General features: G+C 43.1%; 1 protein-coding gene across 1 annotated transcript; it reads right to left on the reverse strand.

The window, feature by feature from the left end:
• Positions 1–23,511: 23,511 nt before the first annotated feature.
• LOC110870631 lies at positions 23,512–26,416 on the reverse strand. Its single transcript, XM_022119812.1, has 2 exons — positions 24,796–26,416; positions 23,512–24,689 (listed from the first exon to the last, which is right to left on the reverse strand). Exons 1-2 carry the CDS (start codon positions 26,414–26,416, stop codon positions 23,512–23,514), a joined length of 2,799 nt encoding a protein of 932 aa, XP_021975504.1.
• Between the last annotated feature and the right edge of the window lie 45,673 nt (positions 26,417–72,089).

Genomic DNA, 72,089 nt, shown 5'->3' on the forward strand with positions numbered 1-72,089 from the left:
GGGGTGTGACATGCAGTCTTTAGCTTCATGCCCCATCTTGAGACACCTCTGACAACGTTCCTTGCGATACCGTCCACTGTGGTGCCTGTTGCACCTATTACACAATGGGTGAATTCCCCGATATCCACCCTGCCCCTGATTGCCTGAGGAGTACTGACTGGGACTCTGATAACTGTCAGTCTTTCGCTGCTGAACCTGTGACTGAACTGAAGCTGAACCTTTACTGGAATCCCCATCCCATTTCCTTTTGTTGTCACTGGGAGTAGCAGAAGTAGTAACAGCAGTAGTGGTAGCACTGATGCGTTTTGGCAGCTTGTTCTGATCCACTGCCTGATCCGTAATACGATGAGCAAGGCGCTGAATAGCTTGGATATTATCAAGATTAGCCGATGTCACATGGCTCTGGATCTCTGGCGCTAACCCCTTGAGATACAACTCAATGCGCTTGACTGGAGGGTCCACCATAGTTGGACACAGCACGGCCAGCTTATTTGACCTTTTAGTATAAGCTTCAATTTCTGACCCAGTCATTTTCAAATGGTAGAACTCATCTTCCAACTTGTGAATATCTTCACGTGTGCAGTATTCCCTTTTGATCAATTCCTTGAAATCATTCCAAGGGGTGGCGTTAGCAGCTGCCAACCCTAGGATCTGTACTTGCGCGTTCCACCAAGTTAACGCGATTCCTTCCAAAGTACCAGTGGCGTACTTGACCCTGCGAGCCTCAGGGCATTCACACATTTCGAATACTGACTCTAGCTTCTCAAACCAATGGAGGAGTCCCACTGCCCCCTCGGTGCCACTGAATGTGCTTGGACGACAGTCCATGAAGTTCTTGAAAGTGCAGACGGGCTGCTGAGCGTGTTGACCTAATGTGTAAGAACAGAATGAGGTTAAACATGAGAGTTGGTTTAGGAACGTAGGATCTAAAGATCCTAAGATGAGTTACGACTGCAGGGTATACCTCCTGCGTTTGCAGCTGCAAGTGCCGCAACAACTTGTTCATTGATAAGAGCCGTCAACTGGGCTTGAGTCATGTTAATGCGTCCAGCCATTGTTCTTCATAGTAAAAGTAGTGTAAGTGAGAATGGTTCGCGAGTAGTGCGATGACAGAAGAGTGTAAGCACATAGGTGTTCTCATGTAATAACGAATAGCAAGTAATGTAATCTAAGCATACCACGAGCAAAGTTCTATATATTTCTAGCAAGCAGGTAATAAACATAAACCTTATTACCTAGGATGTTGAGTCTTGCACGTGGAGCGAAGCGTCGTTGTGGATCGTTGAGAGCACTGTTCTAGTTATAGTCTGGTTTTAAAAAAAAACGTTTTCCCATATTAAAACCAAGTTCTCTATAACCAATGGCTCTGATACCAATCTGTCACACCCCCAAAATCCACACGCGGAGTATCACCGCTTGGGAGCGTGACTGACCAGGATCAAGCCACCAATCATATCGAACACAACATTTAATAATAGAAGTAGATAATGTAATTCATCACGATATGATTGATGTTCAAAACCAAACTTTGTTTAAGTAGCGGAAGCATGTAAATAAACCCATCATAAATAATAATGTATGAAATGTCATAAGTGTTTAATTAAGCATTCATGATCCATGCCCACAAAGTCCTGCTCCTCCCCGTGCAAGCTCCATGTATCTAACGACCTGCAAGGCATGCAGCAGAGAGTCAACAACTAGTTGAGCGAGTTCACAGTGTATAGTTCAGTAATGGTAATAGTATGAGTAGCATTATGTTCGTTCGTTAAGTCATGTATCGTATTAGTTTCCATCGCGGGCCTCTCGGCATGTATGCGAAGATTTGGGGTAATACTCCCAAATATCCTAGACTATGTATATTTGTATCGCGGCCACCCTGGCATTACTTGCGAAGTTTTAGTATCTACAGTTCGCGGCCTTCCCAAGGCATGTGTGCGAATGATTAGTCATAATATCGCAGCCAACCCCTGGCGTGTGTGCGAAGATCAGTTCAAATGGGTATACAAGTCTAGCCGTATCTTATCTTTACTCTTCCTCTCCCGAGGACCATATCATTAGGTTCGATTAACTAAGTATGTACGAATAAATCATTCAGTCCCATTCCCACCCTGGGAACCCCATGCCTTGGCTGTGTGAACTCACCTTGGTTTGCTCGGTATGTTATTGCTTCTAGGGTTTATTAATCGCCTAAGTCCGTTACACCCGACCTAGGATATATTGCACATGATACGATATAAGTGTTTGCATCCAATTAGGGTTTACGAGTCATTGGAAATCAAGCAACTGTGTTTTGTGAGCTTATTGTGTACCGGATGATATCACATAGACCGAATCATACATGCAAGATCATACAGTTGCATTCAATATCATACGATTATATATACAGAATCATACATCACGTAAACAGTTAATCGTATTCACATAATTCATGCGTCGCGTCTTTGATTACACAGTTTAATCTAACGTGGATGTTAACCTAATTGCCACTGTTAACATACTTAACATGTTAATACCGTTAATAAGCTTAACGGGTTTAACAGAGTTTGCGGCTTCAATTAAATCATTCACACCTTAACAGATTCACATCACTTAACATACAACTCATTGTTCCACCGAAATCATTACACAACCTCGGACAGGGCCTTGCCCTTTGTAAAACTCGGACAAGTGTGTGTGGGGGGGGGGGGGGGGGGCTTCCCCTGTTTGAAAATCGGACTAGAGGGGTTTGGGGATTAGAAGTCGGACCCAAGGGTAGGGGATTAAAACTCGGACATGGGGGTCACAAAGGTCGGACAAAGGCTTTATGCCCCAAAAACTCGGACCCTTTGCTTTGTTTAAAGTTCGGACAAGGTGGCATGGGTTAAAGCTCGGACCCATTACAAAACTCGGACTCTTAAGCTTTATTTTAAAAGTCAGACCACCTTGCATTTGTTTATAAAGCTCGGACACATCACAACACTATGAAATTCGGACCTGTTTTCATGTTTTAGAAGTCGGACATCCCTTATCTCATTAAAGGTCGGATCCTTATGCAATATATATATAAAACTCAGACTTCATCATTCATTCACAAAACTCAGACAAGCTATACCATATCATAAAGGTCGGACATGTATGACATTCAAAAACTCAGACAAATCAATCATGCGTGAATTCCAATCATTGCACAGAATCAAAAGAATCAAATCAGTTACGTTCTTGTTTTCATACGAACAGAAAACCCTAATTACAAACACTGGCAAACATTGTAATCCAATTATTAATCACAATTCTAGCATATCATGTATCTTGACAACAATCAAACCATTACACAACTAATCACCATCATATTTCAATAATCAGAATCAATTAAACAAAGAATAGCATAAGAAGAACTAGGGTTTTCAAGTATTACAAGATTAAAGAATTGATAATAATCAAGCAATCAATAATCAATTACCTTGTACTGATTTTAGAGGAAATGTGGAATCAAGAGTGATGAATATCTTGCCAATGATGATGGTGATGATTGCCAGAGAGAACCAAAGAAAGTAAAAGTACGTGCTTGGATTTTTGTGTGAGGTTTAGTGAATGATTTAGGGTTAAGTATCATATAAGTTTCACTAATAACTCTTTACACCCTCTATTATTATATTTTACAATGATGCGCCATCTCAAACAATTTCACAGTTTCACCACCAAGTTTATGCGTTTGACAAGTCTTTCACAATTAACACATAACCATGCAAAATCACACAATACACTTCATTGTATCCAAACGTCACAGTTTCACGGCAAACTAATTGTGCAATAAAATAACTAAACAACAATAAACGTGCAATAAATGCGAATTAGGAATCTTAGGAATTCGAGTTGTCACATTATCCCCAACTTAAAAGAAATTTCGTCCCGAAATTTAGCATGCGGTTACTGAGGAAGCTAGGTAAGTTGTATCGTTTACTGGTTTTCCTGGGGTGTCACAACTAGAGTTCTGTATGTAAATAATGGAGTGACAGCAAATAAAGTATGATGCAAGTATGTACATGTTTCAGTATTCAGGTAGCAGTTTATCCATAATTTCAATCAAGCACAGTAATTAAGCAGTAATTAAGTATTAATTAAGTCGTACGGATACCTGATTTGGTGAGGGTTGTCACATTCTCCCCCCCGTTTGAAAAATTTCGCCCCGAAATTTTAAGTTCTGCTTCTAGATGCAGGGTTCTTGGGAAATAAGTGGGGGTATTTCTCTTTCATCCGGTCCTCACGCTCCCAGGTGTATTCGGGACCATGTCTGGCATTCCAACGAACCTTGACGAGCTTGACACTGCTCCGGCGGGTCTTGTTGATCTTCCAATCTGTAACCTCAACCGGTTCTTCGACAAAATGGAGCGTGTCGTCAACATGAATCTCGTCCGTGGGAACGACAACGGTATCTTGAGTTGGACTCTTCCTCAAATTTGATACATGGAATGTATCATGAACATCATTCAGTTCGGCAGGTAGATACAACTTGTACGCTACTAACCCAATTCTTTCCAAAAATTCTGAACGGACCAATATACCGCGGATTCAACTTTCCACGCTTCCCGAAGCGTGCCACACCCTTCCAGGGTGATACTTTCAACAAAACCATATCACCTACCTCAAATTCCAGAGGTTTCCTTTTTGGATCCGCATAGGCTTTCTGACGATCACGAGCCGCCTTGATGCGATCTCGGATCTGTGCGATCTTATCTGTGGTTTCCTATACCACATCAGGACCAACCAACTGTTTATCACCTGCGTCGGACCAACAAAGCGGTGATCTGCACTTGCGTCCATATAAAGCTTCAAATGGCGCGGCACCAATACTGGTGTGGTAGCTGTTGTTGTATGAAAATTCGACCAGTGGCAAATGCTTATCCCAGCTACCTCCCAAATCCATAACACATGCTCTCAGCATGTCTTCCAAAGTATGTATCGTTCGCTCGCTTTGTCCATCGGTCTGTGGGTGAAATGCGGTGCTCATATTCAATTGCGAGCCAAAAGCTTCTTGGAAGGATTGCCAAATCCTTGATACGAACCTTCCGTCTCTATCAGAGATGATTGAGAGAGGCACTCCATGGCGTGTAACAATTTCTCTCATGTAAATTTCAGCCAACTTGCTCGTATTATCCTTCTCCCTGATAGGTAAGAAATGTGCAGACTTCGTTAATCGGTCCACTATTACCCAAATAGTGTCATGACCTCTTGGCGTTCTTGGCAACTTTGTAATAAAATCCATTAAAATTTGTTCCCATTTCCATTTGGGAATCTCAGGTTGTTGCAGAAGTCCTGAAGGCTTCTGGTGTTCAGCTTTAACCTTGGCACATGTTAAACACTTGCTCACATAAACGGCAACGTCGCCTTCCATCCTAGGCCACCAGTAATAATCTTTAAGATCTTGGTACATCTTATCCGCTCCTGGATGGATAGAGTACCGTGATTTGGGTGCTTCATCAAAAATAACTTTCCTCAATCCTCCAAACAGAGGAACCCAAATCCTTTTCACAAAACATAGCGTTCCTTCCTCGTTTGGCACTAATTGCTTCTCCATCCCACGGAGATATTCTTCTTCAAGGTTTCTTTCCTTAAGAGCTTCTTTCTGCACGGCACGAATGCGCAAGGAAAGATCGGTTTGGATAATCATCTCTAAAGGCCTAACCCTTATGGGCTTGATCCTTTCTTTTCGATTTAGGGCGTCGGCGACCACATTCGCCTTGCCTGGATGATACTTAATCTCGCAGTCGTAGTCGTTCAACAATTCAACCCATCGTCTCTGTCTCATATTTAGCTCTTTCTGGTTGAATATATGTTGTAGGCTCTTATGATCTGTGAAGATTGTACATTTCGTACCATACAAGTAGTGTCTCCAGATCTTTAAAACAAATATCACTGCGCCTAGTTCCAAATCATGTGTGGTATAGTTCCTTTCGTGTACCTTCAATTGACGCGATGCGTAAGCTATAACTTTCTGGCGTTGCATCAACACGCAACCCAAACCTTGACGTGAGGCGTCACAGTATACCACAAAATCATCTGTACCTTCCGGTAGTGCTAAGATTGGCGCATTGCAGAGCTTATCCTTTAACAACTGAAATGCTTCTTCCTGTTTGATTAACCAATCAAACTTCTTATCTTTTTGCATGAGGAGCGTCAGTGGTTGAGCGATCTTCGAAAAATCCTCAATGAACCTTCGATAGTAGCCAGCCAAGCCCAAGAATTGTCGAATCTCGGTTGGCGTCTTTGGCGTCTCCCAATTCTTGATCGCTTCGATCTTGGTGGGATCCACATGAATTCCATCTCCATTTACCACATGTCCAAGAAATTGGACTTCACGTAGCCAAAACTCGCACTTCGAGAATTTGGCGTACAGCTGCTCCTTTTTCAGCAAATCCAAAATAGCTCTTAGATGCTGTTCATGCTCAGCCTTCGGCTTTGAATAAATCAAAATGTCGTCGATAAACACAATCACGAACTTATCCAAATACGGCTTGCAAACTCTGTTCATTAGATCCATGAAAACTGCAGGCGTGTTTGTCAACCCAAAAGGCATAACTAGGAACTCGTAGTGTCCATAACGAGTTCTGAAGGCTGTCTTCGGGATACTTTCCTCTTGTATCCTTAACTGATGGTATCCAGATCGAAGATCGATCTTAGAGTAAAAGCTTGAACCTTGCAGTTGGTCGAATAAATCATCTATCCTTGGCAGAGGGTATCTATTCTTGATCGTCAGCTTGTTCAACTCCCGGTAGTCGATACACATTCGAAAACTACCGTCCTTCTTCTTGACAAACAGGACCGGAGCTCCCCAAGGCGAGAAGCTTGGTCTGATAAATCCCTTGTCTAACAACTCTTGAAGTTGTGTCGACAGTTCTTGCATCTCAGATGGGGCAAGTCGATAAGGTGCCTTAGCCACAGGCGCGGCGCCTGAAACTAAGTCGATGCAGAACTCCACTTGCCTCTGAGGTGGCAATCCAGGCAAGTCCTCTGGGAAGACTTCTAGATATTCCCTCACGACAGGGATGTCTTCGATTTTCGGCTCAGCAGCTTTCTTGTCTACAATGTGTGCCAGGAAGGCAGCACATCCCTTTTGCAAACACTTTCGCGCTTTCAGGCAGCTGATAATTCTTAAAGGCGTATCACGCTTCTCTCCATGAACCACTATTGTCTCACCATCTTCGGTTGGGATACGAACGACCTTTTCGTGACAAACAATTTCAGCCTTGTTGCTCGATAACCAATCCATTCCTACCACCACGTCGAAGCTTCCCAGCTGGACTGGTAGTAGATCCAAAGCAAACTCACGCTCTCCCAATTCGATTACACAACCTCTGACAACTTCATTGGCTTCTACCAACTTTCCATTAGCCAATTCGATCGAGTAGGGAATATCTAACTTACTAGCGGCTAACTCAAGCATATTCTTAAACTCTAACGATACGAAGCTATAATCGGCACCAGTATCAAATAAAACGGATGCAAAGCGTTGGTTTATAGGGAACGTACCAGTAACAACATTGGGATCCTGGCGCGCTTCCCTCTCTTAGATATTAAAATCCCTTCCACGCGCTTGATTCAATTCTGGGCAGTTCCGCTTAAAATGCCCAATGTCACCGCAATTAAAACATCCTGGTCTTTGCCCGTTTCCACCTCCATTCCCAGCTTGATTTTTGTTTTGGTTTCGGTTTACAGTACCAGCTTGATTCGCGTTGTTGCCTCGATTTCCATTCCCTCCGTTATTTCCTTGTGCACGATTTCCATTTCCACCACGATTATTGTTTCTATTACCAAAACCTCCCTGGCTACCCTGACCAGTATTAACCCAGCAAGTATCCTTCAAATGACCATTTCTCCCACAAGTTTTGCATGTTCTTAGTCCGCACTGGCCGGTATGATGGCGCTGGCATGTGTTACACTTGGGCAGAGTGCCCATATAGCCCTTTCCTTTCTTCCCAGCACCGGTTGCAGCTTGGTTCGGTGTGCTTGATTCTCCTTTCTTGCCAACACTGCTAGTTCCCTGTTTGAAGTTCGAGAATTTTCTTTTTTGCCCCCGGATGACTCTACATGAGTCTCCTTCTTCTTTTGCTCAACCTCAGAAAACTTGTTTAGGCGGATCGCCTCCTCAGTGAGAGCTACGCTTAGATCGATCGCCTCAGTGATTGTTGCCGGTTTTGAAGAGGTCACCATACTAATGATTTGAGGAGCTAAACCCCAAATGAAGGGCTCAATCCGCTTGAACTCTGGCGTGACCATATAAGGTACCACCTGTGACAAGTCGTGAAACCTCTGAACATATTCCGCAATTTCCGGTCCTTCCATCTTCAGATGCTAAAACTCGGTTTCCAACTTTTGAATTTCAGCGCGAGAGCAATACTTTTTATGCATGAGCTCTTTCAGCTCGTTCCATGTCATTGCGTAGGCTGCGGCTTCACCAAGTGTTTGGACTTGTAAATTCCACCATGACAGGGCTCCGTCCAAGAATAGCACAGAAATGTAGGTAACCTGCTGGTCTGGTGCACACTTGCTCATGCGGAGAACTGAGTCCGTCTTCTCGGCCCAACGAACAAAAGCGACAGCACCTCCGGTGCCATCAAAGTTGACAGGCTTGCAGTCTAGAAACTGCTTGTAGGTGCACCCTGCACATACGTTACAATATATGAATGGCATTAGCAAACTTGCTAGAGATTTCCAATTGTATCATGGTATGTCTTAACGGCTTAGTATTACCATGAGGCGGATTGTTGTTGCCGGTATTGCCAGAATTGCTTCCGCTAGTTCCTCCTTGAGAGACGGCGTATTGTGCGATGGCGGCAGTGATGACCTGCTGCAGTTCTGCCTCGTTGGTAGGCATTCGTGTTTGACGTCTCGGCGGCATCTTCAAAAAGATGGGTTCACGTTGGTCAGGTCATAGTAAAGCGTACGTATATAATGATAGTAATAGTACATAGCATCTTTTGTTAATAAATGGACCAATCACATAACATCCCATGTTACAATTATATCAATCACACAACATCCCATGTTATAAATATATCCATCACACAACATCCCATGTCATAAAACATAAATAATCAATCAAAACATCACATATGATGAGAATACTACGATTGCATTGCCATAAATCGAGACCACATGGTAAAGTGCACAAGTACATAATAGTAACATACAACATCAACGACTAAGGGCTACATCTCCCCAATCCAAAAATATATCAAATCAGTGTCAATACATCCATATACATGTCAACAAAAGTCAGAGTGCAGTCTCCAAAAAGCTGTGCGGTCAGAGCAATCGCCGTCTTCTCACCAACGTCCACCCGTGCTGTACTAAAGAGCTCTACACTGATGGCGGTGGAGGAGGGGGAAAATGGGAATAGAACAAACGACGCAAATGGAGCCAGTCCTCCTCCATAGCTCTCTGGGAACGCAACCAGGAAGCCATCTGCTGCTCTAGTGCCAAAAGGCGTGCAGCAGAGTCCGGTGGCAACAGTAGAGGGGGCTGCGAAGAAGCAGGGTGGGTCTGACCCTGACACTGGCACGGCGGTGGCTGGGCTCTCTCGAGCTCCTGTATACGCTGTGTGAGTGCCTCCTGCTGGACAACAAACGACATAAGAACGTCCTCAATAGAATACCCCATATGGAAAGGATGGTAGGGGTCGGATGGCGGCATAATAGGTGGTGACATCCAAAGGAATGGCTCACTCGCTGGGGCAAAAGGTGGCACAGAAAATGGTGGAACAGGGGGAATAGCAGTAGAAAACTGTGGTACAACTGGGATAGAAGTCGGCACATGTCCAAAGGGATGAGCCGAGGAACCCTCTCCAGGTCGAGCTGGAAGTGTGAACTGAGCGAACGAAAAAGGGAAATCCATGCGACGTGCATCGGTGGTATGTGGGGGAAAAGGTGGGAGCTCATCATCAGCGTCAATCCACCCATACTGGGTGTGCGCATAACGGGGATCAATATGGGTCGCGAATAGCGCATGATCGGGCTCCAGGGGAACAGGATCGGGAAGAGGAGCAACATCAACAGGCTCAGCAGGTACGTCAGCGATGAGAGGGGCATCAGCCTGAGCAGCAGCGACAACAGGATCACCCTCCAATAGTGGAGCATCAGTAGGGTGATCATCAACGGGTAGATCAGCAATCACAGGGTCAACAATGGGTACGCCAGCACGAATAGGGTCATGCTCAAACACAGGGTCAGGAGCGGCTACCGGCTCGGGGTCATCGAACGCCATCTCAAAATCTGCGTGGTCAGCAAACGCAGGGTCAGCAAGGTCAACTGGGTCAACCGGGTCCTCCATAGGCTGATCCAGGGGTATAAACTCGATGTCCTGGTCTGGGTCGAACCCAGGTCGAAAGACAGGGTCGGAATCCTCCTCAATGTCGTGCTCAAAGGCGAAGCTCGGGGCAGGGGCAACAGATGATGCTCTATCAGGATCTGAGTCATGAGAATTGTGCTGCGCACCCTGAGTGTGTGATGGTGCGGAGGCCACAGACTCGAAAGAGTCTGGGATGGGTGAATGAACAGGTGACTCCTCAGCAGGAGCATCTGCGAGCAACAAAAGACCACCGTCAGCTAGAAGGGCCTCGCCCTCAATATCATCCTCCAGGGGCTCGTCATCAAACAAATCGACGTCGTCATCAGCGTCGGCGTCGAGGAGTATATCAAGAGCAGGATAAGCGGCAAGAGGTATAGGGGCAGGGATCTCCACGAGCGGTAAGTCCCCGGCAAAAGGGCCATCAGCGGGCTCGTCGACAGCATCGGGTAGCGCGAAGGGCTGGAAATCATCCTCATCCGTGCTGGTAACATCTGAAGTGTGTACCTCATGCTCCGATGACTCTAGGTCGTCTGATACGATGGGCAATGGGCCCGTAGTGTCCGACTCACCAGTGCCTGATGAATCCATGGTGTCTGTAACACAAACACAAATATGCACAAATAATCAATCATACAATCAGATAAACATATTAGTCACCAATTAAGCAATCAAATAGTTCTCCTAGTCCCACTAGCCTCCCAGCCTCCTAGACTGATCTTCCTAGTCCCACTAGCCTCCTAGCCTCCCAGACTGCTCTTCCTAGTCCCACTAGCCAACTACCTCGGCCTCCCAGACCGAGCCTCGGCCTCCCAGACCGAGCCTATAAATAATAAATAAAATGTGCTCAACATTTGTTTGTAAAAACGTTTTGGATCTGGACTTAAGTGGTATGCAGTGTAAAAATGTTTTCGTGAGATCCCTAGTGATCATAGTCTAGACTCGAGAAGGAATCCTAGTTCGCTATGATCAGAGCTCTGATACCAAGCTATCACACCCTGGCTTTGCGGAAGCGTGGTTAATTTGGTGTGACTTCTTAATACCATAGCTTAACCATAACAAAGCTATATGAAATAAAAACCATGCAAGATCATCCATTGATTTAAGTTTTAAAACATAAGTAACATGACATTGTCTTACGGCGTTGACTCATGCAACGGAAATTACAACCTGATAACATAAAAACATTGTTTGAAAGACACAACAACAACATGAAATAAACGCAGTTTAAGGACTGTGACTCGTCCAGGTAAAAGTCACATCCCCTAAACTTGGATGACCTCGAAACTCTTATGCAGCGGGAAAACGTAGCATACCGCGCCAGATCTTTAGTTCCCTGAAATACATGTAAGTTGGAAAAATCAACAAAAATTGTTGAGCGAGTTCATGTATAAGTGAGTGTGTAAAACCTTTGTAAGTATAAAATCCTGGTATGTAGCAAATAAGGAAAAAAAAGAGATCACCAATGGTTTGCAAGGCCATTGATATGTGTGAAGTGCAAGTAGGAAGACTCAAACCTAGCAGATTTGTGCGTCGGGTACATAGTCACTCCAAGGTCCGTACCGTGGGCCTGGAGCTGGGCTCGCTACACCCAAGTAGATCTACCGCATTGTGCCCCTCGGTCCTACAATGAGGATTAATGGCCTCAAGTTGCGCCTACCCACTCACATGATCTAAGTAGTAACCCTCCTTACGCTAACCATACCATGTAAAAAAGTACTCGTAATCATAGTAACATGTATTTCACCCCCGCAGTTTTAAAAAAAAAACTGAAAACAGTTAAGAGAAAAGGGGGACATGAACTCACAGTGGTGCGTCTCTAATCACGAAAATCTCCTGGCCAATCTGCTGAGTGACGACCTACACGTACTAATTTCTATTAGACGGACGGCCGTGCTTTAGCTTATGGTTTAATGTCTTTGGTAAATAGTTAGACAACTATTTCGTAATTACACTTAGTAATTATTTGGTAAACACGTTCCTTCCCAAGGATGGGGGTTTTAATACATGTGCGTTTGTAACTTCGAAGTGTATTATTAAGTCTTTTTTTTTTGGGTAAAGGGTTACCCCGGTGAATCTATTAAAATGCAACCGCAAATAAGTACAAGTAGTGAGGATGTGTTCCACACTAGTTCATATATAGGACATGCCCCATATATGTGAAACAAAGCAAACAAAATAACTATGACACCCCATAACCTAGCCTACTATACATCAAGAAAGAAATCTAGTAGACAAGACAATGCAAAAACAAAACAAAATCCTCAACCGCCATCATCAAAAATAAAGCTGCCACAAACCGGCAACCCCTTCAAACGAACCAATAGCAGCCTATCCATTTGAGAATTTTGTGGAAGAGGTGCTTGCCCCTGCTTTCGCAGAAGAAGAATGGATACCCGATGTCATAAATTTACTCGTTTCATTGTAGACTTCAACGACCTCCTCTTCATCCGAATCCTGCCTATCAGTCACCTGTTTCTCTTTTTTCTCTATTCGCCCCACAGTTTTACCTTCCTGATCACCATCATCGTCCTTAAGGGCATCAAACGGGTTTGATGTTGAAACCCGGTTCGAACTCCTCAAAGGCGGTTTTGGTTTAGGATTGGTAACTGGTCTATAAACAAACTTAGGTTTCTGATTTTTCATGTGTAAACCTTGGTTGTTAGCTTTCTTCTTTTTAGCACCCACCTCCTGGAAATCATCCACATTCTTTCCAGAATCCCCATTTGGAACAACCTGAGGGTTCTTTGGGCATGAACTATCATCATGACCAAAAACACAGCAAGAAGAACACGGTAAAGGCTCCCAATCATATTCAATCTTGACTTCCACCTTAGAATAACCATTACCTTCTAAAGATGGAATTGCAACAGTGACACTTCTTTTTAAGTCAGCCCCCGCCTGCACTTCAATAAGAGCTCTAGCGTAACTACTTCTTCCCCAAGATTCAGCACACATCGTAGCTGTATACGTATCCAACATCTTAGGCACCCCTATCTTTGATGCAATAAAACTAAGACCATCCTCAGTATATGCCGTTAACGGCACATCATGCATCTTTACCCACACCGGAATAGCTTTAATATCCTCTTTTTCTAGTTTGATAGAGGCCGACCACATCTTCAAGATAATCGGAACATTTCTTATCATCCATGGCCCATCCTCTAACATTTTATCCATCCCTTCCTTAGTTTTAAACTTAAAGAAAAAGAAGCCATTCGCATTCATCATCAATCTAGCCAGACCACACTTAACCCAATTGTTCTTAGCAAAGTAATCCACCACCGGAAACGCTAGCCGTTTTCCCAAGAAATACCCATAAATAGTGTTTGCATACCTGTCCGTGACTTGCTTAACCGAAGCCAGTGGAATAACAACATCAGCTCCATCGACAACCTCAGAAGACTCCATCTCCCTAAAGTTCACCTGCACCTTATCCTTAGAGTTCTTTACTGCATTTGCAAATGATACCGGTTCCGTCGTCGCTGAAGTTTGCGAATTTCCCTGACCTGCCAATGCAGCAACATTGGATTCTAATCTTTGCGCATATCTCTTGGTAGCTTGCTTAATCCCTTCCCAATCAGAAACCCTAGTTGCTGACCGCAAGTTCTCAGCTTCAAATGGAACTGAATCCTTTATCAAATCATCAATTATGTTACCGTTACGGGGTTCAGTTTGAGCCGAGAGATCATCAAAGATGTTAAATCTTGCTGCAATTTGTTCAAACGTTGCCCTCGGTGTCGTACGAGCTTCCTGTTGATTTCCACCAGAGCCGCTAAGATCATCCATAAACCCTTAGAGATGTCGTCCAAACCAGCAAGACCCTAATCAGACGATTACGCCGCCGCAAAACCCTAATCCGACTGAAGATTCTGTTCCGCCGCCAAACAAACAAATCCGCAAACCCTAATCGGACTAGACAACCGCCCCAAAACCCTAAAGCTTGATTCGGCTCCAAGAACAATCAGAGAAACGAGAAAGAATTCGTAATCGAGAAAAACAGAACCCTAGACCACTGATTATTGATTCTGCCCGAAACCTGATTATTGAATCTGCCGTCACGCCAAGAACAATCAGGAAAAACGAATTAAAGAAACCGAACCCTAGAACACAAAGCTTAATCTGATATCAATTGATTGAAATCTAAATAACCGAATCCTTAGATACAAATCAATATCAATTCAGACGAAGAAAATTGCTTGAATTCGTTTAGGGTTACTAGAAACCCCAAATCACCCAAGTCGCCCCCACTTTGCGACAAGTTTACGGATAGGATCGTGGCACGATATTCAAGAAACGACTTGGACTATCATTCTTTTCATCACAACTCACAACACAAAACTTCCTCCCTCTCTTATTAAGTCTCACTTAAGAATATTTTTTTTATTCCATTTATCCAAAATACTTTACTTCTAAAATATAAATATTTTTCCCAAAAATATTATATTTTATTACATATAATTTTCCAAAATAATATCCTTGTCAAAATACATAATTATGTGTATTTTCTGAAAATACGTAAGTTACGTTTAAAGATCGGGTGGTTTACATAACACCGTTGTAACTTAATACTTGTGTGAAGGCGTTCGTATTATTTTGGAATCGTTAACATTCGGTAATATTATTATTTGTTTTTACCCTATAAATAATATTTACGTAGTTCACAAAATAATCATAGAAAAAATCTCACAAGTGTTGTTATGAAAAATATATATACTAAATATATATTTTTTTTCAAGCTTTATTTTGTGAAAATCCCACCTCCGACACTTAGAAATTTTGTGAATAAAATTGTGGCGAAATTTACATCTTCTTGTAAAATTTTACAAAAATAGTTCTTTGTCGAAACTTAGTGTTACACAAGTGTCTACACACTTGTGTGTTTACAAAATCACCTTTGTTCATGTAAAGATCCGGTTTAGAAAATATGATATCACTTGACGCTTGGTCCTTTGAAAATACCACTTGTAGATCCGTAGATCTACTAGTTTAGAACACTATTTCATAAGGAAAATTGATTTTACACAAGTTCATGCTTAGTAAGTAGTAGTGTTCGTCTTTTAACCACTTTCAAACATTAACATATTCTATGTCATGTTTTATGGACATGACCTAACCGGGTTAAATGACGATCCGAGCTACTACTAGTATAGATCAACACTAAATAATCACAATAAAACAAGTCTTACAAGTTTTACACTATTATTTATTTATTAACCACCAAGTTTATCACCTTTAGTAGACTTTTAATTTTGTGATCTAATATGTTCACGGTTTTTAACCGACAAATTTCTTATTAACCACTCTAGACAAGATCAACAAGGCATTTAGAGTCACTTACTACTAGCTCGAGGCTAGGGACGAAACACGAGAGAAAACGAGTGGAGAGAGGCAAACTAGAGAGGTCCTTGACAAACCACGAGCTCCACACTCCGTGATTCGCCTAGTTACACCTTGTAGGGAGTTTAGAATACTTGAACAAAAATTGAAAATGGGTGGTGTGTTGATAAGGGTTTCGGCAGTAGCTTTACTTTGAGGGGAAAAGAATTTGTTTAAGTTTAAGGTTAGTGGAAAGTGAATGGTGGTTATGTGGTCTTTTTATAATCAAATCCCTTTATCCTCTGGAAAGTACATACATATACACCTCATAATCTCACTAGAGATTGCATGGGGAAATACACAAAGTTCAAATAATATCTTGTGGGACTAAAGCTTGAACCGAATTCAGCCATGTGGGGGGGTTTAGTGCAATATTTTTGGTAAATGGTGAGTATTTAGGGGGGGTGCTAGATGTAATAGTAGTACACTAATCATCTTCTCACAATCCAATGTTAGTTGCATGGGGATTTGGTGGACAATTGTTGGTGGCACATGGGAAATCGAAAATTTGAGAAAAGGGAAAGCATGTGTGCCGCCAACTTCATATGGGGGGGTTGATAGTTGAATTTCAATCACTAGTTAGGTGACTTAGTTAGTTTAATTAGGAGATTAAAATTAGTTACTAGCGTGTAGTGTTTTGTAACGGGTGTTAGGGTATTCGGGGACCCTAACTGGCTCAGAAAAGAAAAACAGTGTTGATGGCAATATTTTTATGTTCCGGGTATAGTCCGGTTGTTTGGTTGGATAGTGATCCGTTAAAGTGCTTAACAAAGCTTTAGAGTGTTGTTAATACTATTTTTGGTGACACAACTTATTCCCGACACTTTGGAAAGTGTCTAGTAATATTTTTCTCATGTTTTGGCACTTTATTAGGTAGCTTAATGCTGAATTTTTATTTAAAGTGCTGAATTTTGTACGTAAAGTACGTTTTAGGCACATCCGGTCACTATAATTTATACCTAGTGAAACAGTTCTACAACCCTCATATCCCTACACTCTCTACTAGTGTAGTAAACTATCTCGGGCTCATACAGGCCTTAGAGGCAGTGTCTGCCTGATGCTGGCTGTATCAGCATGTTCGATGGGTTATCCGTTCATAGTGCTACTGTGCTTTTGTGCATCAAGGTTGTCACTAGAGTTTTGTATGTAAATAATGGAGTGACAGCAAATAAAGTATGATGCAAGTATGTACATGTTTCAGTATTCAGGTAGCAGTTTATCCATAATTTCAATCAAGCACAGTAATTAAGCAGTAATTAAGTATTAATTAAGTCGTACGGATACCTGATTTGGTGAGGGTTGTCACACTTTTGACCCGTTTCGACCCATTATGGTAACATAAGCCACTATAATGCGTCGTTAGCGTAAAACTATGTTCGGATGGTAATCTATGTGCTATGTCAAGTCTTACATGCCCAGTTATCCCTAAACATGTTACTAAATCAGATTACATGTTAAAAATATGTTCTCATAGTCAAAATACGGATTTTAGCTTCAAAAGGGCATTTTGGTCATTTCCTATGGGCATACAAGCTAACTAGCAAATGACTAACCAATCCTATGTGATCATAAGGTATAACCTTAGTGGTTATTCCCTATGCAACTATGATCACTAACAAAGCTTGGTCGGATCCTAAAGATCGACCAAACGGGTCGGGTTCGGAAGTATAAGCGGTTGTTTAGACCGCTTACCTTACGACCCTAAACAAGCACTAAACTAATAGTGTCGAGTTAAACATGTCAAAACATGTTTAACCTACTGATTTGCTATCAAAACAAAGTGTTTTGATACCCCAAAGTAGTTCCGTTGCAAAATGCGTGCTAAAACGCATTTTGACCGAAACTTTGACTCGACACTACATCTAGTTAACGTGGTAATCAGCGGCTATAATCACGAAGGATTATAACTATCGTGATTACAATCACGTTTCAAAGTTCAATTGAACTTTGACTTGACCAATTGATGGTCAAAACCGAAAGTCAAACTGTTGGCCAAACGTTTGACTTTCTGCACTACATAAGGAAAAAGCAAATAAAAGAATGAAAGAATCTCACTTAGGGTCCTTGCTATCTTTTCAACAAAGAAGACAAAGTCCCAATTTAGCTTAGGAGAGCTCCCAAGCAGATGTAGAGAGGAGAGAATGAGAATGAGCAAGGAATGAGGGAGTTTGGCATGCTATTTATAGTAGAGCATGAAGAACAAGATCATTCCAAGTGTTTTGTTTAGCCATTAAGCAATGAAATCTGACCATACAAGTGTTAGGGACAGCTGGTATTACTTGGAGAGCACATAAACTTGCCCATCACACAAGGAATTTACACTAGCAGCCCCTGAATTATGAAACAGCAGCAAAAACAAACTTTCTGGTCGCTGGGCTGCTCAGGCGCCCCACGTAAGAGATGGGGAAGGGCTTACGCGCCCCGCCTGAGTCCCCCAGATCAGCAAAGTTTCAAATTTGGCAGCTTTGGTCCCTGCATGAAATCGAGTCCATTTCAGGCCTTTTTGACCCTCGTTAAGCCATTTTCAAGGCTCTACAAGGTCAATGAAGTTTAGAGGACTCAAAATATGCTCAGAGAAGCCTCAGATGTCGGCTCGTTTGATCGTACGGTCGCGTTGTTCGTTAATTTACGACGAAACTCAAATGAACGCGAAAGTGAACCAAATTAAGCGACGAATGGAATTTTTGCATGCCGATCACTAAAATAAAAATATTTTAGTGTGTACAAAAAAATTTTGGATGTCCAGATGTGTCCAGAACGTAAGATATGCGCGAAAATGCAAACTTACGCCGTTTTTGACACTTTTAGTCCCTGTAAGATCATGTAAGCATGTTTTCGCACACCGAACCTATCAAAGCTTATTTCTAAGCCATGTTTAGGTTATATCTGGTATGTTTAACTTATGATCAAGTTCCGGACTATACGTTGCCTTACGAAACGACAGACTTTTGCAAGTTGACGCAATTAGTCCCTGAGAGCGAATAAACTTGTTTTTGCCATACCAAAGCCTTCAAAACTTGTTTCTAAGTTATGTAAAGGTTATTTAAGGTATGTTAAGTTTATGATGATGTTCCGGAGTGTTTGTCGCGTTAAATGACTGCGTTTACGCATCAGTTTGCGTATAACTTCCCAGTAAGCGATATAGAGTTTGAAATCGATCAAAAATCAACATGAGCATCAAATCAAACATAAATGACAAACATTTGGGATTCAAACACTGTTTTATTAATATTGTATTGTTCAGAGTTTGTAAAATGATATCACAAGCACAGATGTCACAGTCTCCCCTACTTCAGGAAATTTCGTCCCGAAATTTATTTAGAGGAAACTTGTGAGAATAGATGCGGATATTTCGCTTTCATCTGATCTTCACGTTCCCAAGTAAACTCTGGGCCACGTTTAGATTCCCAGCGAACTTTGACCAATTTAATCCGCTTGCCCTTCAACTGGTTAAATGAATGGTCCACTATCTCCACAGGTTTCTCAACGAAGTGCATCGTGTTATCAACGCGAATTTCATCAAGTGGTATGTGGAGGTTCTCATCAGCTAAACACTTTTTGAGATTGGACACGTGGAATGTTGGATGAACATTTCCAAGTTCAGGAGGTAGCTCAAGTTTGTAGGCTACTTTTCCGACTCTTTCAACGATCTTAAATGGTCCAACATAGCGAGGTGCAAGTTTTCCTTTCTTTCCAAATCTAATCACACCTTTCCAAGGGGATACCTTGAGTAGGACGTGATCACCAACTTGGAATTCCAAGGGCTTGCGTCGTCGATCCGCGTAACACTTCTGGCGGCTTCTAGCTGTTCGAAGGTTTTCACGAATCTTCTTGACCTTATTTGTAGTCTCTAGAATGAGTTCAAGTCCAGTAAGTTGAGCTTCACCTATCTCATTCCAGCAGACCGGTGAACGACATTTTCGACCGTATAAAGCTTCGAAAGGAGCCATATTGATGCTAGAGTGATAACTGTTGTTGTAGGAGAATTCGATCAATGGAAGATGCGAATCCCAACTACCACCAAAATCAATCACACAAGCTCTAAGCATATCCTCCAGTGTCTGGATTGTTCTCTCAGATTGACCATCTGTCTGCGGACGGTACGCTGAGTTCAAATGAAGTTGAGTACCCATGGCAGATTGCATGGTTCTCCAAAAGCGAGACGAGAATCGAGCATCTCTGTCATATATAATGTTCAAAGGAACACCATCTCGAGATACAATCTCATCAATATAGATCTTGGCCAACTTGTCAGCAGATAAATCCTCACGGATCGGCAAGAAATGTGCTGACTTTGTTAGACGATCAACAACAACCCAAATGGCGTCATGACCCTTTTTAGTGCGCGGTAACTTGGTAATGAGATCCATAGAAATGTTTTCCCATTTCCAAGCCGGAATCTCTAGTTGCTCCAATAATCCAGAGGGATGTTGATGTTCTGCCTTAACCTTGAGACAAGTAAGGCATTTGGAAACATATAAGGCAATGTCTTTCTTCATACCCGGCCACCAATACTGGGTTCGAAGATCCTTATACATTTTGTCTGCACTAGGATGAATTGAATAATGAGACTTGTGAGCTTCATCCATAAGCAAAGTGCGAAGATTGTCTATAGTTGGGACCCACAAACGGCCCATGTAATAGAAAATCCCAAAATCTCTTAGTTCAAGCTCAGGATTGGTATGACACGGTATCTCTTTACCCATCAAGTCTTGTGTAACACAAGTATGTTGAGCCTGAATTATTCGGGATTGAATGTCAGATCGAACCTGAACACAGTGAAGCTTGACACGTTCCTTAGACTCAATGCATCAGCCACGACATTCGCCTTACCAGGATGATAGCGAATTTCGCAATCGTAGTCGTTTAGGAGTTCAACCCAACGTCGTTGCCTCATGTTAAGTTCTTTCTGATTGAAAATATGATGGAGACTCTTATGGTCAGTGAAAACTACACACTTTGTACCGTAAAGGTAGTGTCTCCAGATTTTGAGAGCAAAGACTACTGCACCTAACTCAAGATCATGAGTTGTGTAGTTTTTCTCGTGCACTTTCAGCTGTCTTGATGCATAGGCTATAACTTTGTTTCTTTGCATAAGAACGTAGCCAAGGCCTAAGTTGGATGCATCACAGTACACAACAAAATCGTCATTACCCTCGGGCAAAGATAGAATAGGTGCATTACAAAGTTTCTGTTTCAAGGTCTGGAAAGCTTCTTCCTGTTTTTTTTTTTTTTTTTGGGTAAAGGGTTACCCCGGTGATTCTATATATTCACAATCAACAAAGCACAAGTAGTGTAGAGAACCTACACTAGTTCAAACATGGGACATGCCCCATGAAAGTAAAACAAGATGAAAAACACATAAACACCACCAAACTGGAAAACAACTAGACTAAACTCTAGCACAAAGCAATCAAAAACGACTCAATCAGCCACCATCTTCATGAAGTTTAGCTCCAATGATTCCCCATTCGCCAAGAAGCCTTCGAACATTTTCACAATTCTTTAGCTTCGCTCCCATCAATTTATATCGGACCTGTTGGAAAATAAGATCAATAATAGCTTCTGGTGGTCTCAACTCATTCTTGAATAATCTCGCATTACGTTCCTGCCAAATGAGATACGCAGTGGCGGCTACCAATAATTTCGCAACATAGCTTCCAGCTGATTTCGACCTGGACCGAGTTACAAGCCAATTAACAATGTCATCCCACTTAGAAGCAACCGACTCCATACCCGCTTTATGTCTGACTTTGTGCCAAACCTGATCCGAGAATTTACACTCGAAGAACAGGTGGTTATGTGAATCATGATTTGCGTAACAAAGCAAACAGCACATCATGTTCATGTTTTTTCTCCGCGAGATATCCCAGCTTAAAATCTTATCTTGAGTGAGTAACTTACGTCTCATAATAAGCCACATTAAGAACGCATGGCGAGGGATGCATTGACTGAACCAAACAATACGGCACCACTCTACCTCCACCTCTCGATGTCTAAAGGAATCCCAAGCCCGAGCCGTTGAAAACTCATGAAGGTGATCCCCTTGACGCCACAAAAACTTGTCTTCCTTAGCCGGCTGAATAGATCGAGTATCAATCTGATTAAGAGCCGGGAGACGATGTCTCCATTCAATCGGCCAACCCCACGAAGAATTTAACCATAAATCAGCCACCTTGGCATCCAAACTGAAACCCGCATTTGCAATTTGTCTCGGAGTAAAAAATTGAAACAACGGACCTATATTGCTCCACGAGTCGAACCAAGCTGAAGCCGATAAACCATTCCCGATCTCGGCCCAAACAAAACTCCTCATTTCCGGCCGAAGCTGAATAATTTTCCTCCACGACCAGCAACAAGAAGAAGGGGTATTACAAGCCCAGAAACTTTTACCTCGTAACCTGTACGAATGAACCCAATCAACCCATAACGATTCACGTTTAGATAAAATGCTCCATATGTGCGCAGAGATAAGGGCCTTATTAACATCACCAATACGACGAATCCCCAACCCACCCTCATATTTAGGAACACAAACAGTATTCCAAGAAACCTTTGCCCTGCCCCTCTGGAACGAACTATCATGAGACCAAAGAAAATTACGCATCAAAGCTTCCAGGCTAGAAACGACTCGAGCAGGCAGGATAAACACTGAAGACCAGTAAACATGCAGAGAAGACAATACCGAAGTAATAAGTTGCAGTCTACCTGCGAATGAAAGTAATTTATTCCTCCAATGCATAATACGTTTTTCAAGCTTCTCCACCAACACTTGGCAGTCTTTGTACAATAACTTAGACGATATAAGAGGAACTCCCAAGTATCTCACTGGCAACGACCCCTCAATAAATGGCATTATATTCAGAATAGCAGTTTTAACAAACGATGGAACATTAGAGAAAAAAACTGTACTTTTCTGGACATTAGGCGCCAAACCCGACATCTTAGAAAAAGAATTGAGCGCTTTCATTATACATCTAGCCGACGCTATCTCGCCCCTAGCGAAAATAAATAAGTCATCCGCAAAACACAGGTTTATAATCTGCTGACGTTCGCACCTGTTATGGAACTTAAACGAAGAGTCTATCCTTACCGTCTGCTGAAGAATAGCCGTGAGGATCTCCATCACAAGGGTAAAAAGATACGGAGAGATAGGATCACCCTGACGCAACCCCCTCTTACCCTTGAAAAAACCATGAATATCACCATTAATACAAACCGAAAACGTGGTCGTGGAAACACAAACCATTATCCAATGAACCATGCTGCTATGAAACCCAAAACCCACCAAAATGTTCTTTAGAAACACCCAGTCAACAGTATCGTAAGCTTTCTGGATGTCCACTTTAAACGCACATTTAGGGGGGCCGATGTTTCTATGATAATTATGCATCAACTCTTGAGTTAACATAATATTATCGGAAATTTTTCTACCTGGAACGAAAGCCGACTGGTTGACACTCACAATGTCATTAAGCACTCCTTTGATCCTGTCAGCAACAATCTTGCTAATACACTTGTAAAGCACATTACAGCAAGCAATCGGACGGTAGTCCGTAACCACAGATGGCGAGGATGTCTTGGGAATAAGAACAATAAGCGTGTGGTTTAATTCCCTTAAAAGTTTCCCTGTAGCAAAGAAATCTATAACAGCTTTTGATACCTCATCACCAACAATAGGCCATGCATTCTTAAAAAAACCCGCTGTAAACCCGTCAGGACCAGGGGCTTTATCCGAACCCACGGAGAACATTGCCCTTTTAACCTCATCAGGAGTAACCGGACGGACCATATGGCGAGCAACATCCCTCTCTAACTTTTAGAAAACAATTCAGGAGTCGGACTAATAGTCGGATTACCCGGGCAGCCCAAAAAGTGCTCATAGTGATCAACAAAAGCTCCCGAAACCATCTCATCCGTATAAACATTCCCTCGAACATCACGAATCACCTCAATACGGCTATAGTGAACTCTGTTCTTGAGTGTCGAGTGGAAAAAGGCCGTATTCATATCCCCAGCCGCTAACCAGTCCACTTTAGATTTTTGCTTCAAAAACCTCTCTTCGTCTAACAACGCGGTTTGAAAATCACTTCTAGTAATAGCTTCCTCCTCACGCAGCATAAGACTAGACGGATCGTTATCCATATCACGCTGAATACGGTCAAGCTTAACTCTAAGCTCTTCAACTTTTTTATGCAAGTTACCTTGGTGATAAAGCAACGCACGTAACGGAGATTTCAACAGACGGAGTTTTTTAACAACCGAAAATTGATACACTCCATCAATGGACATACCCCACCCCTTCTCCACAATCGGCAAAAAATCAGGTTTATAAGCCAGAAAATTAGCAAATTTAAAAGGCCGGTGTTTTCTATTTTCCATATCCGGGACGCTAACCACACACGAGCAATGATCCGATAACCGAGAAGGATGAAAATCAGCAAAAGCACTCGGAAACTTATCTATAAAATGAGAATTTCCCATAACTCTGTCTATCTTTTTCATTAGCCCAATCCCTTTCTTTGGTTTCTGATTCCACGTGAAATGGATACCAGTGCGTTTTATATCAACCATCTCAATTTCATCCACACACTCTTGAAACTCTTTCATGCTCAGGGACACCGAGGAACAACCCATAGATTTATCCTCAAGATTCAACGCCGAATTAAAATCACCTAGAATAACCCAAGGTTCATTACAAACAAAATTCTTATGCAAAGAAAGTTGTTTCCACAAATCCCTCCGACTAATGTAGTAGTTTGCTGCATAAATTACCGAACAAAAAAACATTTTCTTAGACTGTTTTAGAATTATTTGGAGATGCATAACCTGATCAGTCTCCGAAAGCACCATAACATCAAGAATAGCCGGATTCCAACCAACAATAATACGCGTACCCTTCACACAATGGCCCCCATTCGACGTCCAGTTCCACCACCGAAAAACAGCCTTACACACTTTAGGCAGATTACTCACCTCCACATGAGATTCTAGAATTGCACATAAACTTAACTTTAACTCCTTAATGGCATGGCAAACCTCCGTTTGCTTTATGGGGCGGTTCAAACCCCTTATGTTCCAAGAGGCGAGACTAACCATTGAGGACCGATGAAGAAGGAGTGCTTGCCCCTTTTTTAGTGTTAATAGTACCTTGCCTCAAAAAACCATCCATTTCATAGCCATCCGCTTCGTAAAAATCATCAACAAGCTCATCGTCATCCAGATTTACTTGGGCCGGATCTTGCCTACCCCCATCCGGCTCCTCATTAGCACTCGGATCATTACCATCTCCAGCCGCTTTACTACTTTGGCCTTGCTCCTCATTCACTTCATTCAAAACATCAAAAGGATTTTGAGACACCACATTGGTTGATTCCGATTTAGACTTCCCGTTATCTTTCCGATTAGTAGAAACTGGGCGATATTCAAATTTTGGCTTCGGCTTATTGACATTAAAACCCACTTTTTTCGCTGCCTTCTTCCCTAGCACAGTAGTATACCCATCGTCATCCACAGTAGATTGTCTCTTTGACGGACCAGGATCCTGAACCGGCTGCTTCATCTTTCTATCATAACCCGGACCCTTATGTTGTTGTTTTTTATCTTTTGACACTCTAGGAGCCTGCAGAGGACAATTTTCATGGGTGTGCCCGAAAACACAGCATCGGCCACACCTATGAGGACACCACTCATATTCAACGTAGACCTTCTCCTTTACAAACCCATCCCCATCAAGACAAGGAACCGCAATCGTTAACTCTTCTTTCAGTTCAGAATCTGCTGAAATTTCTACCAGGGCCCGAGCATAGCTGCTTCTCCCCCAACCATCAACGCACATAGACGTGGTGAACGAATCCAAAGCCTTTGGCACACCAATGGTTGTAGCAATTAGACTTAAACCATCCTCCGTATATGCCGCTAGAGGAACCTCATGGAATTTTACCCAAACCTGAACCGTTTTCACTTCTTTTTTCTCAAGCTTTAACGATGGCGACCACACTTCTAAAAATAACGGCTGTGAACGAATAATCCATGGCCCCTCAGTAAGAACCTTTTGCATACCTGCTTGATCAGCAAATTTAAAGAAGAAAAAGCCGTTGGCATTCATCATTGACTTTTGCAATCCATACCGCTTCCAATTATTTCTAACAAAATAGTCCACCACGGGAAAAGCAACCCGGTCCCCCAAGAAATACCCATATAGCGTGTTAGCAAGCTTATCATGCACAACTTTGACCGATTCCCTAGAAAGGACCACATCACACCCATCCTGTTTCTCACTCGTCTCTAAGGAACGAAAATTCACTTTAACATCCGCCTTATTCCCTTGGACCACATTAGCAAACGAAGGCATCTCCTGGCACTGACCAGCATTATCATCCTTGCTAGTCGACGACAAAGATGCTCCAGCAGCAAACAAGTTTTCCACAGGTTTAGAAATATTCATCAACCCATCCAAAACCGATACATTCGACGTAGAAAACATACCTCTTCTCGGAAGTAGAGGGTTGCCTTCAATGTTAGTAACTCGTAACCCAATCCCACGAATTGGTGCTGTACCCGGTGTAGGTATCTCCTCACCCACCGTTTCATTCAAGTAATCAGATCCATCTAGGTCGGTTGGTTTATTAGCAAAACTGTTCAGCGGGTCAGGCGGCTTCCCGCGGTCATGCAAGACACTAGCAGTAACGTCACCAGTCTTGGAACGAACCTCCATAGCTAAACAAACAACTCTCACGTGAAATCAGAACTTTAAACAACCATGCACACGATAACCCAAAACCCTAAAGCCGCAACAAACGAAAGCAGGAACGAAAACAAAACCCTAAATCCTAGAACCCTAGAATCAGTCCGCCACCCTTAATCGATTATGTTGGAGTTATCAATCTAGCTAAATTAAACTCAGTTAACCGCAATCAACAACAACCAACGTAATAAATCAGGGTTTCAATACTGATACCTAAGGCGGCGATTAAAGCAAACGAAAAAAGTGAAAACCCTACTTTAGATCGATCACTATTGCTAACGAGTTCGTTATAGAATTCTGAAAGGATCAAAACTCTAATCACAGACTGTTATACATCAGATCACGAAGAAAATCAGGTTTCATGAAGAACAAGAAAAATCGCCATAGGAGAGAGAGCATTAGGGTTCCTTGTCTTGATGGTCTTAAGCTTCTTCCTGTTTAGATCCCCACTCAAAAGGTTTGCTTTTCTGAGTTAAAGCAGTGAGAGGAACTGCAATCTTGGAGAAGTTTTCAATGAAACGGCGGTAATAACCCGCTAGACCAAGAAATGAACGAACCTCGGTAGGAGTAGTAGGAGTATCCCACTCCTTAATCGCACTGATTTTGGCGGGATCTACATGAATACCTTGTTTGTTGACGATGTGCCCCAAAAACTGAACTTCTTTAAGCCAGAATTCACACTTGGAGAATTTGGCGAAAAGTTGTTCTTTCTTTAGAAGCTCCATTGCAAGACGAAGATGCTGTTCATGATCAGCTCGAGTCTTAGAATAGATCAAAATATCATCAATAAAGACGATGATGAACTTATCCAAATAAGGTTTACAAACCCTATTCATCAAGTCCATGAAAACATCAGGAGCATTTGTTAAACCGAAAGGCATAACAGTAAACTCATAATGACCGTAACGCGTACGAAAAGCTGTCTTGGGAATATCTTCTTCAAGAACTCAAAGTTGATGATACCCAGAACGCAGATCAATCTTTGAAAAGCAAGTAGCACCCTGTAGCTGATCAAAGAGATCATCAATGCGAGGTAGGGGATATCGATTCTTGATGGTAAGCTTGTTAAGCTCACGGTAATCGATACACATTCTGAAAGATCCATCTTTCTTTTTCACGAATAGGACAGGAGCGCCCCAAGGGGAAAAGCTTGGATGGATGAATCCTTTGTCAGATAGCTCCTGAAGCTGCTTAGACAACTCTTGCATCTCAGATGGTGCAAGACGATAAGGTGACTTAGCAATGGGATTAGCGCCAGGCACAAGATCAATGCGGAACTCAACTTGGCGCATAGGGGGTAAACCAGGTAATTCTTCAGGAAATACCTCTGGATAATCCCGAACAACAGGGATATCTTGGATTGTCTTACCCTTCCCTTTATCCTCTACGACATGTGCTAAGAAAGCAACATACTTCTTGCGTAGATATTTGCGGGCTTGGGTACAGGACATAAGCTTAAGACCACTGACGGGTTTCTCCCCACGAACTTCTAAGATCTCACCAGTCGATAGCGGTATACGGACCAACTTCTCAAAACATACCACCTCAGCATGGTACTTCGATAACCAATCCATTCCTACTATAACATCGAAGCTCCCGAGTTGCATCGGTGTGAGATCAATAGGGAAAAGATGGTTATTGAGATTCAACTAGCAATTTCAAAGAACAGAGTGGAGTACAACAGGTTCACCACTAGCTACTTCTACTGTCAAGGGCTTTCCTAGTTTTGTTCTAGTTATCGCAAGCAAAGGCTCAAATGCTAAGGACACAAAACTCTTATCGGCACCCGAATCAAATAGAACAGAAGCAGGATGGTTGTTAACAAGGAACGTACCATTCACCACTTCGTTATCCGCACGCGCCTCATTTGCATTCAGATTAAAAGCTCTACCACGAGCCGGTGCCTGATTTGCGTTTGCCAACCTCGGGCAATTGTTCCTGTAGTGGGTCAGATCCCCACAATTAAAACATGAACCAGGCGGAAAGTGAGGTCGTGCAGGATTTTGGGCAGGGTTTTGCACTGCTTGGTTTTGAGCTGCCTGATTTTGATTCGGAGCAAAACGGTAGGTGGTTGCAAGATGACCAGACTTGCCACAATTCGTGCAGATACGACATTGCAACTGTGGCTGGTGATGGCTGTTACATCTGTTGCACAGAGGTGCATTTCCCGCATACTGCCTCTTGGCAGCAGGTTGTGCTGCCTGATTCTGTGCAGCCTGATTAGGAGCAGCCTGATTAGTCTGAGTAGTGACAGCAAAATTCTTGGAAGCCTTACGCTTCCTCGATTTCTTCGAAGACTCAGCAGCCTTCTTGCCCTTGTTATCCTTGGTACTATCAGACTATTTCTGCTTCTTATCACCCTTCCTGTGGAGTTTACCCTTCTTGATTTGGGATTCAGTAAGGGTAGCAGCTAGCTCAATGGCCTGTCGGACGGTAGTAGGGTGGCTGCCAGTGACAATATCCTGAAAAGGATCTGGCAAACCGTCTATGTACCTCTCAATAGCCTTATCCAAAGGCGTGACCATAGTCGGACAGAGCAAGCTTAACTCCTCATATCTGTCGGTGTAAGCCCGGTGTTCACCACTGACTTGCTTCAGATCATTGAACTCATCTTCGAGTGCCCTCTGCTCGTGACGAGGACAAAATTCTCTCATCATGAGAGCCCTGAGTTCCTCCCAAGTTTGACCCAAAGCAACATCTGCACCTCTATCTCTCATTACCCCATTCCACCAGGTAAGAGCCCTCTTTTGGAATACACTCGAAGCAAACTCGACCTTACGATTGTTTGGACACTGAACATGGCGAAATGTGCTCTCAAGACTCTCAAACCACTGGAGAAGCCCTGTTGCTCCTTCAGTACCACTAAACTTGAGCGGTTTAGCCGAGTTAAACTGTTTAAAGTTGCACGGAGCAGGTGCATTAACATTGTTATTGGTGGCTTGGTTTATTTGAGTTATGAGATCAGGTAGCATAGCAGCCATCTGTTGTGCTATAATAGCTGCCAGTTCGGCATCAGGTTGAGGAACGTTACGTCGAGGAGGCATTCTAAAAGAGGAAACATGAGAGAAAACGAGTGAGATGATGTGATGAAAATGAGATAACAATAAAATCGACAAAAAGCAAGGAAGGTGGTCATTTGTTTGTTACCACAAAGCAAACAAACAACACACAGTGACAAATCAAAGTAAATGAGTCATAATAATGTATCGCGAAGACATGCTCGCCTATAAGTGAACACTCACCCCAAGAGTTCCCAGGTAAGAGTGACTGATCCGATACTGCGGATTTGTACGAACACTCTAGCCTTAGACAGAAAACTCAGGGTACAGGCATTTACCCTTCCAGTTTGCACGTGTTCACATTCTTTAGACCCAAAACTTTGACAAGATTTTGAAAATTTGGAAGGCACACGGCCAAAAGAAATCATCTAAGGATAGATGATTGATTTCAAAATCATTTTGGAAATTGTGTTCAAGTTTTGGTAATCACCTAAGGATAGGTGACAGGTATTGTTTTAAGATCTAAACACAAGTAAACTTGTGTTAGGGTCCCAGAAAGTTATAGTCTAGGTCAAAGCATTGCTAATAACCTAATTCCCTATAACCATTGGCTCTGATACCAACTCTTCTGTCACACCCCGGCCGCGGTAAAACAACGAAAGCCGCGGCGGAAACGCCGGGGAGGTGAGTGGCGACAGAATTATTGTTTCAACAACCATGGCAATTTAAAGTTATGTATTATTAAAATTAAAGTTACATTGTCCTTGAGTTCAACTAAAACTACATAATAACTGTCTTTTAAGTCACTAAGGCCCGAGTCCGCCTAAGTGAAGCACAAACACCATCATGCATTGGCACCTGAAACACATGTAAAAATAGGTACGTCAGCATAAAAATGCCTGTGAGATACATAGGTTTTGTTTATGCAGATTCATGACTTGTATTTGAAAGAAGTGTTTAATAAAATGTAGTCATGAACCTTGTAAAATGTTTTCCTTTGTAAAACCATGTGAAAATCAATGTGTAAATCAAATGATGGTGAAATAATAATGCATGGTTAAATAAATAACCAAGTATAAATGAGTTTTGTATAAAAGGTGTAATGTGTAAAACAATGTCATGTCCTTGTAAAAAATGTTTCATGCCTTGTCCAAGTGATTTAGATAACGGAACAATGTATAATACAATAAAAGCACTTATATATAGGAAGTACCAGCGGCGTATCCACCATGCTTTTATCATATAACGCATAGCCCCGTTACATAAGTCACTTATTAATAACCAACAAAATGTCATGTTAAATGTCAAAATGTTTCTGTATAAACCATGTCTAATGTCATGTGTATCATGTATAACCAATGAAATGCATAGCAAGTAGGAAATCATCTACTTAACTATGTAATGATGTCAAATGTGAAAACAGATGTCATGTATGGTGAATAAGTAGAAGTTACTCAACCCCATAGTAAAAAAAAATGTACAAAACAATGTTTTTGAATAAACCTGTGACAACTCGAGTTTCCGAGATTCCAATTTCGCATTTATTGCACGTTCATTGTTTGTTTAGTTGTTTATTTGCACAATTAGTTGCTATGAAACTGTATACGTTTTGATTCAATAAAGTGTATTGTGATTGTGCATGGTTATGTGTTAAGTGTTGACAAATGTATGAACTTGGTGGTGAAACTGTAAATTATATTGAGATGGGTGTACTAATGTAAAAGCTGATACGTAGGGATGTATAGAGTAATTAGTGAAATTCTAATCATTCTTAACCCTAATCATTCACTAATCATCACACAAAAACCAACACACGTACTTTCACATTCTCTAAACCTCTCTGGCAATCATCATCCTCATCATTGGCACAAGCTCTTCATTACTCTCGATTTCCTCTCTTTGTCTAGAATCAATCCAAGGTAATTGTTTAATCATTGTTTGTTGCTAATCGTTGATTGATTGATTCATGTTAAAACCCTAGTTCTTCATATGATATTCTGTGGTTATTGATTGGATTCTGATTATTGTGAAATGATGTTGATTAGTTGTGTAATCAATTGCCTGATGATTTAGATGCAAGATATGTTAGAAATATTGATTGTTGATTTGATCAGTGCAATGCAAATGTATGAAGTTAGGGTTTCCTGATCGTATGAACGTAAGAATGTAACTGCTATTTTGATTCTGTGCATTGGATTTGGAAATCACGTATGTTGAAACTCGTTGTTAACAGTCAGGGTTTTGTGAAGTCACAAAAGTCTGAGTTTTGATTGTTTGTCTGAGTTTCTTGTTTAAAAGTCTGAACTTTATATTAAATGCATATGGTCAGAGCTTTGTAAACATTTGAGGTCAGAGTTTTTGGTGAGTTGCTAGGTCCGAATTTTAATCAAGAATGCAGGTGGGGGGTCCGACTTTTATACTGGGGAAAGGGAGGTCAGAGTTTTGCATGGCTTGTCCGAGTTTTAAGTAGGGAAGGCCCCTCCTCCCTTTAGTCCGAATTTGTGAAGGGGATGCCCTCCCCCTTGTCCGAATTTTGTAAAAGAAAAGCCTAGGGTCCGAATTTTTAAGGGGAGAGACATGTTAGAGTTTTGAAGTGGCCCTTGGTCCGAATTTTTAAGGGGGGAGACCCCTTGGTCCGAGTTTCTGGCCTAGGAAGGTTGTTTGACCTTTTTGCTTGTGTGGTTGTGTCCAACTTGGTGATTTAAAACCTAATGCTATCTTGATTGTATAACAATTTGTCCGAATTTCACATATGATATATGTTGTCTGAACTTTACAAGTGATGTGTAGCCTGAGTTTATGACAAACACCAGTGTTAAAGCTTAATGTACGTTCTGTATATGTCTGTATGCCACTGAATGTTACTGCATGATCCTATATGTGTGAACAATCCTTATCATATCATTCTGTACACAACCCTCACACGGATCACAACTGTTTAGACATCAGTGACTTGTAAACCCTACTTGAATATAAATACTTATCTCGAAATTATGTGCAATGTACCCTAGGTCGTGTTTAACGGACTTAAACGTTATTTAACTCTAGAAGCAATAACATACCGAGCAAACCAAGGTGAGTTCACACTCTTTACCAAGGCATGGGATTCCCGGGGATAGGGAATGGGTTGAATGATGGAATTGAATAATTACTCGTACTTACACGGCTACTAGACTATCTACCATGGTCCTCGGGTTAAGCAGGACACTTACGTAAAACCTACGTGAACAGGAATATGCTACTGTCTTCCGGAGTCAGGAAGGACACTTACGTAAAACCTACGTAAACAATAACATACTACTGTCTTCCGGAGTCAGGAAGGACACTTACGTAAAACCTACGTAAACCCCACGCGTACCACTGTCCTCGGGTAAAGAAGGATACTTACGTAAAACCTACGTAATGCTTGTACGTACTACTGTTCTCGGTTGTGAAGAACACTTATGGTTACGAATAGTCTAGTGTATATACAACATGGGAAGCCCCCACCAATAGAACATACTATCGGCCCAGTAGAGCCACATGTTACGAACGAACTTACTATTACGCACTTACTTTCTGTGAACTCGCTCAACTAGTTGTTGATCCTCTGTTACATGCCTTGCAGGTCGTTAGGTACTTGGAGCTTGCACGGGGAGGCACGGTCGTTGTGGAACAAGGATCGTGAACGCTTTGATTGAACATTGTGACATTTTATACATTACTTGTGAATGGGTTTTTATACATTTGCTTCCGCTAAACTTTGATATGATACTTATGTTTTGGAACACCTTTCATATGGATGGGTTTGGTTTGAATACAATTACTTTTACTACATACATTGTTCTATATGATTAGTGGCTTGATCCTGGCCAGTCACGCTCCCAAGCGGTGATACTCCGCAGGTGGATAATGGGGGTGTGACAGATTGGTATCAGAGCCATTGGTTATAGAGAACTTGGTTTTAATAAGGGGAAAACGTTTTTATTAAAACCAGACTATAACCAGTACAGTGCTCAACGATCCACAACGACGCCTCGCTCCACGTGCAAGGCTCAACATCCTAGGTAATAAGGTTTATGTTTATTGCCTACATGCTAGAATTACATAGAACTTTGCTCGTAGTATGCTTAGATTACATTGCTCACTATTTGTTATTGCTTGAGAACACCTATGTACTTACACTCTTCTGTCATCGCAATACTCGCGAACCATTCTCACTTGTTCTACTTTTACTATGAAGATCATGTCTGGACGTGTGAACATGACTCAAGCCCAGTTGACGGCTCTTATCAATGAACAAGTAGCTGCGGCACTTGCAGCTGCACAAGCAGGTCAACACGCCCCACAACCCGTCTGTACTTTCAAGAACTTCATGGACTGTCGTCCAAGCACGTTTAGTGGCACTGAAGGAGCGGTTGGACTCCTCCGTTGGTAGCTCGAGTCTGTGTTCAAAATGTGTGAATGCCCTGAGGCTCGCAGGGTGAAATATGCCACTGGTACTTTAGAGGGGATTTTGCTAACTTGGTGGAACGCGCAAGTGCAGATTTTAGGGTTGGCAGCTGCTAACGCCACCCCTTGGAATGATTTCAAGGAACTGATCAAAAGGGAATACTGCACACGGGAAGACATTCACAAGTTGGAAGATGAGTTTTACCATTTGAAAATGACTGGGTCAGAAATTGAGGCTTATACTAAAAGGTCAAACGAGCTGGCCGTGCTGTGTCCAACTATGGTGGACCCTCCAATTAAGCGTATTGAATTGTATCTCAAGGGGTTAGCGCCAGAGATTCAGAGCCATGTGACATCGGCTAATCTTGAATACATCCAGGCTATTCAACGCCTCGCTCATCGCCTCACGGATCAGCAGTGGAACAGAACAGACTGCCTAAACGTATCAGCGCTACTGCTACCGTTACCACTGCTACTACACTTGCTACTCCCAGTGACAACAAGAGAAAATGGGAGGGGGATTCCAGCAAGGGATCAGCTTCAGTTCAGTCACAAGTTCAGCAGCGAAAGACTGACAGTTATCAGAGTCCCAGTCAGCACTCTTCAGGCAGTCACAGGCAGGGTGGATATCGAGGGAACCTCCCAAGGTGCAACAACTGTAACAGACACCACAGTGGCCAGTGTAACAAGGGTCGCTGTCAAAGATGCCTCAAGATGGGTCATGAGGCCAAGGATTGTAGGAGCCCTCGGCCTGCGAACCAGAATCAGCAGCAGCACCAACCACCGCAGAATCAGCAACAAGGCAACAAGGGATGTTTTCATTGTGGCGCTGAAGGTCACTTCAAAAGGCACTGCCCTCAGCTAAACCGAAACCAGAACAACAACAACAACAATAACCACAATCAGGGCAATGGCAACAACAACAACGGTGGGAACAACAACGGCAACGAAGCAAGGGGTCGTGCATTTGTGTTGGGGCAGGGTGATGCCAGAAATGATCCCAACGTAGTTATGGGTAAGTTTCTTCTCGACGACTTTTATGTTACTGTATTGTTTGATTCGGGTGCGGATACAAGTTATGTGTCTTTGAAAGTTAGCCAAATGTTAAAACGTGCTCCAACTCCCCTGAACACCAAACATGTCGTAGAGTTAGCTAATGGTAAAAATCTAGAGGCCACACACATAGTTCAGGGTTGTAATCTTATCCTCGCTGGTCAAGCTTTCTCCATCGACCTCATTCCTATAGTTCTGGGTAGTTTTGACATTGTCGTTAGCATTTATTGATTATCCAAGCAGCAAGCAGAGATCCTATGTAAGGAGCAGATCATTCGTATTCCTCGTTCGGGTTAAGAAACTCTCGAAGTTCAAGGCGACAAGAGTGGTGTTGTGGTTGGCATCATCTCTTTCCTGAAGGCTCAGAAATGTTTACGAAAGGGTCACACCGCCATTTTGGCATTAGTTACTGATGCCTCGACGAAAGAGAAAAGAATAGAGGATATCCCAGTTGTACACGAATTTCCTCAAGTGTTTCCTTAAGATTTACCTGGTCTACCGCCTCATCGCCAGGTCGAGTTTCAAGTCGAGCTAGCTCCAGGAGCAGCACCTACAGCTCGCGCACCGTATCGTTTAGCTCCAACTGAACTGGAAGAACTGTCAAAGCAACTACAAGAGCTCTTGGATAAGGGCTTCATTCGTCCAAGCTCTTCGCCTTGGGGAGCTCCAGTACTATTCGTGAAAAAAAAGGATGGCACTTTCAGGATGTGCATAGACTATCGCGAACTGAACAAGGTCGCAGTGAAGAACCGCTATCCTCTTCCTCGTATTGACGACTTATTCGACCAGTTGCAAGGGTCGAGTTACTACTCCAAGATTGATCTAAGGTCAGGTTATCACCAACTGAGAGTCCGGGATGAGGACGTCTCCAAGACAGCATTTAGAACTCGCTACGGCCATTACGAGTTCCTAGTCATGCCATTTGGGCTTACGAACGCGCCTGCAGTTTTCATGGATCTTATGAACAGGGTGTGCAAACCCTATCTAGACAAGTTCGTCATCGTTTTCATCGACGACATCCTGATCTACTCCAAGAGTCAGGAGGAACACGAGCAGCACTTACGTCTTATCTTGGAACTTCTTTGAAAGGAACAACTGTACGCCAAGTTTTCAAAATGCGACTTCTGGCTTCGTGAAGTCCACTTCTTAGGCCATGTGGTGAACAGGGATGGGATTCATGTTGATCCATCCAAGGTAGATTCGATCAAGAACTGGCCTGCACCGCGTACACCAACGGAAATACGCCAATTCTTGGGTCTGGCAGGGTATTACAGACGATTCATTAAAGACTTTTCAAAGATCGCGCAGCCACTTACGATGCTGACACAGAAAGGTGTTACCTATCGTTGGGGTAGTACGCAAGAAACAACTTTTCAGTACCCGAAGGATAGACTATGCAGCGCACCTATTCTCTCATTGCCGGAGGGCACGGATGATTTTGTGGTCTATTGTGACGCATCGATACAGGGGCTTGGTTGTGTATTGATGCAGCGGGATAAAGTTATTGCCTACGCCTCACGACAGCTTAAAGTACATGAACGAAACTACACGACGCATGATTTAGAGCTGGGAGCTGTTGTTTTCGCGCTTAAGATATGGCGACACTACCTGTACGGTACCAAGTGCACTATCTACACCGATCACAGGAGTCTCGAGCATATCTTCAGGCAAAAGGAATTGAACATGCGTCAACGACGATGGGTCGAGCTGCTTAATGATTACGAATGCGCCATCAAGTACCATCCAGGCAAAGCCAATGTTGTGACTGACGCTCTCAGTCGAAAAGACACTCTACCTAGGCGTGTACGAGCTTTGCAGCTCACTATTCAGTCTGATCTTCCTGCACAAATACGAGATGCTTAGGTGGAAGCATTGAAACCAGAAAACGTCAGGGCTGAAGCCTTAAGCGGCTCAAGGAAACGATTAGAACAGAGGGAAGACGACGCCTACTATGTAACAGGGCGTATTTGGGTACCACTATACGGCGGTTTACGAGAACTTGTGATGGATGAAGCTCATAAGTCTCGCTACTCGGTACATCTAGGTTCGGATAAAATGTACCACGATCTCAGAACTACATACTGGTGGCCTAGCATGAAGGCCCACATTGCAACTTACGTCGGCAAATGTTTGACTTGTGCGAGAGTCAAGACAGAGTACCAGAAACCCTCAGGCCTACTTCAGCAACCCAGGATACCACAGTGGAAATGGGAAGAAATTTCCATGGATTTTGTTACTGGTCTGCCTAGATCCCAGCGTGGGAATGATACTATTTGGGTGATCGTAGATCGACTCACAAAGTCTGCTCATTTCTTGGCTATCAAAGAAACGGATAAGTTCTCTACTCTAGCAAACATCTACGTGAAAGAAGTTGTTTCAAGGCACGGAGTGCCAACCTCCATTATTTCGGATCGGGATGCACGATTCACTTCAGAACTATGGCAAGCAATGCACAAATCTTTTGGCTCTCGATTAGACATGAGTACAGCTTATCACCCTCAGACGGATGGGCAGTCTGAGCGCACGATTCAAGGCCGCTCCATTCGAGGCCGCTCCATTCGAGGCCGCTCCATTCGGACCTCACTTCAGAACTATGGCAAGCATCTCCCGTTAGTGGAGTTTTCGTACAATAATAGTTACCACACCAGCATTCAGGCCGCTCCATTCGAGGCATTGTACGGACGTAAATGCCGGTCACCTCTCTGTTGCGCAGAGGTGGGGGATAGTCAGATTACAGGTCCAGAAATGGTAGTTGATGCTACTGAACGAATTGCACAGATACGACAACGCATAGCGGCAGCTCGTGATCGCCAGAAAAGTTATGCTGATAAACGCAGAAAACCGCTCGAGTTCCAAGTTGGGGATCGAGTGCTACTCAAAGTCTCACCCTGGAAGGGTGTGGTTTGTTTTGGTAAACGAGGTAAGCTCAATCCACAGTACGTTGGACCGTTCGAAATCACTGAAAGAATAGGCAAGGTAGCCTACAGACTAAACCTACCAGCTGAACTCGGTGCAGTTCACAATGTATTCCACGTGTCGAATCTGAAGAAGTGTCTGTCAGATGAGACCCTCATAGTTCCTTTTAAGGAACTCACTATTGACGAGCGGTTGCAGTTCGTCGAGGAACCAGTTGAAATCACGGACCGGGATGTCAAGGTCCTCAAGAACACTAGAATACCTCTTGTTCGGGTTCGTTGGAACTCCCGTCGTGGCCCAGAGTACACCTAGGAACGAGAAGATCAAATGGAACTCAAGTATCCCCAGTTATTCGAAAACCGTGCAACCACTACTGAGGCTGAAGCTACTACTGCAGAATTTCGGGACGAAATTCCAAATCAACGGGGGGATGATGTGACACCCCAGGAAAACCACTAAACGATACAACTTACCTAGCTTCCTCAGTAACCGCATGCTAAATTTCAGGACGAAATTTCTTTCAAGTTGGGGATAATGTGACAACTCGAGTTTCCGAGATTCCAATTTCGCATTTATTGCACGTTCATTGTTTGTTTAGTTGTTTATTTGCACAATTAGTTGCTATGAAACTGTATACGTTTTAATTCAATAAAGTGTATTGTGATTGTGCATGGTTATGTGTTAAGTGTTGACAAATGTATGAACTTGGTGGTGAAACTGTAAATTATATTGAGATGGGTGTACTAATGTAAAAGCTGATACTTAGGGATGTATAGAGTAATTAGTGAAATTCTAATCATTCTTAACCCTAATCATTCACTAATCATCACACAAAAACCAACACACGTACTTTCACATTCTCTAATCCTCTCTGGCAATCATCATCCTCATCATTGGCACAAGCTCTTCATTACTCTCGATTTCCTCTCTTTGTCTAGAATCAATCCAAGGTAATTGTTTAATCATTGTTTGTTGCTAATCGTTGATTGATTGATTCATGTTAAAACCCTAGTTCTTCATATGATATTCTGTGGTTATTGATTGGATTCTGATTATTGTGAAATGATGTTGATTAGTTGTGTAATCAATTGCCTGATGATTTAGATGCATGATATATTAGAAATATTGATTGTTGATTTGATCAGTTCAATGCAAATGTATGAAGTTAGGGTTTCCTGGTCGTATGAACGTAAGAATGTAACTGCTATTTTGATTCTGTGTATTGGATTTGGAAATCACGTATGTTGAAACTCGTTGTTAACAGTCAGGGTTTTGTGAAGTCACAAAAGTCTGAGTTTTGATTGTTTGTCTGAGTTTCTTGTTTAAAAGTCTGAACTTTATATTGAATGCATATGGTCAGAGCTTTGTAAACATTTGAGGTCAGAGTTTTTGGTGAGTTGCTAGGTCTGAATTTTAATCAAGAATGCAGGTGGGGGGTCCGACTTTTATACTGGCGAAAGGGAGGTCAGAGTTTTGCATGGCTTGTCCGAGTTTTAAGTAGGGAAGGCCCCTCCTCCCCTTGGTCCGAATTTGTGAAGGGGATGCCCTCCCCCCTTGTCCGAATTTTGTAAAAGAAAAGCCTAGGGTCCGAATTTTTAAGGGGGGAGACATGTCAGAGTTTTGAAGTGGCCCTTGGTCCGAATTTTTAAGGGGGGAGACTGTCACACCCCCAAAATCCACCATGCGGAGTACCACCGCTTGGAGGCGAGACGTGACCAGGATCGAGCCACCAATCATATTGAACAATGTATTTAAGTAAATAAAACCAACCACAATACAATTGGTGACCAAAAGCCAGTTAACCAAGTTTTAAATTTAAACAGCGGAAGCATAATACGTGATACCAAAATATAAGTTCATAGACCATGGTTCATAAGTTTGAAGTCCAAAACGTAGGTTTAATAAGTTCATAAAGTTTATTTATTAAATACGGGACATATCTGTGACAACTCGAACTTTAGACCTATCGTTGTGTAACGTTTATGAACATGTTATGACTATATGAACTTGACTTACTAAGCGAATGATTATTTGATATGTGCTATGTTTAATATGTGTGTTTATTATGTGTGTATTAATCAAGCCCAATCCGAACCACACAACACCATCCGACCGCACAAGCCCAAATTGGGCCGCACCTCTTGTACTCGGAACATGGGCAACCCATTAGTGGGTTCGGCCCACTTCTCCTTAGCGAGTAAAACACCCGTAAGGGGTTTTGTTCTCTCATTTGTCACAAAACACAAGAAAACACACAAAACCCTAGACAACTTTTGCTCTCTCTCTTGTTGCTTGGAACCCGACGGCACACACACACCCTTTGAAGCTTGTGAACCGGATCGATCCTCTATCTTCATCCGGTTAGTGTTTTGGTGTTTGTTTGGTATTTGATTGTATGATGTACACTGTGATTTACATGTTCCATGCTTAGATCAACCGACTAGGATTGAATATGTGTTGTTCGTGTATATATTATTGCATGATGTTAAGCTAAAACCGAATTGATATTGCTATGTCGTGTATGCGAGTTGGTGATGTTTGATCGTGGTTGATATTCTTGCTATCTTGTTTGCTTAAACGATGATCTTGTGATATTACTGGGTAAATAAACAATCGGCTGTGATATGAATTGAACCCGTATGTTATGTGTAAAGTTCTAGGGTTGGTTCAATTAAATGGCATGGAATAGATTAGTGTTCATGAATGTTGATTAGGGTTCATATGGATTTTTGAATAAGTTGTCTTGTTTGATCGAGATTTAGCATGTCTTGTAACTGATTTCATGTTAATTGATTTGGTTATGTTTGGAAACCTTGAAACGGATTGAAAGAATCCTGCATGAAATCAGGAAGTTTGTTACATTGACTAACCACACGGTTGCGAGTCGAGACCGGTGATCGTTGCGACTCGGAACCTCACACCCAGCAGCACGAGCCGAAACCATGGTTGCGAGTCTTGTTGCGACTCGTAACCGGACCATGACGAGCCGAGACCACCTGTTGCGACTCGTAACCAGCTGTTGCGACTCGTAACCCCCTGTTGCGACTCGTAACCCCCTGTTGCGACTCGAGACCAGTTATGCACGTACACTGTTTTGGGCCTACACTGTCACGGGCCCAATCATTCTGGGCCAAACATTTTGGACTTATGCAATTGACTGTCATGCGTTATGTATTTGGGCCGTGTATACCATTGGACTTTTATTGGGCCGATATGTTATTTGGGTGAATGTTATTTGGGCTGATTGTCTTTCGGGCTTAGACATTGGATCGCACAAGTTAAATATGTGGTATATAATTGGGCCGGGTTATGTTGGGCCAAGATTAGAACGCACAAGTTATGCTCTTGACTGCTAGGTGTTACCATGTTCTATAAGTGCTCGAAACATGTTAACTTGTATGTTTTATACGTGCATTACGTGAAGTCAAAACCTGACTTGAATAATAACCATGATAGGACGTGGTTGACCATTTACTAGCTTACCTGTACTCTTTGTGTATCTGCCAAGCAATCCAAGGTGAGTTCACACAGCCAAGGCATGGGATTCCCGGGTTGGGAATTGGGTTGGAATGTTGATATGATATGATTACTCGTACTTACGCAATCACTAGACTATAGACCATCGTCCTCAGGATAGTCAGGACACGTTACGTAAAGCCTACGTAACCCAGTAATTACCATTTGTCTCCCGGGTCGGGAGGACACGTTACGTAAAGCCTACGTAACCCAATACCATCTACTGTCTTCCGGGTCGGAAGGACACGCTGCGTAAAGCCTACGTAGCCCCCACACGTACCACTGTCCTCGATGAAGGGCACGTCATGTAAAGCCTATGTGACCCAGTACGTATTCCTGTTCTCGGTTTATGAAGAACACATGGTTGCACTAGTCTAGTAAGTACTATAATGGGAATCCCCCATTATAAAGAATAAACGTGAGAATCCCTCACCAGTAATATATACATGTATGGGAAGCCCCCACTAGATGAACTTATGCATTACTGTTATGAACTTACTTTCTGTGAACTCGCTCAACTAGTTGTTGATTATTTGCTGCATGCCTTGCAGGACCTTAGGTACATTATGGAGCTTGCACAGGGAGGAGCAAGTCGTTGTGGGATACGGGTCATGAACGATATTGAACTTATAACTATTTTGGAGTTTACACTACTATGCTTCCGCTACTTAAACAATGTTTGGTTTTGAAACATCAATCATGTCATGATGAACTACCTTAATTACTTTTATTATTATTAAATGCTATGTTTGATATGATTGATGGCTTGATCCTGGTCATGTCACGCCTCCAAGCGGTGGTACTCCACGGGTGGATTTTGGGGGTGTGACAGATTGGTACTTTTCGCCTTGGGGAGCTCCAGTACTTTTCGTGAAGAAGAAGGACGGTACGTTCAGAATGTGCATAGACTACAGGGAACTGAACAAGGTGACGGTGAAGAACCGTTATCCTCTTCCGCGCATCGACGACTTATTCGACCAGTTGCAAGGGTCGAGTTACTACTCCAAAATAGACTTAAGGTCAGGGTACCATCAGCTGAGAGTCCGGGATGAGGACGTCTCCAAGACAGCCTTCAGAACTCGTTATGGTCACTACGAGTTTCTTGTCATGCCGTTCGGGTTAACGAACGCGCCTGCCGTATTTATGGATCTTATGAACAGGGTGTGCAAACCCTATCTTGACAAGTTCGTCATAGTATTCATCGACGACATTCTGATCTACTCCAAGAGTCAGGAGGAGCACGAGCAGCACCTACGCCTTATTTTGGAACTTCTTCGAAAGGAACAGCTGTACGCTAAGTTTTCAAAATGTGACTTCTGGCTTCGTAAAGTCCACTTCTTAGGCCATGTAGTGAACAAGGATGGGATCCATGTCGATCCATCCAAGGTAGACTCGATCAGGAACTGGCCTGCACCACGAACGCCAACGGAAATACGCCAATTCTTGGGTTTGGCAGGTTACTACAGACGGTTTATCAAGGATTTCTCGAAGATTGCGCAGCCGCTTACGCTACTGACACAGAAGGGTGTCACCTACCGTTGGGGAGATCCCCAGGAGACTGCTTTTCAGCACCTAAAGGATAGGCTTTGCAGTGCACCTATCCTCTCTCTGCCAGAGGGCACAGATGACTTCGTGGTTTATTGTGATGCATCCATTCGGGGACTTGGATGTGTGTTAATGCAGCGCGACAAGGTTATTGCTTACGCCTCTCGTCAACTCAAGGTTCATGAACGGAACTACACGACGCACGACTTAGAGCTGGGAGCTGTTGTTTTCGCGCTTAAGATATGGCGACACTACCTGTACGGTACCAGGTGCACGATTTACACCGATCACAGGAGTCTCGAGCATATTCTTAAGCAAAAGGATTTGAACATGCGTCAACGACGATGGGTCGAACTACTGAACGATTACGAATGCGCTATCAAGTACCATCCAGGCAAGGCCAATGTTGTGGCTGACGCCCTCAGTCGGAAAGACACTTTACCTCGGCGCGTGCGAGCGCTACAGCTTACGATTCAGTCTAGCCTTACTGCACAGATACGAGATGCTCAGGTAGAAGCATTAAAACCCGAAAACGTCAAGGCTGAAGCCTTACGCGGCTCACGACAACGATTAGAACAGAAGGCAGACGGCGCCTACTGTGACAACTCGAATTTCCACAATTTCTATCTTCGCATTTATTACACGTAATTGTTTGGATTGTTTGTTTACATGACTAGTTATTTCGCAACGGAACACGTTTGTAATATGCTAAACCATAGTTGTGAATGATGTGTTACTTTTGATGTGCATGAGTGTGTTGCTGATAAGATTGTAGGTCGGTTAACATTTGGGTTGTTGAGTTACATAGTGGATCATGCCAAACACCCCTCACGAAAACCCCATGGCTGAAAACACAATATGTGTTTTCGTCCACTAGCTGATCAACGAAATCAAAAATGGGCTTTGGCCCAGTATCGATCTATTAAACGTATTGGTATTAATCTTTACGCATAAACGATATTCGGCAAGCAAACCCTAACCACCTCTCGCATCTTCCCTCTACCCTTGGAACCCGACGGCAGCCCTTCTCTTCGGTCGAGCCAAACCCTTCTTGTTTGATCTCTGGTTAGTGACCTACATGTTTCTGTTAACTAAGATGCTTATCGTATGATTTCGATGTAATCATGTTTGGATGATCTGGCATGTATGATTGCTTAATCGTTATGTATGCATACCTATGTGGTTGTTCACAAACTGTTATGTATAATAGATGAGACGTTCAACTGTGTGAGTCTGCGATTGATGATCTAGATGATATTGGCATGACATTAGTATTCGATTTCATACATATATATATATTAACCAACTGAATACTAGTTATGAATATTGATTATTGAACCGAATGAACTCTGTGAACACGATGATTGAATGATGATGATGATTAAGATTTTGCTTTGCTGCGTAACTGATTGTTGTAGCTGGCGAAACCCCCCCCCCACGAAATCCCTGTTCCCCACGAAAACACATAAGTGTTTTCGGCCCAATGTGTTTTCGGCCCAACTGTGATTTCGGCCAAAGTGTTTTCGGCCCAAATAGATTTCGACCATAAGTGATTTCGGCTATAAGAGTTTTCGGCCCATTAGTGTTTTCGCCCAAAATTGTTTTCGGCCCAAGTGTTTATTTTGTTGACTTTATTAATTAAGTTACATATGATAACTCTGTTAGTCTCTTGGGGATATAATTAACTTTGTTAATTAAAGTTGCAACTCTGTTGGGTATACAACTCTACTAGTTAACTTTGTTAGTCAATTAACGTTGTTAGTTTGTTACTGTCAAACATGCTAACTCTGTTAAGTATGCATGAAACTTTGTAAAAATGTAATTCTGCTATATATGATAATCCCGTTAACCTTGTTAACTCAGTTAAGTGTGTTATTGGATAGTTATATTATTTTTTTGGGTAAAGGGTTACCCCGGTGATTCTATATATTCACAACCAAAAAACACAAGTAGTGTAGAGAGCCTACACTAGTTCAATCATAGGACATGCCCTATGAAAGCGAAAACCAGAGACAAACCAGACAAACGACAACCAAAAAAATGGAAAACAAACCACTAGGCTACAAACCTAGACTCAACAAGAAAAAAATTACAAAAGCATCCTCAGCCGCCATCATCGTGCACATCCGAAACTTCAATATCCCAATCCCTTAAAAGCTTTCGAACATTTTCGCACTTTTTCAACTTTGCTCCAAACAGCTTGTACCGCACTTGTTGTATAATGGTTTCACTTAAGGATTCCGGGGGCCTCACCTGGTTTCTAAATAATCTGGCATTCCGCTCTTGCCAAATGAAGTAGGCCGTAGCAGCCACTGACAGTTTAGCAACGTAAACTGACGCCAAGTTTGACTTAGACCGATCCAGTAACCAGTTAACGATGACATCCCAATTAGCATGCACCGAACCCATACCCGCTTTTTGTCTAACCAGCATCCACACTTGTGACGAGTATTTACATTCAAAAAACAAATGCGTATGCGAGTCATGATTAGCATAGCATAATAAACAGCACATCATATTCATATTTTTCCTGCGCGATAAATCCCAACTCAAAATCTTATCTTGAGTAAGCAGTTTCCTTCTCATGATAAGCCATAATAAAAAAGCATGACGCGGAATACACTGACCAAACCACACAAGACGGCACCACTCCACCTCCACAGCATGATACCGAACCGAATCCCATACTCTAGACGACGAGAACACATGGTTTTGATTACCTTGACGCCACAACACTTTATCCGACTTATTCGGCTGCAAAGAAATACCATCGAGCTGAATAAGAACCGGATACAAGTCCCGCCACGCAACCGGCCATCTCCAAGACGAATCGGAATATACATCGGACACCTTTGACTCCATATTAAAACCCGCGCTAGCAATCATCCGGGGAGAAAGGAACTGATCCAGAGGACCTATCTCACTCCAATTATCGTGCCAAGCAGAGGTAGCCGAACCATTTCCAATCTCGGACCAGAAAAACTTCCTAACAATCGGCCGTAACTGAAGAATCTTTCTCCAAGACCAACAGCAGGAAGCTGGAACTTTGCAAACCCAAAAGCTTTTACCTCGCAACCTATAAGAGTGAACCCACTCAACCCAAACAGAATGACGCCTCGAAAGAATGCTCCAAATATGATTTGTCATAAGGGCTACATTAGCATCACTGATTCGACGAATACCTAAACCACCCTCATACTTAGGAACACACACTGTTTTCCAAGAAACTTTGGATCGGCCTTTTTGAAACGCACTATCATGAGACCATAAAAAATTTCGCATCAAAGCCTCCAGCTTTTGAATCACCCGGTTCGGTAAAATAAACACAGAAGACCAGTAAATATGCATGGACGATAAAACCGAATTTATAAGTTGCAATCTACCTGCAAAAGATAGAAGTTTATTGCGCCAGTGCATAATACGATTTTCAAGCTTCTCCAATAACAGAAGACAATCCTTTTGGAGCAATCGGGTCGAGATGAGCGGCACACCCAAATATTTCACAGGCAACGAACCTTCTTTAAAAGGCATTAAATTTAGAATAGCAGCTTTCACATACGATGGCACATTCGAGAAGAAAACAGTACTTTTCTGAACACTAGGTAACAAACCCGACATTTTAGAAAAAGAATCCAGAGCCTTCATAATACATCTAGCAGAAGCAATCTCACCCTTCGCGAAGATAAACAAATCATCGGCAAAACACAGGTTGACAATTTGCGGACGTTCGCATTTATTATGAAATTTAAACGAATTGTCAATCCTAACCGTATGCTGTAAGATGGCCGTAAGAACTTCCATGACTAGCGTAAATAAATAAGGAGAGACCGGATCACCTTGCCTCAGACCCCTACTACCCTTAAAGAACCCATGAACCTCGCCATTAACACACACCGAGTACGATGTAGTGGAAACACATAACATAATCCAATGAACCATTGTAGGATGAAAACCAAATCCCATCAAAATACCCTCCAGAAATTTCCAATCGACCGTGTCATACGCCTTCTGAATATCCACTTTGAAGGCACATTTCGGCGGGCCAACATGACGATGATAGTTATGCATCAGCTCTTGAGTAAGTAAAACATTGTCCGATATTCTCCTGCCTGGCACAAAAGCTGACTGGTTGATACTGACTATATCATTCAGACCCACTTTAATTCTATCAGCAACAATCTTACTAATGCATTTATACAAGACATTGCAACAAGCAATCGGACGATAGTCCGTAACCACTGACGGGGAGGTCGTCTTGGGGAGAAGAACAATAAGCGTGTGATTCAATTCCCTAAGAAGTTTACCTGTCACAAAGAAATCAATCACAGCATTCGACACTGCACTACCAATGATAGGCCAGGCACCTTTAAAAAAACCAGCAGTAAAACCATCAGGGCCCGGTGCTTTATCTGACCCAATCGAGAACATCGCCTTTTTAACCTCATCATGCGTAACCGGACGCACCATAAGACCCGAGACTTCACTCGATAACCTGTTTGTGAATAAATCAGGAGCCGGACTAATCGAAATGTCACCTTGATTACCCAAAAAGTTCTCATAATGATTAACGAAAGCAAGCTGGACATGCTCATCCTCATACACCTTACCATTAGTGTCCCGAATAACACTGATGCGACTAAAATGAACTCTATTCTTAAGGGACGAATGAAAGAACGCTGAATTCATATCTCCGACCGTCAACCAGTCCACCTTCGACTTCTGTTTCAAGAACCGCTCTTCATCCAATAAAGCTTCCTGATAAGAACGGCGAGTAATAGTTTCCTCCTCGCTAATTGCCACACTAGCCGGATTACTATCAAGCTCTCGCTGAATCTGATCAAGTTTCTCACGTAAATCTTGCACTTTTTGATGCAAATTACCTTGCTGAAAGAGTAAAACCCGAAGAGGAGACTTTAACATCCGCAATTTCTTCACAACCGAGAACTGGAACACCCCTCTAACATCCGTCTCCCAAATACGCTTCACAATGTCTAAGAATTGAGGCTTATGAACAAGAAAATTAGCAAACTTGAACGGCTTATGTTTAACTTTCCCAAGAACCGGAATTTTAAGAACACTCGGACTATGATCCGATAGCCGAGCTGGGTAAAAAACAGCCACCGCATTCGGGAAAATGGTTAAAAATTGCGAATTCCCCATGACTCTATCTATCTTCTTCATTAAACCAATCCCCTTCTTTGGCTTTTGACTCCATGTAAATTGTAAACCGGACTGATTCAAATCCAGCATCTCAATATCATTAACACACGCTTGAAAGTCTCTCATGCTAGCCGAGACCGACGAACATCCCATAGACTTATCATCAAGGTACAACGCTGAGTTAAAATCACCTAGCATCACCCACGGATCATTACGGACAAGCGACTTATGCAGGCCGAGATGATTCCATAACTCCCTACGAGTGATATAATAGTTTGCAGCATAAACGATTGAACAAAAGAGCGTTTTTTTCTCGTGCTTAAAAAACAACTGCAAATGCATAACCTGATCCGACTGAAAGAGCACCATAACATCAAACACTAACGGATTCCAACCAACGATAATTCTCGTACCTTTGTTACAAAGAGACCCATTAGAAGTCCAACACCACGACCTAAAGACCGCCTTACAAATTTTAGAAAGGTTACTCGGATCAATGTGAGACTCAAGAATAGCACATAAGCTTAAATTAACATCTTTGATAAGATGCCGAACCTCAGCTTGCTTAATGGGGCGGTTCAAACCCCTAACGTTCCAAGAAGCTATACTAACCATTAATAACCGACGAAGAAGGAGTGCTTGCCCCTTTACTATTAATGCTTTTAACCGTATCTTGCTGTAGGTAATCATCGAGCTCATACTCGCCTCCTTCAACGAACCCCTCCTCCACCTCATTCTCCTCCACATCTACAGGAATCTCACCCGAGTTATTGCCAGCCTCATCCTCATTAACACTAGGGTCATTTAGAACCTCAAACGGATTAGCCGATTGAAACTTGGGCTCAGACGACCCATTACCCGAAACATGATTCTTCTTAGAAACCACAGGCCGATATTCAAACTTTGGTTTTGGCTTGTTGACCGGGAACCCCGTCTTCTTAGCAACCTTCTTACCATGAACTCCCGAATAACCCTCGTCATCAACCACAGGTTTTTTTCCAGCCCTTGTATCATTACGAACATTACCCTGCTGCTTCGGTTGATTAGGACACGTTTCGTTAGAATGCCCAAAAACACAACAATGGCCACATCTCAACGGTGACCATTCATATTCCACCGACATCGTCTCCTTAACAAAACCCTCCCCCTCCGGTTCAGGAATCGCTAACGTTATTTGATCCCTTAAATTCTTCTCAGCCGAGACTTCTATTAAAGCTCTCGCATAGCTACTTCTTCCCCACATATCCGAACACATCGACGACGTATAAGAATCCAAGACTTTAGGCTCCCCAATCGTGGTCGCAATCATGCTTAGCCCATCCTCCGTATAAGCCGCAATCGGAACATCATGAATTTTAACCCAAATCTGCACTTTCTTTACTTCCTTTTTTTCCAATTTTGTAGTCGGCCTCCAAATATCTAGAAAAAGAGGCTGCGATCGAATAATCCACGGGCCAGCTTTCAAAGCATTAAGCATACCTGCCTCCTCCGAGAACTTGAAGAAAAAAAATCCGTTCGCATTCATCATAGATTTCTGGACCCCATACTTCTTCCAGTTATTACGGACAAAATAATCAACAACCGGGTATGCTACCCGATCTCCCAGAAAGTAACCATACAGGGTATTAGCCATTTTGTTTTGAACTACCCGCACAGATTCCCTTGGAAGAACAACATCACATCCCTCCTGGATCCTATCACTAGCAAGAGCACGAAAATTCAGCTTAACATTCTTATTTGCAAGTAACGAATCAGCATATGATTTAGTTTTCAAACCGCTGCCATTATCCACATTACCCTCTTTGACGTTATTATTCAATAGTGACTCTGCATATGATAGAGGTTTCGTGTTACCCATACCAGCTTGATTTCCCCCGATCACATTCTCCTCACCACTATTTGACGATGACTTTTCCCCAGGTTCAACCGGAACCGTAACTTTCAGCAACTCATCAATCACATTAATGTAGGTTCCCTCAGATTTCTCATTAACGACTGATCCTCTACGTGGAGCAAACGATATCCCATCAGAAGGACCAATTCTGTTCGCAAAACTCTTAAAAGACAGACTAGGGTTTTGAAAACCCTCGCACTGAATATTGCCACCATCTACCTTATCCCGATTTCCCTTAGAAGGGTTACCAGGTACTGAACGGTTCTCCATTGAAGCAAAGAACAGCAACTCTCTCGATCAAACAGTAAACGAACCAAGCATGCACACAAAATCAACGTAGACACAAGAGACCAAGATACCGAAAAAATAAAGAATACCAGAAACCCTAATCTAGCTAGACGGCAAAACAAAAGAAAACCCTAGAATCTGAACAATCCTTACGCTAACTAGTTCGAATCAGTGATACTAATGAATTAGAACACCGATAATCAGACTGTTATACGTAAATCATGAACAAACCGAGGTTACGAAGATGAAGAAAAGTCGCCATAGCCAGAGAGAGAATTAGGGTTTTTTCGGGATTTGTTATTGGATAGTTATATTAGAAAACACTGTGAATGACACTATGTGAATCATGAATTATGTGAACCTGATTAACTGTCGTATGATGCATGATGATAACTGCTAAACACTCTGTGGTATTGGTTGTACGTGAAATGTTTCGAACATGAACTGATTGAGTATACGGGCGTACCATAGGTCGTGATTGATTACTTACGAGCACATAGTTAAGCATACCGAGCAAACCCAAGGTGAGTTCACACAGCCAAGGCATGGGTTCCCGGGTGGGAATGGGGTTGATGGATTATTGTGTATACTTAGCTGATAGAACGTATCGAATACAAACCGACTAGACTAGTAACACATATTGAACTGATCTTCGCACACCTGCCAAGGGTTGGCCGCGATATTATGACTGACTTCGCACACCTGCCTTTGGAAGGCCGCGAACTAAACTTGCTAACATCTTCGCACACCTGCCTGGTAGGCCGCGATACTAATAAACCTAGTCTAGAATACATGGGAGGAATATCCCCTAATATCTTCGCACACCTGCCTGGGAGGCCGCGATGGAAAATATGATACATGTTATAAACGAACGAACATACTATTACTCGTACCATACTATTACTGAACTGTTAACTGTGAACTCGCTCAACTAGTTGTTGACTCTCTGCTGCATGCCTTGCAGGACCTTAGGTACTTATGGAGCTTGCACTGGAGGAGCGGATCGTTGTGGGATTCGGATCGCAAACATTATGCTAAACAATTGAACTTATAACTTTACTTTGGATTTTCATTATTACGCTTCCGCTATTGATACTATGTTTGGTTTGGAACATCAGTCGTATTGATTTGGGGTTTTACAAACTATATTATTTATATTATGCTATGTTCAATATGATTGATGGCTTGATCCTGGTCATGTCACGCCTCCAAGCGGTGGTACTCCGCGTGTGGATTTTAGGGGGTGTGACAGATTGGTATCAGAGCCATTGGTTATAGAGAACTTGGTTTTAATATGGGAAAACGTTTTTATTAAAACCAGACTATAACCAGAACAGTGCTCTCAACGATCCACAACGACGCTTCGCTCCACGTGCAAGACTCGACATCCTAGGTAATAAGGTTTATGTTTATTACCTGCTTGCTAGAGCTGCTTAGAACTTTGCTCGTAGTATGCTTACCTTACTTTTGCTCACTACCTGTTATTGCTTAAGAACACCTATGTGCTTACACTCTTCTGTCATCGCACTATTCGCGAACCTTTCTCACTTATATTGCCTTTGATGTGAAGATCAATGGCCGGACGAATTAACATGACTCAAGCCCAGCTAGAGGCTCTCGTCCAAGCTCAAGTTGCTGCGGCACTTGCAGCTGCTCAAGCAGGTAGTATACCCTGCAGTATAAACTCACACTAGGATCTTTAGATCCTACATTAACTATCGTATTTAACCTTGTCCTATTCGTACACAATAGGTCAACACGCGCAGCAGCCTGTCTGCACTTTCAAGAACTTCATGGACTGTCGTCCAAGTACTTTCAGTGGCACCGAGGGGGCAGTGGGACTCCTCCATTGGTTTGAGAAGCTAGAGTCAGTGTTTGAAATGTGCAAATGCCCTGAGGCTCGCAGGGTCAAGTATGCCACTGGCACGTTGGAAGGAATTGCGCTCACCTGGTGGAACGCGCAAGTACAGATCCTAGGGTTGGCAGCTGCTAATGCCACCCCTTGGAATGACTTCAAGGAATTGATTAAAAGGGAGTACTGCACTCGGGAAGACATCCACAAGCTGGAGGATGAGTTTTATCATTTGAAGATGACTGGGTCAGAAATCGAAGCATATACTAAACGGTCAAACGAGCTGGCCGTGCTGTGTCCAACTATGGTGGACCCTCCATACAAGCGTATTGAGTTGTATCTCAAAGGTTTGGCGCCAGAGATCCAGAGCCACGTAACATCGGCTAATCTTGACGACATTCAGGCTATTCAGCGCCTCGCTCACCGCATCACAGATCAGGCAGTGGATCAGAACAGACTGCCAAAACGCATCAGTGCTACCACTACTGCTACTACTACTCCAGCTACTACTTCTGCCACACCCAGCGAGAACAAAAGAAAGTGGGATGGGGATTCCAGCAGGGGATCAGTATCGGTTCAGTCCTAGACACAGCAGCGTCGCACCAACGACCACCAGAGTCCGAATCAGCAATCATCAGGCAGTCAGAGACAGGGTGGTTATCGGGGAACTCACCCGTGGTGTAACAGGTGCAACAAACACCACAGTGGAAGATGTCAAAGAGAACGTTGTCAAAGATGCCTCAAGCCGGGTCATGAGGCAAAGGATTGTAGAAGCTCGCGACCAGCAAACCAGCACCAGCAACTCCCACCGCCAGCTCCACAGAACCAGCAGCAGCAGCCACAGCGTGGAAACCGGGGATGTTTCCAGTGTGGGGCTGAAGGTCACTACAAACGTGATTGCCCTCAACTTAACCAGAACCAGAATCGCAACAACAACAATCAGGGCAACGGGAACAATAACAACAACAACGGGGGAAACAACAACAACAATGGCAACGAAGCTCGGGGTCGTGCTTTTGTGCTAGGTCGGGGTGACGCAGTGAATGATCCCAACGTGGTTATGGGTAAGTTTCTTCTCGACGATATTTACGTTACTGTCTTATTTGATTCGGGTGCTGATACAAGTTATATGTCCTTGAAAATGAGTAAACTGCTAAAACGTACACCAACACCCCTAAACACTAAACACGTCGTAGAACTAGCCAATGGTAAAAGTGTAGAAGCCGCACATGTAATCAAGGGTTGTAGTATCGTTCTAGCTGGTCAGACCTTCTCGATTGATCTTATACCCATAGTTTTGGGTAGTTTCGACGTTGTCATCGGTATGGATTGGTTGTCCCAACATCACGCAGAGATTTTATGCAAGGAAAAGATCATTCGTATTCCTCGCTCTAGTCAGGAACCTCTTGAAGTTCAAGGCGACAAGAGTGGTGCTGTTGTTGGCATCATCTCTTTCTTAAAGGCGCAGAAATGTTTAGAAAGGGGCACACTGCAATCCTGGCACTTGTCACTGACGCATCAGCAAAGGAAAAGAAACTGGAGGATATTCCAGTTGTACGTGACTTTCCTCAGGTGTTTCCTGAAGATTTGCCCGGTATACCGCCTCACCGCCAAGTCGAGTTTCAGATTGAGTTAGCTCCTGGAGCAGCACCAATAGCCCGCGCACCGTATCGTTTAGCTCCAACTGAACTGGAAGAACTTTCAAAGCAACTACAAGAGCTCTTGGATAAGGGCTTCATTCGTCCAAGCTCTTCGCCTTGGGGAGCTCCAGTACTTTTTGTGAAGAAGAAAGACGGTACGTTCAGAATGTGCATCGACTACCGTGAACTAAACAAGGTGACGGTGAAGAACCGTTATCCTCTTCCGCGTATAGACGACTTATTCGACCAGTTGCAAGGGTCGAGTTACTACTCCAAGATAGACTTGAGGTCAGGGTATCATCAGCTGAGAGTCCGGGATGAGGACGTCTCCAAAACCGCATTCAGAACTCGCTACGGTCACTACGAGTTTCTTGTCATGCCATTCGGGTTAACGAACGCGCCCGCCGTATTTATGGACCTTATGAACAGGGTGTGCAAACCCTATCTAGACAAGTTCGTGATCGTTTTCATCGACGACATTCTGATCTACTCCAAGAGTCAGGAGGAACACGAGCAGCACTTACGTCTTATCTTGGAACTCCTTCGAAAGGAACAGCTGTACGCCAAGTTTTCAAAATGTGACTTCTGGCTTCGTGAAGTCCACTTCCTAGGCCATGTGGTGAACAGGGATGGGATTCATGTCGATCCATCCAAGGTAGATTCGATCAGGAACTGGCCTGCACCGCGTACACCGACAGAAATACGCCAATTCTTGGGTTTGGCGGGTTATTACAGGCGATTTATTAAAGACTTCTCCAAGATCGCTCAGCCGCTCACTATGCTGACACAGAAGGGTGTCACTTACCGTTGGGGAGATTCTCAGGAAACGGCTTTTCAGTACCTAAAGGATAGGCTTTGCAGCGCGCCTATTCTTTCACTGCCAGAGGGCACGGAAGATTTCGTGGTTTATTGTGACGCATCGATACAGGGACTTGGTTGTGTATTGATGCAGCGGGATAAAGTTATTGCCTACGCTTCGCGACAACTCAAAGTTCATGAACGGAACTACACGACGCACGATTTAGAGCTGGGAGCTGTTGTTTTCGCGCTTAAGATATGGCGACACTACCTGTACGGTACCAGGTGCACAATTTACACCGATCACAGGAGTCTCGAGCATATTCTTAAGCAAAAGGATTTGAACATGCGTCAACGGAGATGGGTTGAACTACTGAACGACTACGAATGCGCCATCAAGTATAATCCAGGCAAGGCCAATGTTGTGGCTGACGCCCTCAGTCGGAAAGACACTCTACCTATGCGCGTGCGAGCGCTACAGCTTACTATTCAGTCCAGTCTTCCTGCACAGATACGAGCTGCTCAGATAGAAGCATTGAAACCCGAAAACGTCATGGCTGAAGCCTTACGCGGCTCAAGGCAACGAATGGAACAAAAGGAAGACGGCGCCTACTATGTAACGGGGCGTATTTGGGTCCCACTTTATGGCGGATTACGAGAACTTGTGATGGATGAAGCTCACAAGTCTCGCTACCTCGGTACATCCAGGTTCGGATAAAATGTACCACGATCTCAAAACAACATATTGGTGGCCTAGTATGAAGGCCCACATCGCTACTTACGTCGGCAAGTGTTTGACATGCGCAAAAGTCAAGGTGGAATATCAGAAACCAGCGGGTCTACTTCAGCAACCCAAGATACCGCAATGGAAATGGGAAGAAATTTCCATGGATTTCGTTACAGGCTTACCTAGATCCCAGCGCGGGAATGATACCATATGGGTGATCGTGGATCGACTCACCAAGTCTGCACACTTTCTGGCGATAAAAGAAACGGATAAGTTCTCCACTCTCGCAGACGTTTATCTAAAGGAAGTTGTTTCGAGGCACGGGGTGCCCACCTCCATCATTTCGGATCGGGATGCACGATTCACGTCAGAGTTATGGCAAGCGATGCACAAATCTTTCGGCTCACGGTTAGATATGAGCACAGCATATCATCCTCAGACGGATGGGCAGTCTGAGCGAACGATCCAGACTCTCGAAGACATGCTTCGAGCATGTGTTATCGATTTCGGCAACGGCTGGGAAAAGCACCTCCCTTTGGTGGAGTTCTCATATAATAACAGTTATCACACCAGCATACAAGCCGCCCCATTCGAGGCATTGTACGGGCGTAAATGCCGGTCACCTCTCTGTTGGGCAGAGGTGGGGGATAGTCAGATTACGGGTCCAGAGATTGTAGTGGAAGCCACGGAAAAGATTGCACAAATACGGCAACGCATGGCGGCAGCACGCGACCGTCAGAAAGCATACGCGGATAAGCGTAGGAAGCCTTTGGAATTTCAGGTCGGGGACCGGGTTTTACTTAAAGTCTCACCCTGGAAGGGTGTGGTTCGTTTTGGCAAACGGGGCAAACTAAATCCGCGATACGTCGGACCGTTCGAGATCATCGAGAAAATAGGCAAAGTGGCCTACAAGCTAAACCTACCAGCTGAACTCGGTGCAGTTCACAACGTATTCCACGTGTCGAATCTGAAGAAATGTCTGTCAGATGAGACCCTCATAGTTCCTTTTAAGGAACTCACTATCGACGAGCGGTTGCAGTTCGTCGAGGAACCAGTCGAGATCACGGATCGGGATGTTAAGGTCCTCAAAAACAAGAGAATTCCTCTTGTTCGAGTTCGTTGGAACTCCCGTCGTGGCCCAGAGTACACCTGGGAACGCGAAGACCAGATGACAGAAAAGTATCCCCAGTTATTCGAAAACCGTGCAACCAATACTGAGACTGAAGCTACTACTACAGAATTTCGGGACGAAATTCCAAATCAACGGGGGGATGATGTGACACCCCAGGAAAACCAGTGAACGATACAACTTACCTAGCTTTCTCAGTGAGTGCGTACCAAATTTCGGGACGAAATTTCTTTCAAGTTGGGGATAATGTGACAACTCGAATTTCCACAATTTCTATCTTCGCATTTATTACACGTAATTGTTTGGATTGTTTGTTTACATGACTAGTTATTTCGCAACGGAACACGTTTGTAATATGCTAAACCATAGTTGTGAATGATGTGTTACTTTTGATGTGCATGAGTGTGTTGCTGATAAGATTGTAGGTTGGTTAACATTTGGGTTGTTGAGTTACATAGTGGATCATGCCAAACACCCCTCACGAAAACCCCATGGCCGAAAACACAATATGTGTTTTCGTCCACTAGCTGATCAACGAAATCAAAAATGGGCTTTGGCCCAGTATCGATCTATTAAACGTATTGGTATTAATCTTTACGCATAAACGATATTCGGCAAGCAAACCCTAACCACCTCTCGCATCTTCCCTCTACCCTTGGAACCCGACGGCAGCCCTTCTCTTCGGTCGAGCCAAACCCTTCTCTTCGGTCGAGCCAAACCCTTATCGTATGATTTCGATGTAATCATGTTTGGATGATCTGGCATGTATGATTGCTTAATCGTTATGTATGCATACCTATGTGGTTGTTCACAAACTGTTATGTATAATAGATGAGACGTTCAACTGTGTGAGTCTGCGATTGATGATCTAGATGATATTGGCATGACATTAGTATTCGATTTCATACATATATATATATTAACCAACTGAATACTAGTTATGAATATTGATTATTGAACCGAATGAACTCTGTGAACACGATGATTGAATGATGATGATGATTAAGATTTTGCTTTGCTGCGTAACTGATTGTTGTAGCTGGCGAAACCCCCCCCCCCCCACGAAATCCCTGTTCCCCACGAAAACACATAAGTGTTTTCGGCCCAATGTGTTTTCGGCCCAACTGTGATTTCGGCCAAAGTGTTTTCGGCCCAAATAGATTTTGACCATAAGTGATTTCGGCTATAAGAGTTTTCGGCCCATTAGTGTTTTCGCCCAAAATTGTTTTCGGCCCAAGTGTTTATTTTGTTGACTTTATTAATTAAGTTACATATGATAACTCTGTTAGTCTCTTGGGGATATAATTAACTTTGTTAATTAAAGTTGCAACTCTGTTGGGTATACAACTCTACTAGTTAACTTTGTTAGTCAATTAACGTTGTTAGTTTGTTACTGTCAAACATGCTAACTCTGTTAAGTATGCATGAAACTTTGTAAAAATGTAATTCTGCTATATATGATAATCCCGTTAACCTTGTTAACTCAGTTAAGTGTGTTATTGGATAGTTATATTAGAAAACACTGTGAATGACACTATGTGAATCATGAATTATGTGAACCTGATTAACTGTCGTATGATGCATGATGATAACTGCTAAACACTCTGTGGTATTGGTTGTACGTGAAATGTTTCGAACATGAACTGATTGAGTATACGGGCGTACCATAGGTCGTGATTGATTACTTACGAGCACATAGTTAAGCATACCGAGCAAACCCAAGGTGAGTTCACACAGCCAAGGCATGGGTTCCCGGGTGGGAATGGGGTTGATGGATTATTGTGTATACTTAGCTGATAGAACGTATCGAATACAAACCGACTAGACTAGTAACACATATTGAACTGATCTTCGCACACCTGCCAAGGGTTGGCCGCGATATTATGACTGACTTCGCACACCTGCCTTTGGAAGGCCGCGAACTAAACTTGCTAACATCTTCGCACACCTGCCTGGTAGGCCGCGATACTAATAAACCTAGTCTAGAATACATGGGAGGAATATCCCCTAATATCTTCGCACACCTGCCTGGGAGGCCGCGATGGAAAATATGATACATGTTATAAACGAACGAACATACTATTACTCGTACCATACTATTACTGAACTGTTAACTGTGAACTCGCTCAACTAGTTGTTGACTCTCTGCTGCATGCCTTGCAGGACCTTAGGTACTTATGGAGCTTGCACTGGAGGAGCGGATCGTTGTGGGATTCGGATCGCAAACATTATGCTAAACAATTGAACTTATAACTTTACTTTGGATTTTCATTATTACGCTTCCGCTATTGATACTATGTTTGGTTTGGAACATCAGTCGTATTGATTTGGGGTTTTACAAACTATATTATTTATATTATGCTATGTTCAATATGATTGATGGCTTGATCCTGGTCATGTCACGCCTCCAAGCGGTGGTACTCCGCGTGTGGATTTTAGGGGGTGTGACACCTACTATGTAACGGGGCGTATTTGGGTCCCACTTTATGGCGGTCTACGCGAACTGGTAATGGATGAAGCTCACAAGTCTCGCTATTCGGTACATCCAGGGTCGGATAAAATGTACCACGATATCAAAACAACATACTGGTGGCCAAGTATGAAAACTCACATCGCGACTTATGTCGGCAAGTGCCTGACTTGTGCGAGAGTCAAGGTTGAATACCAGAAACCAGCGGGTCTACTTCAACAGCCTAAGATACCTCAATGGAAATGGGAAGAAATTTCCATGGATTTCGTTACGGGCTTACCTAGATCCCATCGTGGGAATGATACCATATGGGTGATCGTGGACCGACTCACCAAGTCTGCACACTTCCTACCTATAAAGGAAACGGATAAGTTCTCCACTCTCGCAGACGTCTATCTTAAAGAAGTTGTTTCGAGGCACGGGGTGCCCACGTCCATCATTTCGGATCGCGATGCACGATTCACGTCAGAGCTATGGCAAGCGATGCACAAATCATTCGGCTCAAGGTTAGACATGAGCACAGCTTACCATCCTCAGACGGATGGGCAGTCTGAGCGAACGATTCAAACACTTGAAGACATGCTTAGGGCATGCGTTATCGATTTCGGCAACGGCTGGGAAAAGCACCTCCCTTTGGTGGAGTTCTCGTATAATAATAGTTATCACACCAGCATTCAAGCCGCTCCATTCGAGGCATTGTACGGGCGTAAATGCCGGTCACCTCTCTGTTGGGCAGAGGTGGGAGATAGTCAGATCACGGGTCCAGAGATTGTAGTGGACGCCACAGAAAAGATAGCACAGATACGACAACGCATGGCGGCAGCACGCGACCGTCAGAAGGCCTACGCGGACAAGCGTAGAAAGCCATTGGAATTTCAGGTCGGGGACCGGGTTTTACTTAAAGTCTCACCCTGGAAGGGTGTGGTACGTTTTGGCAAACGGGGCAAACTAAATCCGCGGTACGTCGGACCATTCGAAATCATAGAAAAGATTGGCAAAGTAGCCTACAAGTTGAACCTACCAGCTGAACTCGGGGCAGTTCACAATGTCTTTCATGTGTCGAACCTAAAGAAGTGCCTATCAGATGAAACTCTCATCATTCCTTTTAAGGAACTCACTATCGACGAGCGGTTGCAGTTCTTCGAGGAACCAGTTGAAATCACGGACCGGGATGTGAAGGTCCTCAAAAGCAAGAGAATCCCTCTTGTTCGAGTACGTTGGAACTCCAAACGTGGCCCAGAGTACACCTGGGAACGCGAAGACAGGATGACAGAAAAGTACCCCCAGTTATTCGGAACCAATGCAACCACTACTGAGACTGAAGCTACTACTTCGGAATTTCGGGACGAAATTCCAGATCAACGGGGGGAGGATGTGACACCCCAGGAAAACCAGTGAACGTTATAACTTACCTAGCTTCCTCAGTGAGTGCATACCAAATTTCGGGACGAAATTTCCAATTAGTTGGGGATAATGTGACAACTCGAACTTTTTTTTTTTTGGGTAAAGGGTTACCCCGGTGATTTTATATATGCACAATAAAAACAAGTAGTGAAGCAAAACCTTCACTAGTTCAAACATGAGACACGCCCCATGAATGTAAACCAAAACACCAACACAAAGCAACCAAACACAAACCAAAAAACCCCACTAGACTAAACAGCTAGACAAGCTCAAAAACGATAAACAAATTAGCCTCCATCATCGTTGACATTAGCTCCCCCAATTCCCCAATCTTCAAGCAACCTCCTAGTCCTCAAACAATCCTTGAACTTAACTCCCATAAGCTTGAGTCGTATCGTCTCCACAATTAAGCCACAAATGATATCCGGAGGTCTCGTTTGGTTCTTGAAAAGCCTAGCATTTCGCTCCTGCCAAATAAAATAAGCAACCGTAGCAACCAGCAACTTGCTGACAAACATGGCCGCTGACTTGGAACGAACTCGAACTAGCAGCCAATCCATAATATCGTTCCAAGTGGCCTTAACATCGCCCATACCCGCTTTGTGACGAACATTATCCCATATGTGCGTTGAAAACTTGCACTCAAAAAACAAATGGTTATGAGAGTCTATGTTCGCGAAGCACAGCACACAACACATCATGTTCATATTCTTCCGTCTAGCTAAATCCCATTGAAGAATTATATCTTGGGTCAACAGCTTACAGCGAACGATTAACCACATAAGGAATGCATGTTTAGGGATACACTGATGAAACCAAACAAGTTTGACCCAGTTGACCTCCTGTTCTTTAAACCGAATCGAGTGCCAAACATTTGAGGATGAATAATGAAGAAGTTCATTCCCATCCTTCCAATACATCTCGTCCCTCGCATCTGAATTAAGAGTGAAACGGTCCAGTTGAATTAAGACTGGATAAACATCCCTCCAAGCGATCGGCCAGGTCCAAGACCCGTTCTCATGAATATCTATAAGCTTAGCATCCAAACGAAACCCTGCATTAGAAATAGTTCTTGGAGACAAAAAGTTCGAAAGAGGGCCAACGTCATTCCATGTATCATACCAAGCTGAAATACTCCTACCATCACCCACTTTCATCCATATGTGATTCCTAATCATAGGCCGAAGCTGGAGAAGTTTTCTCCAACTCCAACTACAATTTGCAACCTCTTTGCACGCCCAAAAGCTTCGATCTTTAAGTCTATACGAATAAATCCAGCTAACCCATAAAGACTCCCGCTTATTCAGAATGCTCCAGATATGGGAAACCATAAGGGCTTTGTTAAAATCATCGAGGCGACGAAGACCCAAACCGCCTTCATACTTTGGAACACAAACCGATTTCCAAGAAACTTTAGCCTTTCCCCTATGGAATGTGCTCTCCTGCGACCAAAGGAAGTTCCGCATTTTGGCTTCTAACTCCTTAATAATTCTGGCCGGCAATATAAAGACAGATGACCAATAAACATGCATGGCCGAAAGAACCGAAGAAATAAGTTGCAATCTACCAGCAAACGATAAAAATCTATTCCGCCAATTCATGATCCGATTGTCAAGTTTCTCCAAAAGCACACTGCAATCTTTAAACAAAAGCCGAGAAGAAATTAACGGCACCCCCAAATACCTGACCGGAAGCGAACCCTCCTCAAAAGGCAAAATATCCAAAATAGAGCTTTTGGCCTGAGTTGTCACATTGCAGAAAAAAGCTGTACTTTTCTGAGAACTAGGGATTAGACCAGACATGTTAGTGAAAGAGGTTAAAGATCTCATAATACAAGAAGCTGACCTCACATCCCCCCGAGCAAACAGAAAGAGATCATCTGCAAAGCACAGATTAATAATCCGTTGTTTCTCACATCGATTATGGAACTTGAATGATAAGTCTCGAGAAGCATTTTGTTGCACAATACATGTCAATACCTCCATGACCAGCGTGAACAAGTACGGGGATAACGGGTCGCCCTGTCTTAGACCACGCTTGCCTCTAAAATAACCATGGACATCACCGTTGACACAAATAGAATATGATGTTGTCTTCACACAAGTCATAATCCAATCAACCATTTTACTATCAAAACCAAACCCGATGAGAATATCCTTGAGGAACCGCCAATCAACGGTATCATAAGCTTTCTGAATGTCCACTTTGAAAGCACATCGAGGGGGACCGTAATCTCTATGATAATTGTGCAAAAGCTCTTGCGTTAAGAGGATATTATCAGAAATTTTACGCCCCGGGACAAAGGCTGATTGATTTATACTAACAATACCATTGAGAGCACCTTTAATACGATCAGCCACTATTTTACTTATGCACTTATACAACACATTACAGCACGCTATAGGCCGATAGTCAGTAACCAGCGAAGGCGTAGGCTTTTTGGGGATGAGAACAATAAGAGTATTATTGATTTCACGAAGCATCTTACCCGTGACAAAAAAATCCTTGACGGCTCGAATAACATCATTCCCAACAATCTGCCATGCGCTTTTAAAAAACGCAGCCGAATACCCATCTGGCCCCGGGGCCTTATCATTTCCAATAGCAAACATCGCCTTCCTAATTTCCTCGTCCGTGACCGAACGCACCATATGAGAAGCATCATGCTGATTCAATTTCTTTGTAAACAAATCTTCTGTAGTGGATAATGAAACATTACCTTCACTACCAAGAAATTGCTCATAGTGTTGCACAAACGTTTTTTGAACGTCCTCTCCCTCCATTAACACCCCCTCCGAGTTCGTTATAACGTCAATTCTATTTAAATGATTCTTACTCTTCAAAGTAGCATGGAAAAACTTGGTGTTAGCATCACCCGCCATCAACCAATGAACTTTGGACTTCTGCCTTAAGAACCGTTCCTCATCCAAAGAAGCTTCAAGGAACTCTTCACTAGTTTTGGCTTCTTGCAATCTTAGATCAGCATTCAATGGATCACTATCAATGTTCCGTTGTAAAAGATCCAGCTTTCCACGCAGCTCCACCACTTTTTTGTGTAAATTCCCTTGGCTAAACATAAGATTTCTCAATGGGCGTTTCAGCAACTTCAGCTTTTTAACCACCTGAAATTGATCAACCCCATCAATATGCGTCCCCCAAGCCTCCTTCACAATATCCAAGAAGCCTGATTTATGAACTAAAAAATTTGCAAACTTAAACGTTAAACGCCTAGTTCCACAATCAACCGGAATTTTAAGCAAAGACGGGCAATGATCCGACATTCCATACGGCTGAAAGAACGCAACCGAGTTCGGAAACTCAGACACAAAAGGGGTATTACCCATGACACGATCAATTTTCTTAAGAAGGCCGATACCCTTTTTAGGCTTTTGGTTCCATGTAAATTGAAACCCCGAACGATTAATATCAAACATCTCAATGTTAGCGACACACTCTTGAAAATCTCTCATACCAATGGAGATTTGCGAAACTCCCATAGACTTATCCTCCAGATTAAGAGCTGAATTAAAATCCCCAAGAATTACCCACGGCCTATCCCCAACAAACACTTTATGCACATTAAGTTGATGCCATAAATCTCTCCTTGTAACATAGTAGTTGGCTGCATATATGACCGAACAGAAGAGGCTCTTTTTATTGATCTTAAATATCAACTGAAGATGCATAACCTGATCCGTTTGAGCAATAACCATAACATCAAAGACATTTGGATCTCAACCAGTGATTATCCTAGTACCCTTGTTGCACCTAGACCCATTCGAAGTCCAATCCCACCCCCGAAACACAGAGCTACACACCTTACGTAAGTTATCCATATCAACATGCGACTCCAAAATGGCACAAAGACTCAACTTGTTACTATGCATTACCTGTCGAACCTCCTTTTGTTTAAGGGGGCGGTTCAACCCCCTAACATTCCAAGCGGCGAGACTAACCATTGGAAACTTGCGTAGAAGGAGTGCTTGCCCCTTTATTGCGAATCACCTTTTCCGTGCCCTCCATGAGGTATTCATCAGTTTCATTATAATTTTCTAGCACTTCCTCATCTTCTTCAGACCTATCGTTGTGACAACTCGAACTTTAGACCTATCGTTGTGTAACGTTTATGAACATGTTATGACTATATGAACTTGACTTACTAAGCGAATGATTATTTGATATGTGCTATGTTTAATATGTGTGTTTATTATGTGTGTATTAATCAAGCCCAATCCGAACCACACAACACCATCCGACCGCACAAGCCCAAATTGGGCCGCACCTCTTGTACTCGGAACATGGGCAACCCATTAGTGGGTTCGGCCCACTTCTCCTTAGCGAGTAAAACACCCGTAAGGGGTTTTGATCTCTCATTTGTCACAAAACACAAGAAAACACACAAAACCCTAGACAACTTTTGCTCTCTCTCTTGTTGCTTGGAACCCGACGGCACACACACACCCTTTGAAGCTTGTGAACCGGATCGATCCTCTATCTTCATCCGGTTAGTGTTTTGGTGTTTGTTTGGTATTTGATTGTATGATGTACACTGTGATTTACATGTTCCATGCTTAGATCAACCGACTAGGATTGAATATGTGTTGTTCGTGTATATATTATTGCATGATGTTAAGCTAAAACCGAATTGATATTGCTATGTCGTGTATGCGAGTTGGTGATGTTTGATCGTGGTTGATATTCTTGCTATCTTGTTTGCTTAAACGATGATCTTGTGATATTACCGGGTAAATAAACAATCGGCTGTGATATGAATTGAACCCGTATGTTATGTGTAAAGTTCTAGGGTTGGTTCAATTAAATGGCATGGAATAGATTAGTGTTCATGAATGTTGATTAGGGTTCATATGGATTTTTGAATAAGTTGTCTTGTTTGATCGAGATTTAGCATGTCTTGTAACTGATTTCATGTTAATTGATTTGGTTATGTTTGGAAACCTTGAAACGGATTGAAAGAATCCTGCATGAAATCAGGAAGTTTGTTACGTTGACTAACCACACGGTTGCGAGTCGAGACCGGTGATCGTTGCGACTCGGAACCTCACACCCAGCAGCACGAGCCGAAACCATGGTTGCGAGTCTTGTTGCGACTCGTAACCGGACCATGACGAGCCGAGACCACCTGTTGCGACTCGTAACCAGCTGTTGCGACTCGTAACCCCCTGTTGCGACTCGAGACCAGTTATGCACGTACACTGTTTTGGGCCTACACTGTCACGAGCCCAATCATTCTGGGCCAAACATTTTGGACTTATGCAATTGACTGTCATGCGTTATGTATTTGGGCCGTGTATACCATTGGACTTTTATTGGGCCGATATGTTATTTGGGTGAATGTTATTTGGGCTGATTGTCTTTCGGGCTTAGACATTGGATCGCACAAGTTAAATATGTGGTATATAAATTGGGCCGGGTTATGTTGGGCCAAGATTAGAACGCACAAGTTATGCTCTTGACTGCTAGGTGTTACCATGTTCTATAAGTGCTCGAAACATGTTAACTTGTATGTTTTATACGTGCATTACGTGAAGTCAAAACCTGACTTGAATAATAACCATGATAGGACGTGGTTGACCATTTACTAGCTTACCTGTACTCTTTGTGTATCTGCCGAGCAATCCAAGGTGAGTTCACACAGCCAAGGCATGGGATTCCCGGGTTGGGAATTGGGTTGGAATGTTGATATGATATGATTACTCGTACTTACGCAATCACTAGACTATAGACCATCGTCCTCAGGATAGTCAGGACACGTTACGTAAAGCCTACGTAACCCAGTAATTACCATTTGTCTCCCGGGTCGGGAGGACACGTTACGTAAAGCCTACGTAACCCAATACCATCTACTGTCTTCCGGGTCGGAAGGACACGCTGCGTAAAGCCTACGTAGCCCCCACACGTACCACTGTCCTCGGGGAAGGGCACGTCATGTAAAGCCTATGTGACCCAGTACGTATTCCTGTTCTCGGTTTATGAAGAACACATGGTTGCACTAGTCTAGTAAGTACTATAATGGGAATCCCCCATTATAAAGAATAAACGTGAGAATCCCTCACCAGTAATATATACATGTATGGGAAGCCCCCACTAGATGAACTTACGCATTACTGTTATGAACTTACTTTCTGTGAACTCGCTCAACTAGTTGTTGATTATTTGCTGCATGCCTTGCAGGACCTTAGGTACATTATGGAGCTTGCACAGGGAGGAGCAGGTCGTTGTGGGATACGGGTCATGAACGATATTGAACTTATAACTATTTTGGAGTTTACACTACTATGCTTCCGCTACTTAAACAATGTTTGGTTTTGAAACATCAATCATGTCATGATGAACTACCTTAATTACTTTTATTATTATTAAATGCTATGTTTGATATGATTGATGGCTTGATCCTGGTCATGTCACGCCTCCAAGCGGTGGTACTCCGCGGGTGGATTTTGGGGGTGTGACAATATCAGTTCGCATCCCACAACGACCACCTCCATATGCAAGCTCCAAGCATTTAGTGACCTGTAATGCATGTAACAACGAGTCAACAACAAAGTTGAGTGAGTTCACGTTTGGTTGTTTAGTTTTAAGTTGTTTTCCGAAAACGTGGTTTGTCTTTCGTTGGCGTAATTGCCGTGGGGGTTACCCCGTAGTTGAAAGAAAGTTTAACCAGTTCATTCTTTATTACCCATACCCTGTTCATGATTAGTGGGGGCTTCCCCATGTGAACCACTAGACTGTACCATATCGACTACTACGCAAATAAGTTGTGCCGTACATCAGTGTCTATCATCACTGACGGTTTGCCATAGTCCATTAGTACACGCCCGTCCGACTGGCACGGTGTGAGGTTTGTTAAACCTAATAGCGCTATTAACTAATGACCCGCTCGCCATTGGCCTCGGCGATTAAGTCGATATAAAAATGAGGGACTTATGATAGAGTTTTTTCTAGTAAGTTTTAAGGTTGTTGTCCTACCCAAGGAGGACGAACGTACGTAGTTCTACCCAAGGAGAATACGCAGGAATAATATTGGCATCCTACCCAAGGAGGATGGCCGTACATATCCTACCCAAGGAGAATATGTAGATTCAGTTTTAAATTCTTTAACCCATTCCCAAACCACCGGGAATCCCATGCCTTAGAAAGTGTGTGAACTCACCTCGGTTTGCTCGGTTAGATTCTCAAATATAGCTAACAGTCAAGGTCGGTCAATCACGTCCTAATATAATTTACCAGTTAGTCATTTAGTGGCTTTCAAATAGGACACAAAGTTCCTACATGTATCTATCACACAACATGCGTCGTTTTAACGGTTTATGCCCATCCAAGTTTCCCATCCATTCCCCACTCAAAATCAAACATACGATAATGCACATAACATATATAACATGTTAGATCATTCACGGATAGCATACTCGACATTTAGACACGCAAGGTCACAACTTATATCAATTCAGCATTAATATTCAAAACCGGCAGTTTTCGGTCGTCTTAATAAAATAGTTAAATTATTCCAAAAATTCCCAAATTTTTACAAGATGTCTTAAACGTTCCATATTTTATTGTGTAAAAATATCGGGGTCCGGTTCACTACCAATATTTTATAAAAAATCATATTCCGGACTGAACTCAGGTTTATGAATTTCTGACCACAGTCCACGGAACAATTTATTAAAAATTCATCGAGTGTCCGATTTACGAAATTCCAGTGGGGTAATTACACATGCATCGGTTGTCATCTACTGTACAAATTTCATGGTCCGATTAATCACAAAACTCAGGTTATGACTGAAAGTACGACACCCATATATTGCTGTCAAAATCTAGCTTAAGTTGCTGTTACAAATTAATACTTTAAAAATAGTAAACGGAGTCCAAAAATTACGATTCCGGTGCCATTAGAACCGTATTTCCTAATATCACATTATAGAGTCAAAATATCAGTTTTTCGTTAGGTTCATGACCTGTTTACAGCCAACTGAAGTTGGCTGTAAAACTTGGACAGATTCTGATTTTTAGTGTTTAACCTTCTAAATCGTGTTCGATCGATACCGTTAACAAGTTTAGTATTCACAACAACATCAAACATTAATATTATCCAGCAATACTTCAGATCATCAACCAATAATCACAATCACACAAGATTTACATGCTTTACACTAATATTCATCCATTAACCACCTTGTTCATCATTTTAGTAGACTTTTAGATTTTGATCTTGTATGTTCATAATTTTTAACCGACTAATCTCTTATTAACCACATCAAACATGAACAAGAAGTTGATTAGAAGCACTTACAACAAGCACAAGGCTAGGGAAGAAACTATGCGAAAAAGAGGTGGATAAAAGCAAGATAGAGAGGTCCTTCGCCTTCCGTTAGCTCCAAGACTCCTTATGCGTGACCCGTAACACTTGTATAACTTTGGAATGAGGAGATCAAGAGCCGAAAATGGTGGTGTGTTCAAGGGGGGTCTCGGCCGTGAGCTAGGGAGGAGAGGAGAGAAAGAGAGTTTTGGTGGAATGGTGGTATTTATAACATCTTCCATATAGCATATTCCTAGCATATTCCAAGCATATTCCTAGCATATTCCTAGCATATTCCTAGCATATTCCTAGCATATTCCTTAGGATATTCCTTAGCATATTCCTTAGCATATTCCTTAGCATATTCCTTAGCATATTAACAAATACGTGTAAGCATAACACAGATATCAGAAAGCAGTTAAGTAATTCCACACAGTCGTCAAACACTTTAATTATCATTAATAATTTGTACGGAATACATGGGATTTTGAGGGTTGTCACATTCTCCCCCTGTTAAGAGAATTTCATCCCGAAATTTAGTGCGTGGTTACTGAGGAAGCTAGTTAAGTTGCGTTGTTTTCCTGATTTTCCTGGGGTGTCACATCATCCCCCCGTTGATTTGGAATTTCGTCCCGAAATTCTGCGGTAGCTTTAGCCTCAGTAGTGGTTGCATTTTTCTTAAACAACTGGGGATACTTGAGTTTCATTTGGTCTTCTCGTTCCCAGGTATACTCTGGGCCACGACGGGAATTCCAACGAACTCGGACGAGAGGTATTCTAGTGTGCTTGAGAATCTTAACGTCTTGATCCGTAATCTCTACGGGTTCCTCAACGAATTGCAGCTTGTCGTCGATTGTGAGCTCTTTGAGAGGAACTATGAGGGTCTCATCTGACAGACACTTCTTCAGATTTGACACATGGAAAACATTGTGAACTCCGCTGAGTTCTTCAGGTAGGTTCAGCCTGTAAGCGACTTTGCCAATTCTCTCAATGATCTCGAACGGTCCGACATAACGCGGGTTGAGTTTGCCTCGTTTGCAAAAGCGAACTACACCTTTCCAAGGTGAGACTTTGAGCAGCGCTCGATCCCCAACCTGGAACTCGAGTGGCTTTCTTCGCTTATCGGCGTAGCTCTTCTGACGGTCACGGGCTGCTGCCATGCGTTGTCGTATCTGAGCAATCTTCTCGGTTGTATCTACTACGAGTTCTGGACCAGTGATTTGACTGTCACCAACTTCTGCCCAACAAAGAGGTGATCGGCACTTGCGTCCATACAATGCCTCGAACGGAGCGGCTTGGATGCTGGTGTGGTAACTGTTGTTATATGAAAACTCCACTAGCGGGAGGTGTTTTTCCCAGCCATTGCCGAAGTCGATTACGCATGCCCTAAGCATGTCTTCGAGGGTTTGGATGGTGCGTTCAGATTGCCCATCCGTCTGTGGATGATAAGCGGTGCTCATATCTAAACGTGAGCCAAAAGACTTATGCATAGCTTGCCACAGTTCAGAGGTGAAACGCGCGTCACGATCAGAAATGATGGAGGTTGGCACTCCGTGCCTTGACACCACTTCTTTTAGGTAGATGTCTGCTAGAGTAGAAAACTTATCCGTTTCTTTGATAGGCAGAAAATGTGCAGACTTGGTCAGTCGATCCACGATCACCCAAATGGTATCATTTCCGCGTTGAGATCTGGGCAGGCCAGTAACTAAATCCATGGAAATTTGCTCCCATTTCCATTTAGGTATATCTGGTTGTTGGAGTGGGCCTGATGGTTTCTGGTATTCGACCTTGACCCTGGCACAAGTCAAGCATTTACCGACGTAGGTTGCTATGCTGGCTTTCATACCAGGCCACCAGTATGTAGTCTTGAGATCATGGTACATCTTGTCCAAACCAGGATGTACTGAGTAACGAGACTTATGCGCTTCATCCATCACCAGCTCGCGTAGGTCTCCATACAGTGGAACCCATATGCGTCCGTTAACATAGTAGGCGCCGTTTTCTTTTTGTTCTAGTCGTTGCCTCGATCCTCGTAAGGACTCAGCCCTGATGTTCTCTGCCTTCAATGCTTCAACTTGAGCATCGCGAATCTGAGCGGGAAGGTTAGATTGGATGGTAAGTTGTAACGCACGTACACGCCTAGGTATAGTATCCTTTCGACTGAGGGCGTCAGCCACAACATTGGCCTTGCCCGGGTGATACTTGATCGCGCATTCGTAGTCATTCAGGAGTTCGACCCATCGACGTTGACGCATGTTTAACTCCTTTTGCTTGAAGATATGCTCGAGACTCCTGTGATCGGTGTAAATGGTGCACTTGGTACCGTACAGGTAATGTCTCCATATCTTAAGCGCGAAAACAACTGCTCCCAGTTCCAAGTCGTGCGTAGTGTAGTTCCTTTCGTGAACCTTAGGTTGGCGTGATGCGTAGGCAATGACCTTGTCACGTTGCATCAACACACAACCAAGGCCTTGGATGGAAGCATCGCAGTAAACCACAAAATCGTCCGTGCCTTCAGGCAATGAGAGGATAGGCGCGCTACAAAGTCTATCCTTCAAGTGCTGAAATGCGGACTCCTGTGCATCACCCCAACGATAGGTGACACCCTTCTGAGTCAGTGAAGTGAGAGGTTGCGCAATCTTGGAGAAATCTTTGATAAACCTTCTGTAATACCCTGCCAGACCTAAGAATTGGCGGATCTCTGTTGGTGTGCGGGGTGCAGGCCAGTTCTTGATCGAGTCAACCTTGGATGGATCAACATGAATCCCATCCTTGTTTACCACATGGCCCAGAAAATGGACTTCGCGAAGCCAGAAGTCACATTTCGAAAACTTGGCATACAGCTGCTCTTTACGAAGTAGTTCCAGAATAAGTCTCAGGTGTTGCTCGTGTTCCTCCTGACTCTTAGAATAGATCAGGATGTCGTCGATGAACACAATAACGAACTTATCTAGGTAAGGCTTGCACACTCGGTTCATGAGATCCATGAAAACCGCTGGTGCATTCGTCAATCCGAAAGGCATAACCAGAAACTCATAATGGCCGTAACGAGTTCTGAATGCTGTTTTGGAGACGTCCTCCTCTCGGACTCTCAGCTGATGGTAGCCTGACCTTAGGTCAATCTTAGAATAGAAACTCGACCCTTGCAATTGATCGAATAAGTCATCGATGCGTGGAAGAGGATAACGATTCTTCACGGTCACCTTGTTGAGTTCGCGGTAGTCAATACACATCCTGAAGGTACCGTCTTTCTTCTTTACGAACAAGACTGGAGCTCCCCATGGCGAAGAGCTAGGACGTATAAAACCCTTTTCCAGAAGTTCTTGTAGTTGCGTAGACAGTTCTTCGAGTTCTGATGGGGCAAGTCGATAAGGCGCACGAGCTATCGGTGCTGCTCCAGGAGCTAGCTCGATTTGAAACTCGACTTGTCGATGAGGCGGAAGGCCAGGTAATTCCTCAGGAAATACCTCGAGAAAGTCGCGTACAATAGGAATGTCTTCAATT

The sequence above is a fragment of the Helianthus annuus genome, chromosome 8, assembly GCF_002127325.2.
Source record: "Helianthus annuus cultivar XRQ/B chromosome 8, HanXRQr2.0-SUNRISE, whole genome shotgun sequence".
NCBI classification, from domain to species: domain Eukaryota; kingdom Viridiplantae; phylum Streptophyta; class Magnoliopsida; order Asterales; family Asteraceae; genus Helianthus; species Helianthus annuus.

Excerpts from the sequence above, each read along its gene's own strand:
- LOC110870631 (XM_022119812.1), bottom strand. The coding sequence starts at position 26,416 with ATGGAGGTTCGTTCCAAGACTGGTGACGTTACTGCTAGTGTCTTGCAT. Across the intron at positions 24,690-24,795 it reads TTCTTCATCGGTCCTCAATG|AATCTCATGTGGAGGTGAGT; the intron begins GTTAGTCTCGCC and ends GTGCAATTCTAG.